At 40.7% G+C, this 72,089-nt stretch overlaps 1 protein-coding gene and 1 long non-coding RNA gene across 5 annotated transcripts in view; both read right to left on the bottom strand.

The window, feature by feature from the left end:
• The window catches only part of LOC125080165 (uncharacterized), a 12,851-nt gene extending 1,668 nt beyond the window's left edge, over window positions 1–11,183 (bottom strand). For both annotated transcript variants that reach the window (XR_007121231.1, XR_007121269.1), the window contains exon 1: window positions 11,062–11,183. This is a non-coding gene — a long non-coding RNA (uncharacterized LOC125080165). The remainder of the gene's footprint in view (window positions 1–11,061) is intronic.
• Window positions 11,184–31,994: 20,811 nt separating this feature from the next.
• Window positions 31,995–61,925, bottom strand: TIPARP (TCDD inducible poly(ADP-ribose) polymerase). 3 transcript variants are annotated; one of them, XM_047728719.1, is made up of 7 exons: window positions 61,670–61,925; window positions 59,178–59,240; window positions 57,493–58,450; window positions 40,880–41,048; window positions 39,381–39,541; window positions 33,745–34,023; window positions 31,995–33,103 (listed from the first exon to the last, which is right to left on the bottom strand). In XM_047728719.1, exons 3-7 carry the CDS (start codon window positions 58,407–58,409, stop codon window positions 32,656–32,658), a joined length of 1,974 nt encoding a protein of 657 aa, XP_047584675.1. In that variant the 5' UTR covers window positions 58,410–58,450; window positions 59,178–59,240; window positions 61,670–61,925; the 3' UTR covers window positions 31,995–32,655. The 3 variants fall into 3 exon arrangements, with proteins under 3 accessions (XP_047584675.1, XP_047584669.1, XP_047584679.1); XM_047728713.1 differs by lacking the exon at window positions 59,178–59,240; XM_047728723.1 differs by lacking the exons at window positions 59,178–59,240; window positions 61,670–61,925 and adding an exon at window positions 60,658–60,920.
• Window positions 61,926–72,089: the final 10,164 nt, after the last annotated feature.

The raw sequence follows: 72,089 nt of genomic DNA, 5'->3' as shown, positions 1-72,089 counted from the left end.
AAATCTGGGTGGCTTTATGGAAAACAAAGACAACCAAACAGGAAAAGAATTCAAGAACACACAAAGGGTTAATCAGACACATTAAAACTCCACATAAAAGAAAATCCATTCATATGGACAAACATTGAGAAGGGGATTCTCTCTGGTAAGTAACTTAAAATGTTTACTCCAGCAGGCTACTAAGGTCTCCTGTTGAAAACAGAAGCATTTAGAAATATGATTTGCCAGCAGGATAAATGCTGAAACAAAACATAAAAAGTCAAGACAAAATTCTAACCACATTTTACTTCAATATTTCCTTAAGTCACCATAAAAAAAAATCAAGATACTTCCAGTTAATGTACTTATTAATCTAAGCCTTTCCAAGAGAACTTAAAATGGTAACATTGATCAAAGAGTTGGCATCAAGAACCAAAGGAAAATATCTCAGCTAGTAGGAAAGTCAACAGTGGGATAACTGCTTAAATATTTGAGGGAGCTTGATGACCAAAAATCTTAGGGTACTCGGTGACTATTTAACCTTGGAGAAATTTTCTGAAATTCCCATGCCTCAGTGTGCTCATACATAAAATGGGACATTACTGTTTCACGGCTCTGTTGTGAGAAAATGAACCATCTAAAATGCCACCAGAATTCTAACTCAAAGGTAACCTTGAGGGCAGTGAGTGAAGCCTTCTCATCTTTAAGAACCCAGAGAATATTTTTTTAGGAAAAAAGAAAGTCTTCCTGAAGTTAGCCAGACAGCAAGGAAAAAAAAATCAATTGAGAGGAAAAAAAAAAAAAAAAAATGGCTGACCCAGCTTTCAGCTCTACATCCTCTTTCTAGTAAAGACACAAGGCAGCCATGTTTTATATCTTTTACTAAGAATTCATTTGGAATGTTTTCCGTTTACATTATAAATAAGCTCCAGAATCCAGGGAGTCTAAAGAAACCACGTTTCCCTGATGGGATCTGTTGCTTATAGAAATCGTTCCTGTTACCTATTACCGCAGGAACGCTTGGCCTATTTAAAGGTCACAGGTGTGTGAGAACAGATGGTATTGAGAACGGGGACATATTCAGCCTGCGAAAAGACTGCCAACAGTCAGCTTGAGGGTGACGCTTTAAGAGCAGTGGTGTTTTTTCCTTTCTCTTACTCATGTGTGCATAGCAAGCAGGGTCTCTGTCAGAGCCGTGTCCTGGAGATTTAATTTGTATTTTGTTTTTTCCTTTTCTGTTCTCTAGGATACCTGTGCCAGATGCTTCAAAATATAGGCTGGCTCAGAAAACCACCTTGGAATCAATGCAATGAGCCTCCCTGAGAATGGTAGGTATGGAGTGAGTTAGTTGTTCCTACTATTGGGACTCTAAAAAGGTAAGGGAGAATGGAGAGGGGAAGAGATGGAAAAAACGGAAGAGGAGTTGTTTTCTCCTGGACAGGGTGGGGACAGGCTTCCCTAATCTGGGACAGGATGGGGTTCAAGTCAAAGGGAGTCAAGATGAGGTTGGACCAAGTCCTGAACCATCAGTGTTCGGCTGGATAACGTGTGCGGGTCCCTGGCAGACTGAGTGTGATACCGACGTTCACCCACACCCACAAACGCCCGTGAACTCACCAGCTCCGTCCTGTTGTCCACGGCCACGGTCCCCACCTGCTCCCGGCCCCGCCCCCACCCTCCGCCCTTTAGGGTGTGCTTCACTAGGGAAATTCAACCCCCCTGGTTCCTCAGCCCACCCTGTGTCCAGAAGTGGCATTCCGATCCCAAAGCATTAGATCACTCAAGGCTGGAACGTCCCCCACTGCCCACCTGGGAGTCCACAGAAACTAGCAAAGAGCGTAGCGCTCCGGCCGGGGCCAGTGTGCTGGGAGCCCTCTGCCTGGCCTTGCGGGGGCACAGCAGCCGCTGCTCACCACGAGGACACGGGAACAGGGGGGACGTTGACTGAAAAGCCAGGGAGCTACTGCCCACAGTGCTGGGCTCTCTGTCCAGCTTCTGAGCGTCAGCCCGGACCCACTGGGGCCAGCGCGGTCTACAGTCCTTCCGCCAGCAGCTCACTCGGGACCCGGAGCAGGCCCGCGCAGCTGCACGCTTCCAGCTCGAGACAACCTAAAGCAGACAAAACCCGGGAAGGGGACGGTGGAATAAGAGTTTTCCTGTTACCCTAGAACTGGCATTTAGAGTCCCAGCTGAAAAGAAGAGGTGCTAAATGCCGCACATTCAAGAGAGTTATTAGAAACCAAAAGCCAGATCTGTTTCCTGCCCTGCCCCGCACTTCCCCGGGCTTTCTACGAGGCAACATCTTAGGTCCACAATCACCGACAGCCATCACCATCACCTCCCTGCTCCTTTTATGGGGGGCAGAGAGGAAGCAGAAGGAGTCATCTAGGCCAGCCACCTCGGGTGGGGATCACAGGAAGAAGTGGATCTCTCCCGGTGCCTCACCGTCCATTCCTGTCCCAAGGCAAAGAAGTGGGGGAGGGGCCACCAGGAGGGCCGCATCTCACGCGCCAGGTAGACATCTGCTTAGGCTGTGGACTTGCAGATCTCCCCCTCGCCTACCTGAGCGGGAGATGGTGGCAGGGCTGGGGGGCCGTACCCCGAAAGATAGCTGGTCTTGAGCTGTCTTGCCAGGATTCTCCCAGAGGGCTGCCCCCTGGCAAAAGAAACCAACAGCAAGAACTGGGAGGGAGCAGAAGAGGCCTCACCAAGCTAGCTCGCCCACATCAGGGAACAGTGTGTCCCTTCTTCCCTGTCCCTTCCTACCCCAGCAGCCTGGAGGGTCTTAAAACTCAGCAAGAGAAGGAGCCTGATAGAGAATTCTGAATTCAGTGCATGAATGAGGTTTTTAACTGGACTGCAAGTGACAAGAGAGTAATGGAATCTGCCCAAGATGTGCTAAGGGAGAAGCTTTTCATTTTTCATTTGCTGGTTTGTTTTGTTTGGCTAGGAACAAATAAAATTTGCAGGTAGTGATTAGAAAAATGAAAACCGTTTCATGTTTGACCCTGCTGAGTTGAGACTGTTCAGTGAACGACTATGGAATCATAAGCAGTGAGAAGCCTATGGAAGCTTCCAGATCCTCTCCCACCCTAAGATGCCAGATTTCCTTGTAGCAGAGTATCCATTGGAAAGAGGACCACACCTGTCGCCAGGATTCAGTTGAGTGTGGGCACGTCTGGAAGGAAGACGGTGCAATTAGTCAATCCTGGGCTCCTGTCTGAGTCCTGAGGGGAGGGTGGGAGGAGGCACTGAAAGTCAAACTTCCGCTCAAATTGGGTAAGATACTGGAGCTAAAGCCTTGCTCTACAGTTGCCTTTATCTCAGGGCAACCTCTGGGCTCAAGATGAAAAGTTTTTTGCTTGGCAACCATTGCTTCCAAAGCTGTGCTGTCCAATACAGAAGTCACTAGTCATCTGTGATGCTTTAAATATAATTAAAACTTCAATTCTTATATCACACGAGTCACATTTCAAGTGCTAAGTAATCCTAGGCTTCTGTGGCTTCTGTGTTGAAGTGAAGATATAGCCTTGTAGCAGAAAATTCTATTAGGTTGCTCTGCTTCAGAGAAAAAGCTGTTTGTTCCAATGATGGCAGAGAAAATGGCCAAGCTAGACTTCCAGGCTATCACCTGGTATGGTCAAAATGACAAATTCCAAACTTCATGGGCAAGTTAAAGGTTGAAGTGACATCACAGAGAGAGGACAGGAAGCAGTCCTAGGACTATAGAGGACATGGTGAGCCCCGAGCTCATACATGCCCCTGATGCCTGAGTTCTGCATTAGGAATTTGAGGGAGGCCTTTGTTCCCAGGGACAGCCTGGCATAGACACTGGTCCCCAGGGAGGTGATGGTGGTACTCAAGGGGCAGTGAGAGCGCCTGGTGGCAGGAGTTCCACTATGCCAATTACTTCCCTTCTGGGAACTCTCAAAAACGGCGTAGGATTTGAAGAACAAGAGCCTGGAACATATGCGTTATAGTATTTTGTTTTTGTCTCTGGGAGAGGAGTAGTGTGAGGCCTACTCACTACTAATTCCTCCAAAACTTACAGGCTTCAGACAACAATAGCTATTTATTATCCCTTGCAGTTTCTCACAGTGGGTTAGGAATTTGGGGCCAAATTGATAGGGTGTCTCTAGCTTAGGGTCTCTCGTGGGGTTGCAGTCCAGATACCAGTGGGGGCCTGGAGGGGTGGGGGTGATCATTCAAAGGTGTATCTGGGCCTGGGGCCCACTTCCAAGGTAGTTCACTCACACACCTGGCTTATTGGTGTCGGCTATTCATGGGAGGCCTGAGTACTCTCAACGTGGACTTCACATGGGCTTCCTGAGTGTCCTCACAAAATGGTGGCTGGCTCGCCTCCGAATGAGAGATTCAAGGTTTTGAAGCCACACAGACTTGTACTTCTGCTGTATTCTGTAGTCACACAGACCAGCCCTAATTTGGTGTGGGAGGGAGTTCTACTCGGTGAATACCAGGAAATACTAGGAGGCAAAGTTTATTGGGGCCATCATGGAGGCTGGCCGCCACATGGTCACACAGAACCATGGGCTACGTATTATCAGAATGCGTGACTGGAAATCTGTCAGTGGCAAGTGACCAGAATCTACTTTAAATTGTCTCAAGAAAAGGCAAATCAAAGAGAATTTGTCTACTAGCACAGATAACCGAAAGGTCTTGATGTTGCTGGATGGAGGCGCTTCAGTGGTGTCCCCAGGGTTTGGTCTCATTCTCAGATCAGCCTTCCTCCTGTGGTAGCGAGATGGTCACCAGTAGCTCCAGGCTTGCATTTCCAGTTTAAGAGAAAAAGACTGCCTCTTTCCTATCAGAACCAACAAAAATCCCAGGGGGCTTCCCTTGCCTAGAATTTTTATTTCTCAACCAATCACTGTGATCTCTTTCGAATATGGAACTGATTGGCCAGGCTTAAGTCGTGTACTTATCTCTAGACTAGGTGTCTGTAACAACAACAACAACAACAACAAAAGAGGGGGAATGGTGTTGGGCTGGCAAAGTCAACCACAGTTCAGTACAAAACACATCCCTGTCTGTCTGCTTCCATAAACAGAAAATTATATCACAGTACGCTCACCCCCTTCTGAAGACTGACAAGGCCAAACTTCCAATCCAGAAACACATCGTTGTTTTCCATCACCCTTCTTATAGAACCAGATGTAGACATTCCTCCGGGAGATTTATTTCGCACAGCCAAGGTTAGAGATTTCTTGTGGCTGGGGCAACCTCTGATATCTCTGAATCTGGACGGGGCTTCCAGGAGCCACAGCTTTGGTTAACATCGATTCCGGTACTTCACTTGCAGTGTCCTCTAGTGTGTCTCTTTGCCAGCAGGTGGGAAGAGAGTAGCCGCCCAGCAAGACCTTACAGACACGTGATTAAAATTGCTTTATTAAAGAGAAATATGATCTCGTACAAGTGCAGTGTAATAAATACAGTAACAGCCTGCTCATCTAGACCCTGGATGGCTGATTTATGACGTATTCAACCCTTCAAAATACAGACTGTGTTCCTGGACGGGGGAAGGTTTCTGCGGATCAGACCAAGCACTCAACTCACACAGCTGCACACCGAACCGCTCATATGAGGGGGCATTGATTTTAACTGAGCATATGAACATGCTGCAGTTCCATAAGGTCGGGGCTATTGTTTGGCCCATTTCACAGATGGGAAAATGGAATCTTTGGGGTGATGGCCACGTATTAAGAAAAGGTCGTATACTTGGTGACACGTATTAAATAAAACAGGTTAGTAGGGAGCATCATTTAGAAATGCCTCTCTCAAAAGTGGCCTACCAGAGACTTCTTAGGACATAGAAGGATAAGTACAGTGCTACTTTCCAGGTCTGTCTTATCCCACGGCCAAGCGCAATAAGGTGGCTCTAGGGTGCCTTCTGGGTCTGAGAATCTGTAACTTTAGAAATGGTTCTGAGGGGGTTGTCTGTTGGAACTGTCTTCAGAGTTCCCTGTCAGGGCTCAGAACGCGGAAGTCTGGGACAGTGCTGGACAATGCAGTCTCTTTCCAGGGCGATTGCTAATAATGGCCCCAGCAACTCCATGGCAGGTCTCATTCCTCCAGCTACATTTCTCTGGCCCACTTGGCATCCTGGCTGGAAGGACACAAGATCCACTCCCACTCCGAGTGCCCACAGAACTCAGCTGCCCTCATCCCCTGTCTCGAGATTACACAGGACACATTCAAAGCATTCTTCCTTTGAAGAAGGTCATCGGCTGTGGACTTGAGGTCAGATGCAGGAATTACTGAGGCTCCCGCTCTCATTTGGTCCCCTGCCCTTGGTTTAGCCAATTGAGAGAAGAAGCCATTGGCTTCAATGTTTTCTAAACCTTGACAAGCAAACAAACGGGGGAGAAAAATCCACTGTGTGTTTTCTTCTCTCACAGGGCAAATTAAGAGGCCCTTCTGGATCCTTCTTAGTGGGGGTGGATGTGGTATTGGGAAGGATAAATGTCTTTAAAGACTGCCGGAGTCACTGAGATTATGTGGTTTTCACAGATAGGGTATGTGTGTGTGTTCCATCTTGCAGATTTTCACGACCAAATGCAATCCCCCAAGGCCTGAAATGAAGCTGGAATCATCTGTGCCTCTTTGTATGCCAGTATCTCCAACAAGCTCAGGGATTTCAGTTTCCTGGAAGGCAGACCTATGATGTGAAATGTTTCAGTTTCTGACCCTTGGCCATCCAAATATGCCCATTGTTCTTCCCGGCCTAGAACGGAGCCTTGCATCCATTTAGAAACACTTCTTACACAAGACAAGGAAGAGACATCAAGGACGAAGATCCAAATATCAAAATTGTCCTTTGAAAAATACAACTGGTTACTGGATTCAAACCCTCTGCTGTAACTGGGCACAGTATTCTCTTTCAAAGCTATTTCTTTGTATGTTTAGGTTTTACAGTGCATGAAGAGCAAACAGACACCCATAGGGATGTGGTGTTGGCTGGTGCTCGATGGAATTGTGAAGGAAAGAACACTGAATTTCCCCAACCTCCTTGTTTGCAACCTTTTACCACCACCTCTCAGCGACTCCCCTGCCCCAGATGTCCCCGCTCTAAGGACACTCTCTCCCAACAGAGAACAAACAAGGCTGTGTAATAAATGAATTCAAAGGGGAAAAAATTAGGAATGTGTTACAATGCTTTATACTGACATGAAACCATACATTTTAAAAGATAACCTCTAAAGAGAGGGACACTTTATAGGAACCAGTTTCCTTTTAGGGGAAGGGTAAAACGTCCTAAATTCTCCTCCTCATGAGAATCGCTGGGGTAGGGGCGTGTGCATAAAACATGACCTTCCCCAGCCTTATTCCTGACCTGGGGGAAGAATCTAAAAGTTGGTGTTCTGGGTCATTTTTGTGACTAGCTGAGCTTGGGGATCACTGCACTCTACACCCACACAGAGTTGAAGGTCCCATGGAATTGTAGAAATTGTGCTTCTTAGGGAAGGAGATCTGTGTTTGATTTTTTGGTTCTGTTACTCAACAAGTGGCTTGAGCCTCCTTGAGTCAAGCCTGTAAATCGGATTAATTGTCCGGCTTTTGCTGGGTTGTCATGCACATGGAAATCATGAACATAGAGGCCTGGCATAAGGTTCTCTGATACAAGGCTACATGCTCAGTTAATGATAGTTCTCATGAGTGTTGAGTAAGAATTTGCACATGTCAGATGTCTTTGGTCATTTCAAATGGGTGTTCAGAATCCTTTTGAAAAAATTTACTTAAATGCTTTCACACAGGAGCACCTGGCTGGCTCAGTCTGTAGAGCATGCAACTCTTGACCTCAGGGTTATGGGTTCGAGCCCCATATTGGATGTGGCAATTACTTTAAAAAAATAATAAAAAATCTTTAAAAAGAAAGGAAGAAAGAAAGAAATGCCTTCAAACATATATAAAAGTGCATAAAATAGGGATGCCTGGGTGGCTCAGTTGGTTAAGCATCTGCCTTCGGCTCAGGTCATGCATGGTCTAGGGTCCTGGGATCGAGTCCTTCATCAGGCTCCCTGCTAAGCAGGGATCCTGCTTCTCCTTCTGCCTGCCACTCTCCCTTTGTGTGCTCGTTCTCTTTCTTTCTCTATCTCCCTGACAAATAAATAAATAAAATTTTTTTAAAGTACATAAACTAATGTAATAACTCTTCTTGTACCTATTACCTTGCCTTTACAAGGATCAGCATGTTGACCTGCCTTCTTGTAATTCTGTTCTGTTTTTTAAGTGGTAAGAAATGTAATGATTCCCAAGGTAACCTGTGCTTGGTATTTTAAACCTTCTGAGAGCCAGTGCTCTCAGAATGAATGGGAGAAGGGGGATAACGTATGTTAACATAGGCTAGAAAACATACGCTAGATAACAGACACCAGAAAAACCCATTACAGTTCTGACCATACAAAATTCATCATCACAACTCAGGCCGCTAGGCCCACAGGCATGTCCACAGAGAGGCCTGTGTCCTGGACCACATTGAATGCTGTCAGTGGTATTGTAGAGTTAACTCCAACTAAGACAAATATGTTTCTAAACTATGAAACCCATAGAGTGGCTTCAGGTCCAGCCCATCCCGCTACACAGACTGTATGTTTTATGCAGAAAACTGTGTCAGAGCAGCTCTTCATCAGGGTAAAGAACAAAAACACCGAGGAGGCTGGAGTCCTGGGCCTAGTGTGCTGGCTGAAAGGTCTGCTATTTGAGAGTATGAAGGACATTCGGGACTTCTCTCTTCCCAACAACCTGTGGCAGTCCTCACATCTGCCAGGGGACGTGTGGTCCTTGTCGTTGGTTTCTAAGGCTCATCGTTCTTGAATCCTCGGTGTGATGTACTGACGCCCCCAGTGAGAACTCACAGCTCCTAATGTTTCTTTATTCATAAGTTAATCATTGAATGGGAAGCAGATCAGCAGAATAAACCAGACTCCAAGCCCAAACAAAATATGAATAGGAAGGAAGAAACAAACCAGCAGCGGAGCTCAGAGCTCAGCTCTGCTTACTTCAGGGTAGAAATCAGAATTCAGCACCATCCAGCGCTTCTCTGAATCCAGGGCCAAAGATGGTTCCCTGGGGCTTGGGCCACAGGGAAGGGGGTTGCCGGAGCCCTGAGGCCCCACTGAGGTCGCGGTAACTCTGGGGCCCATGAAAAGAAGACACAGACACTCAAAACGGTGAGGGAGCAGAAGGCCAGCTGAGGGCAAAGCACAAGCTGACATTCAGCAACCTCCTCCCCACCCCCCACCAGCCTGAACATTGTGGGATCTGTGTGACATTTCTCAGGCACTCCTAGCTGCCCAAGAACAAAGGAAAGGGAAAAACAAATGGTTAACTGATAGAGATCACAGTCTTGTAGGACAGGAGTCTCCATCAGTTTGCAACTGTCTTAATGATTTACAAGAAAAAAGCAATCTCCAGAAACCTAGAGACTAATTTCCTGGAGCCCTAACATCACCTTCCCCTCCATAGGATAGAAAATCTTATATAACCCAGTTACTCCTCATGAGCCCAGTGCAGCTCTTTCTGCCCATGGGTCTTGTCCCTGTGGTTTAATAATAGCACCTTTTTCCACCAAAGATGTCTCAAGAATTTTTTCTTGGCCCCACCTTTTCAAACCCCATCAAAAGTATGGAAGCCATGTTTCGTTCTCTTGTTCTGACACTGCTCAACTCAGGAATTCTCCAGGAAACCTCCAAGGAAATTTCACACATGCAGTCAGACATCTGAAGAAGGCTGCAAAGCTCCTGATTCCACGGCTCATCACCCATGCCTCCCTAACCTTCTAGAAGGATGGCTTTTCCACAGTGGGAGTGTGGCTTATTGCAAACTTAACCCAGAGCACTGCCTGTCACATACTCACATACTCGCATTCCTGCCAGGTCACTTGCCTGCCCGCCCAGCTCCCTCCCTGAAGGTTGATAACCTCTCCCCACCCCCCAACAATGCCCTGTGACTACAAAGTGATGAGACTTATCTCCAGAGCCAGATCTGGAACTCTGTCTTGTTACTTTTCAGTCACACTGGGCATGTGACGCACTTGGAACACCTCAGAGGACAGAAAGGTCAGAAAGGTGTCATGGTTTACTTAAAGGACTCAAAACTGTTAATCATGGCTAAGAGCGGGGGGGGGGGGGGGGGGAGGGGGGAGGAGGGAAGGAAGGAAGGGTGGGCAGTGGGCTACAAGTTACAAATTATCAAGAAGTCCAGCTCCTATTTTATATTAGTTTAAACCAAAATCATTTCCTCATTTGCTAGGACTGTTTACTTCTTTGGGATAAGCTTTTCGTTCAGTCTGAGGTGAGGAGGAATAACAAGTCGGCTAAAAAAGTTTTCCTTTAAATTGTGGAAAAGTTGGGCGCCTGGGTGGCTCAATGGATTAAGCCGCTGCCTTCGGCTCAGGTCATGATCTCAGGGTCCTGGGATCGAGTCCCGCATCGGGCTCTCTGCTCAGCAGGGTGCCTGCTTCCCTCTCTCTCTCTCTCTCTCTCTGCCTGCCTCTCCGTCTACTTGTGATCTCTCTCTGTCAAATAAATAAATAAAATCTTTAAAAATAAATAAATAAATAAATTGTGGAAAAGTCTCAGAGAATCTCTTAGCAAAGCCAAAGCTTGTTCTGACATTCTTTGAAGCTCTCTGTCTTAACTTCATACTGAGTTCACCTTTGCGGTTTTTGTTACTATAATGACAACGTGACTTTCTCTCATGCCTTCCCTTTTAACGTTGCTTTCCTCATTATAAATCATCTCATCATAATATTCTTAACCCAAGTGAAGAAAAACACCAGACAAAATGGGGGATACAAATTTAACCATTCACTTAATTCACTTCCACCCCTCCCCCAACTCTGTCAGCAGCCATAGGACCAAACCTAGGGCATCTTCCAGGCCCCACTCAGCACAATGGTCATCACCATATCAAAGAATCCCATGGTGGTAATTCAGGCAATGGCATCTTGCACCTGAAGTATCTGGACAAGTGCCCGCAGCCACTGGCTGGCCAAGGCTTCTTGGAAAATAAAGGCTCCCCCAGGGGCCACCTTTTGTTCTCTTCTCTGTAAATGAAACTCACCGGCTCCTGGAAGCCGCCTGCCCACTTTTGGTAGGATATTCCTCCCTTGAAGGAATTGGAATGAGAAGCCAGAGGAAAGGGCTCCTTCTCTCCCAAGGTCTGCCCGGATATCTCTCTCCTGGGCCACCTGGTCCCTCTCTGATGCCTTTGTACAGCTGGTGTTGACATCAGGTTAATTACACAGTCCTGTGTTTACACACGGATCTCCAGAAAGGCAGGGAGCAAGTTCGCTGTGCAGGGGTGAGTTGCAAAGCTCATTGACTTCATTTACTTTTCCTTAACATCTGAAAGTGGTCTTCCCAAACACCAGCTGGTGGGGGATGCACACACATGCCCAGAGTACAGGCAAATAGCCTCATATCCTCTTTGTCAGTGAAGAAATGGGCACAAGGTAGAAGCTTCTGGTCCAAGGCCACACCGCAAGCATGTCAGCCACAGAGCCAAAGAGGACGGGATTCGGGGTGGGGGTGGATAGGCATGTGTTCCTCTGCTCCCACCCTGGGCAGCTCCAGCTCCTCTGAGCAGCATATGCTCTTTGTGTATCTCAAAGCTTGATGAAGGCAAACAACATTGAAGGGCGTACATATGCAAACGCTGCACTGTTTGCTCACCCCTTGGTTTTCTAAAATTTGTATCTGAATTATTGAGGGCCAGCCCTTTGGTGCGATATATAAATGGAAGCTCCCCGAGGGCAGGGAATGTTGATGTTTTCTTGGCTGCAGTAGTATCCCCAGTGCCTAGGCCTGTGCCTGGCTTATAGCAGGGGCTCAATAAATCCGAGCTAAATGGTGACTGAATTTTGACCGCGTTCTGCTAGCCTTCCTTGCTAACAGTTGGGCCCTGCCTGCCTGTGTGCCTTTGTGGGGTCTGTACTCCTTACCCATCTCAGTGATAAAGGTCATTTAAGGGGGCTTTTCGTTGAGCTTCCCTGAAGAAATCACAGAAGACCACATCTAGAACGGCCTCTATGCTACAGATTATCTTAGCCTATACAACTATACAAGTATTAGGAGTAAAATGGTTTGTTTAAGCTCCCTCTGTTTTAATGCCTGCTATAAACTGAATTATGTCCCACCCAAATTCATAAACTGAAGCCCCTTACCCCCAGTAGGAGAGTATCTGGAGTGGCGCCCTGTGTTCTCTCTCCTCTCTCGCAATTTCTCTCCCTGATACAGTGACAAGGCAGCCATCTTCAAATCAGAGAGATGGTTCTTCCCAGAATCTGGCCATTTTGGTACCCTGATCTCAGACTTCCAGCCTCCAGAACAGTGAGAAAATATATGTCTGTTATTCGAGCCACCTGATCTGTGGCATTCTGTTAAGACAGTCCAAGCTAACTAAGACAAAATCCCAAACTGGCTTTCCTACTGTAGCTTTGTGTCAGTCCTAGGCACGCTGGTCATCCTGGGCAGAGCTCCTGGGCAGAACAGTGATGTAGAGGGTTTACAGAGAAGGCCAAGTCCTCATGATTGTGACCTCAGCTCTGGAAAACTGAGCGGATACACAGGTTCTTATTAGGTATGCATTTTAGGGGAAGACATTGTTAAAACACTAAGCCAGGCCTGGCAAATTGAGCCTTTGTGTGGGGCAGCTCTCCTAATTCGAGGGCATTTTGTTTCAGAAACAATCTCAGTGGGTCCTATGAATTGGAATCAGCGCATTCCTCCCCATTCCACTTGCTAGAAAGCACGTGTTTCTCTCTGCCTTTCCCCTAGGCAACCGAAGTTATTTGTGGGAAAACCCTTAATTCCTGGGTGGAAAATCTAAAGTAGGCAGATGGATGAGTGATGACCTGTACAGAAACGCGGCAGAGAATCGTAAATTACCTTTTTAAAAAACCTTGTACATTTTTTAATACACAGATATGTGGTTCATTTTTCTTCGAAGGCTATTTCACAGCCGGTCTGGAAAATACATACTGTGAAAAGGAGGCGCATCTTCAGCTCTTCGGAACAATTTTGGTCCTTACATCTTAGCAATCCTAAGCATCAAAGAAACTCTGATTATCTCAAGTCGTGCCCAACTTGGCATCATACTTTCTTCCGACTTTGGAGAGCGCACTGGTTCAAATGCTCAGGCTAGCAGGGGCTCTGCTAGCCCTCAGAGGCTCCTGTGTGACTAGCAGGTCATTTTGCTAGGAGTTACAATCTTTGGGAGTAGGCACCCGTAGATCCTGGGCCTGACAATAAACCACTTGGCAGACTCAGGAAAATTCTCCTGAACCTCGTGCTGCTGGTTCTGTCCCACATGGGATAACCCCGTCCTGCCACATTCTTCCACAGAGTCAGAAGTTCACTAGGTCCCTGGGCTTGCTGAGATCAGAGGAGGGAACCCTATGAAAGGCGACCAAGAATGAGTTCCCTGGAGGTGGTGAGTCTGCAGCGGAAGAAGTAGAGAGCGGCCACCGGAGGCTGCCTTCACTGGGACAGACCGCTTTCCAGTGGCTGCTTCCTTGGGTGTCTGCCGATCTGAAGGCCCATGCCTGCCTGGGGTGACTGGAAAACTGCTCTATGGGGGTGCTCACACACAGCCATCCTGCCAGAAGTGGGGGCCAGCTAGAAGACTTGTCTTTGAAACGGCACTTTCAGCTTGAGAAAACATTAATTGTTCATTGAAGGCATTGGAGAAGTGAGTATAATGGGGTATGTGGGGGTCTCAACCCCAAAATCCACCTGCCTGGCATGGCACTGATGTGCAAAACACTAGAGGCAACTGTATATGAGAAACTGAGTGGCAGACTTCTCTAAGAATTCTGAGAAATGCCCACTCTTTCTTTGGCAACGAACACGAACCTACTTAATGTATTTAATTAATCAAGACTGAGAAAGATTTTCCAGTGGGAGAAGTCACATGCATCCCCTGTATCTCCCAGAATATATAACGTCTAGAAAGCTCCAGTGACATTTTCATGTCTTCCTGGTGCCATGCCAATAAATGGGCGGCGAGAAATGTTTATACCAAGAGTCATTACCAAAGTTTTCCTCGTGGCTGAATCTAATTAATTAAGCTCAGCCAAACCTGCCAGCCACACCCAGGACCCAGCCAAAGAACCTTAGAGGATTCTGAAACACCCCTTTAGCAAACACTCATTTATTACTACCTGTATTCAGTGAATCACCTCGACATCAGATACGCCTTCCAGAACTTCCTGAAAACAGTGCTTTATAAACTAAAAGTCAAAGACCTCTGCTTTATTTTTCATTAAGGAATATCTTTATGTTCTCTAAGACTCATAGCAATAGTGCTCGATAGTCCTCAAATACTTGACAAATATTAATTTGTATTCTATTTTGCCCAGAACCAAGAACAATGCGATCAATTTTCTTCAGTCCCATGTCAAAGGACGAGTTAGTTCCCACCAGCCCTGTTTGTTTTCCCTGAATGGTGTGAGCCTTATTTTTTCTCCAAAGGCTGTACCATTTCCAGAATGGGTTAGAAACTCATCTGAGCCACGCTACCACCACCCCCAAACCCCACATTTCTTGGAGGGCTCTGGAAAGTTACTCCAGAGCAAACTCACATCCATGGGTACCTTTGGACCCAGAGTTTCTGTCAACACACATGTATGGGGTGCTGATTCCATGCCAGTACTGTTCAAAGTCCTGGGTAAACAACATAGATGGTTATGTTCCCTGCTCTCCTATGAACCTAGAGGTTCATCTTCTAGTGGAGGGTGGCAGGGTAGGGGGAAAAGTAAACAAATAAACAAAGAAGTCATTTCTAATAGTGACAAGTGGTAGGAAGACAACATAAAGGACACTGGAGAGTGACTGGGGATGTGTGTGCTGGTTGGTCGGGGAAGGTTTGCTTAGGGAATAGCAGTTTAGTTGAGACCTGAATGATAATATTTTATGTTAATCGTGTCATGTTTGGTCTGATCTACTTCTCTATTTTTTTTTTAAGATTTTATTTATTTATTTGAGAAAGAGAGCACACACACGCATGCTCATGTGCAAGCAGGAGAGGAGAGCAGAGGGAGAGAATCTCAAGCAGACTCCCCACCAAGCCAGTTGCCCAGTGCGAGGCTCAACCCCACAACCCCAAGATCATGACCTGAGCTGGAGTCAAGAATCAGATGCCCAACTGACTAAGCCATCCAGGCACCCCCATACCTCTCTATTTTTAAAGCAATTCCATGAAGACAAATACTCAAATAGAGCAGAGAGTGATCAGGAAAGCATTGTCCTCTCATACTTTTTGGTTTTTGAGTGGGAGGAGATATACAGGGAATGATGGTAAATTGGTTGTGTCTGAAGGGGTCGACGTTGCAGTATCTACCAAAGTTTAAAATGCACTGTCCTTTGGCCCAACAACCCCACTTCTAGGACTTTTGTCTATAGGAATAATGGCACTTATGTATGAATACACGTGTGTGTGTGCGTGTGTGTGTGTGTGTGTGTGTGTGTAAGGATTTCACCACAGCACAGCTTGTAGTCCAAAAGACTGCAAACAACCCAAAAGTTCATCAGCAAATTCTAGAACATCCATAGCAAAGAATGTTTTGCAGTCATTAAAAAGAATGAGGTTGAGCTCCAAGACAAACTAAGTGAAGAAAAGCAAGGCGCATAAACCACGTGTTCAATATACTACCACCTTTTAAAATGTCTATACACACATACATATTATCTTTGGAGAGGGATACAAGAAATTGATAGCAGTTTTTGCCTTAGCCGGTATTAGAGGAGAATCAGGGAGACTCTATATTCTTTTGTGACATTTGCATTTTTAATGTATCGCATGTCTTAGCTAGTTAATAACCATGTTTTGACCATCAAAGCTTCACAGTATAAGTAAATACATAATATTCACACAAAATTCTTCCCATGTGTCCTTCTACATCACAGTTCTAGCCAGAATGAATTTTAAATGTTCAAAGTGCCAAAGCTCCTAAAGTCAGTTGTGTTGTCAACTTGCTGGTGGGCTCAACGTTAGGACACTTCCCAGCTTGGACTTGGTTGGGGCTCTGGGAGAGTGAGTGTAGGAAATGTTTAAGAAAAGGTGTTTTCTTTTGCAATGAACATCCTTTTGGAAAGACTGTGCACTCATTTCGAATCCATTCAAATATCTGAACAACTGACCCGACTGGTGTTCAGAGAGAGAACCAAAAAAAAAATACAATTTGTCTTTAAATATACTTCCCAGTGTCTATACGATATTTTAATTTTCCTCCAAGTTAGAACAGACGTTGTTTTCTAAGAATGAACTTGTTCCAACTAGAATGTTTTTCTTAGCTCTCACAGCTATTTCATGTTCTGGTCCATTTATGATTATGGACTGATAAGAGTCTTCAGCTACTAGTAAAATTTTAAGAAATATGATGAAAATCAAATGTTTTTCAGATGTCTGTATTCTAAGCACAGTTTCTGCGGTTTCCTACAATGCTGTGCCAGGGAAGAACAGCAAATAAGACTTAGAACCTCTACTCTCCTGGGAATAAAATCTGCCCCATGTTAAATAAATCATTTATACATATAAAAGTTTTATTTAAAAGAAAACGTGCCATCAATAATCTGAAATAGCCATGGAAATGACATTCAGTATCTATTTTAAAAATGCATTAAATATGTAGCAAGTCGAATCACGAAGAGCTAACTAGCTTGTAGGCAAAATTTCTATCAGCTACAAGGTGGATGTGAGAATGCAGGCAGGGGCAGGGCCCAGGGACTTGGTAGAGTGGCTTGTGGTTTGAGTCCCAGTGGGGCTTCAGAAAGGAGAAATGGCTCATTAGAACAAGCCCTGGTAACACCCAGAGAACAGTTGCATGTGAAGCTGAGTCAGAGAGCACAACCTGACCAGGGAGGCGCAAACAGGACAGAAACAGCTCACCATCAACACGTGTGTGGACAGCAGCTTTGAAAGCACCACTCAAGCAGTGACTGTCACCAGTTCTTGGCAGAGCCTTCCCCTCTGTGAAGCGGGCTGAGTCTGAAAGGTGTTTCTGAACACTGGCTCACAGGCCACTGGTCTTGATGGCAGCAGGAGCCCCAGGAGAGAAAGCCAGAGTCAATATTGCAGCTGGCCCCTCCCCGAGGCAGCCCTGCTATCTGTGCGCAGAACCTGATCACTGGGGAGGAAGTTATTAAAAACTGGGTCACTGCAGAGGGTTGCCTAACCAAGGATCAGGGTCCCCCGCCCTCAGGATCAGGTTTCAGGGAAGGCTTTTGTGGCTCTTGAGGACAGGCTTTCTCTGGTGTTCTTGGGGGAGGGAGGGCAAGGGTTGTGGTGTGGGCCCTGGCAAATGGAGATGGAGAGAGAGGAAGAGAGAGAATGATTCAGACAGGACTCCAGAATGAAGCCTGAAAGTGGCTCTGTCCCAGGGAGGGGCTCCTCTATTATAGGCAGCAAATATATCTTTGGAGATCAGAGTCACACGTGGGAATAATCTTGGATTTCAATGTGGATTTTCCACCTTCCATTTGTGAGATCCTTCTAGGGAGTCACTCTGCTTGGAATCAGAGGACTTTCCTCGTGAAACATATATATGTCTCTAAGGTTAAGGTCTTAGTGCTAATGATTGAAGCTATAGATATATTATTTGTTAATTTGTCATAGAATCATAGAGTTGGAAGGGGCAGTAGAGATCCAAGTCACTCACCTTACAGATGAAGAAACGGAGGCCTTAAGTAACTTGGATAAAAAGTTACTTTTCTCTCCAGAAAGCTAGGGCTCGAATTTATGTTTTCTTTCTCTGAGTAGAGTTGTTTGCCATTTAAAAAGTAATTTTCTACTTACACATTCTTCTCACACCTCTATTCACTCTCTTTCCAACTGTGCAGTCTATTTCCCTGCCCCAAAGAGAAGTGAATATGTTGATTCAGCAGAAAATTTCAGAAAGCTGAGCTGAGAGTGGGAGAGGAAGAAGAGAGCAAGAGAGAGAGAGAGCAAGCCAGCAGACCTATATAAGGGCCCGCCAAGCTTAAGGTGACCGAAGGTAATCTTCATTGACAAATAATATCCAGATTTAATAACACTTTGGTCAGAAACTGACAGCAGCTCACATATATGACATACAGAAGATAAGATTAATCCTTGTCTTCGGGGGAAGCCATGCTGGCTGATGTCTTGATGTGGTTTGGGATTTTGCACCTCATCGTCGCAGGTAACATTCATGTGGCGCCAAAGGAGAAGGAATTTGACATTTTCCAGTTTAGTAGGTCTAAACAAACCACATAATTTGACATTAGGTAGATTGTGTTTTACCAAAATTTCCCAGTCCTGCTGTCTGTATTGAACAACAAACAAAATTATTGCTACTCTGGCTATCTGTGAAAAGACAGTTTAAAAACCTGGTGCCTCAGGGCTCAGTTGGTTCAACAACTGCCTTCAGGTCAGGTCATGATCCCAGGGTCCTGGGATTGAGCCCCACATAGGTCTCCCTGCTCAGCAGAAAATCTACTTCTTGCTCTTCCTCTCTCTGCTCCTCTCCTCCATTCATGTTCTCTCTCTCTAAAATAAAATAAAAATAAATAAATAAATAAAATAAAATAAAAACCTGGTGCCTCACCTTACGTATCTTCATGTAACCTGTCTTCTGGTGATGGGGAAATGTCCCATTCTGCTGAGTCACAGTGATTTCCTCCTTCTCTCACTTGGGATGGGGCTGCGATGCCCAGTGACACTTTGGAGACATATCCTACCTTATATGTTTATGTGTCTGTCTTAGCTAATCTTAAATTAATCTTATGCCTTAAGAACAGGACCCAGAATCTTGTGGCTTTTCTTCTGCACATCTGTATTCACTCACTCACTGGACATTCTTATTGGATGTTCACAACACCTGGTTTCTAAAAAAGGTACTGAAGATACAAAGATACACTCAAAGTGCTCACAGCTTCGTCTACCTTTAAATAACTAATAATAGGGGCGCCTGGGTGGCTCAGTGGGTTAAGCCGCTGCCTTCGGCTCAGGTCATGATCTCAGGGTCCTGGGATCGAGTCCCGCATTGGGCTCTCTGCTCAGCAGGGAGCCTGCTTCCTCCTCTCTCTCTCTGCCTGCCTCTCTGTCTACTTGTGATCTCTGTCAAATAAATAAATAAAATCTTTAAAAATAAATAAATAAATAAATAAATAACTAATAATAATGTAGTGTGGTAAAGGCATGACAGACTTGGTCTGGATGGCCATTAGGAAGTCTTTCCAAAGGCCACAGGCCCTGTTCTGTTTCTTCTTCCCTTACCTCACCTCTGTACTTCTAGACCTTCATCCTTGAAGGCAACCATGCCATTACATTGGTGCCTCTCTTATCTGAAAAAGGCCTAGTGTTAGAGACAGTAAAGATCCCACACACCTCTGTCATTCATCTCACCTCCCATTCTTATCCCAGTGACCTACTTTTGTGGAAGGATGTGTAGAAGCTTGAAGTCATCTTAAAAGTGAGGTTAAAAACAATGATCAATTGAGATGAAGGACAAAAATATTGAAATAACCATTTATATCTATTTTATCTAAAGAATTTTAAAGAAAAATCTTAAGGATCTCCAACTTTCACTTTTCTGACACTGGCACCCTAAGAGACCTGTCACATGCAGTAGGCTTGGTACCCTTGGGAAAGAGTAAGGGGTTTCCTAAGTAGAGGGAGGCATCTGCCTTCTTTTCCCTTCCAGAGTATTGCAACATATCACAGATTATCTGTGCTTGGTTGAGTGGGTTTGAAGATGATACCATCCTAAGTCGAGGGTTGGCAAACTATGGCCGCAGTCAAATCCAGTCTGATGCCTCTTTTTGTAAATAAAGTGTTATTTATACAGTCACACTCATTGGTTTACGTATTGTCTATGGTTGCTTTCAGACAACAAGGGCAGAGTTGAATAGTTGCAACAGAGACCGCATGGCCTGAAAAACCTAAAATATTTGCAAGCAAGCACTTTACAGAAAATATTTGCCAAAACTTGTCCCAAATAGTTTGTTAAAATTTGTAAGATGGGTTGTGGTCATAAAAATCTTTATATCGCACCTAGGTTCACTGGTTACCTCATGACAAAGTTCTTCAAAGAAAGGTGAAATTAAAGATCAGTTATACATTTTTATTTTACAAAACTCAAATGTTTCAAAGTTGCTGACCTTGTTTTTTGATGACAAGTAGTTGATTCTAGTGACCTAGAAGATATTTTGGAAAACACACATGCACACACACACACACACACACAGAAACCAAAAACCTCCACACATTTCAACTATATTTTCAAGTGAAACTTCCACTTTTCAAAGAGAGAGAAATACGCATTTCACAAGAAACCTGTGAAAGAGCATTTTGGAAAAGATTATTTTTATGTGTTTCCATTTTATATTATTTTGCCTCCTTAAGAAAATGTAAATATCATATAAAAATATTCGCCTATGCATTCTCAGAAACACTTAGAAGTAGAATTTTCTTGCTTAAACACCATCTAAATGAAAGTTTCAATGGAATTTGAAGTTGTATGGTCAAGATATAAAAATACAGTATGTATAAATATATGCAATATATATATAAATATGGTATTTTTATATTAGTTTGTAAGAATAACTAATTGACATCTGGGAATAGGAATATTCACTAGCTAAAGTAGAGTCATTATGGACTTCTATTGGCTGTAAGTACCTTTGTGATACACTTTTTTCAACTATTATTATTAGTACTTTTTTAGTGAAAGCAAAAACATTTGTGTACATTTAATAAATATAAAAACATTACATTTCTTGTATTTAAAGTTTTTTATCTTTTGTTTTACATTATTTATGTCATCTTTTTCTTGTTTTATTTCTATTTTCATGTCTGTCTTGTAATATATATAGTTTATTAGCGGAAAAGGAGATATATGTAATTTATGAATAAATAAATAAACGTACAATAGGGTATGCCCCCCAAGTTTTTAATGATTGGAATGTATCATTAAAAAATTTGGAGGGGCACCTGGGTGGCTCAGTGGGTTAAGCCTCTGCCTTCAGCTCAGGTCATGATCTCGGGGTCCTGGGGTCGAGTCCCGCATCGGGCTCTCTGCTCTGTGGGAGGCTGCTTCCTCCTCTCTCTCTCTCTCTGCTTGCCTCTCTGCCCACTTGTGATCTCTCTCTGTCAAATAAATAAAATCTTAAAAAAAAAAAAAATTTTGGAGACGACTGATTTTGACTGTAAATTTGGAATTTAGCAGACAGATTTAAATAGGGCTCTGCCACTTGCTCTCGACATTCTCTTGATCAAAATAATTTTTTGTTATGGGCTTTATTTTCTCAACTATAAATTGAGATAAGGCCCATCAGGCACTTAAATACAAAGTCTAACGTATAGTAAATGTTTAATAATTATCAGTGAGTGTTCAATAAACATGAGTAAATATTACTGTACCTAAATATCTGCAAGTTCTTCAGCCTTCTTTAATATCCCAACAAAATAACTCCACTCCTCCCACCTCACTTATTTATGAGAAGGTCAGTATATTCCCCTGAATTTCTACAGAGGAGACTTACATTTTTTTTTGGTAGTGACAACCAGTAGTGGTTGCCCGATGTCTCTCTCCTTGGCTTGGTTGTCTATCACCTGGAGGCTCTGTCCTGTTCCTTCTATACATGACTCTAAGAGCAACTTCTTTGAGCAGTCTTTAAGACCCAAGGCTGTTTTAAGACTTTACTTAAAACTTGTGGAGAACACAAGGTAAAGAGAGTTCAGAACAGGAAACAACTCAAAATGCAGGTATCACAGTATGCCTTCCTAAGTTCATGGACTGCCCACTGCTGGGAATGTCCTACTGATTCTGTCCAGCCTTAGATCTGGCCTCTTTCTTGTTGGCCCTATTTTTTTCTTTTTGAGAACTTTCTGCCTTCTTAGCGCTTCCTTCAGGGTCCAGCCCCAGTTCCTCAGGCTCTCTGTTAGGCCCAGGCCTTAAGGCTGCCCTCTGGGCACTGAAGTCCTCCAGGAGTACCGGTCACACTGATGAGTGGATGCTCCCTGGAGTCGTACAGTAAGACAGCCCTGATGCTTTCCATCAACACTGAGGTGGATTTAAAAAAAAAAGAAAGAAAGAAAAGGAAAGAAAGAAACCACTTCATTTTCAAAATTAAGAAGCCCATTGAAATAAAAACGCATTCACCTCAGGTCTCTATCTTTTGTATGAGTTTGTTGCTTTTCTTTCCTAACTCCATTCATCAGACTGATAGAAGTCTTTCCAGACTCCATTTATCTGAGGCAGGGATCAAGGTCAAAATTTGTGTGCTTCCCTTCTAGGAATTTTTATAGTAGAGTTGGGCAATAAAAATGTATTACCCCCACTTTCTTTTCAGCTCAGGTCCTAGAGGTCTTGATTTCTTTCCTTTCCACCACCACCAGCACAAACAGCAAAAATACTATCATCACCACTACCACCATCATGATGTACATGGCCACCTTGACCATGAACATCACCATCACTATTACTACCAGAACCCTCACCATGTTTCTTCTGCATCACCACTGTATCGCCATTGCTACCATGCCCAGCATCACAGTCACCATCAACATGAAGGACCATCATCATCACCCCAGTGATCGTGATCGCCACCACTATAGCCATCACTATCTCCTTATTGGTTTTCCTGAGGCCCTATGGTAATTCTGTGAGAAGTTGCCACATCTTTCTAGAGTTCCCTTTTTTTGGGAAGCCTATGTCTGCCAGCTGTCTCTTCCCACTTTTTTTTTTTTTTTTTTTTTTTTTTTTGCTTATCAAATATCCCCTTTCCCCCATTTCTGGGAAGGATAGAACAAAACTCATGTCCCAGTCCTGATCTCTAGCTTCCATACAGCCCAACCGCAGGCTCTGACGTTGGCCTCTTCAGACTTGGGGCTGATCCTGAGTCTTGTCAAACATATGGTTGCAGTTTGGTAATATTGTGTCTACCCTTTCCATCCTATTATTTCCCTGTGTCTCCAAAATACTCCCTTCTCTATTTCCCTAGGGTGGGGGTGGGGCTACCACAATCCTGACAACACTAACCTGAAAAAGAGGGGTAGAAATTATAAGTGACCCCCTTGCCTTTAGGGGCTTCTTTATGCCCTTGGTCATCCTATGGCAGAAAACCCCAAAGTCAGAGAAGTTTTCCACCACTTGGCATTCCAATAAGAGATTATCTGCTACTCTTGGAGCCAGTTGGTCTCTTGTCTACTTTGCCCTCTGAATGGGAGGCTTCTGTTAAACCAGAACAGAAAGTAGAACACTGCCTTTCAACTGGTGGGTATATCAGTGCAATGGTGGAACCCTTTTCATAATGGCCTCAGGATCCACCACTGCCCTCAAAGAAAATAGAAGCATTATAGCATGCCTTCACAAATAATATCAGCACAAAGGCATAGCCTTCTTAAGGGCTTTCAGTTTTCTTTTTGAGTTGAATATGGCCTCATATAGGACAGGGAGGGAAATCAGATTTTAGGAAGTAATAATAAGACTTCCCTGTAATTAGGAGCACAATTACAGTAGGAGCTAGAAACAAATATTTGATACAGCACCGGGCTAACTTTGGTTCAATTATTTAGATTGAATGAAAATGGTACGTAGCATAGGTGGCAGCAGGCCAGAAGTAAGGTCCTACTGGAACAGCCATGCCATTCACTTACACAGAGTCTATGGCTGCTTTTGTGCTACAGTGGCTGAGTCGAGTAGCTATGAGATTTTGTATGACCCACCAAGTCTATAATATTTACTGTCAGCCTCTTTATACAAAAAGTTCATCAACCTTTGCTTTAAATAATGAGTAATTTTCTTTCCCAGGAGCTGGCAGGAAAGTGAGTTGAACTGGCCTTTCATTGAGTCATAGAAGTAAAGCCTGATACCCCAGGTAGGGCATCAGAAATAGGGAAGAGTTAAGGCATGGCTCCTACATAGCCTGCTGGATCCGAGAGTGTTTAGTTCTAACTGATAATAGACCTTCCAACCTTCAGTCTAGTTTACAGTATTAGAGATTGGAGCCAAGACCCCAACTAATAAGAGTTTATTTGCTTTGCTTCCTTTGGACAAATACCTCCTCAAAGATATTGCGGGAAAGTAAAGTGACTGATCCAAGGCAGAACTGGGCATACCCAGAATTGGGCTTTCTGGGTTTGTCAGATTACTGCCTGGTAATGCCTAAATGCCATCAGATGTTTGTCTGCATTAATGGGGAAAGCTAGTTTAGTGTGCTTGCTCATAATGGTTTAAATTTCTCATCTGAGTAGGCTTATCTCAACATCCATCACTAGCTCAAGCCTGTGTGATCCCAGCAAAACTGAAGGATGAGTCCTTTTCTGATGCTGCCCCTTGCCAATCCCACTTCCCCTCCAAATTCTGAGAACCCCAGACTTTCATAGCAGTTCCATTAAAGCTAGGGGATTGGCTTTGATGCTGAGAGATAAGGTGGGCAGTTAATTTATTGCTTTCATTATATTCTGCTTACCTGTATTTTATTTTTGTAGTTTATACTTTTTAAAAATTTTTACTAGGGTTATAATGAGCACTGGGTATTATATAAGACTGATGAATCACAGACCTGTACTTCTGAAACAAATAATACATTACATGTTAATTAATTGAATTTACATTATAAATAAATAAATAAAATGTACAGAATTAAGAAAATTAAGAGAGAGGGGCAGACGCCTGGCTGCCTGTCAATATAGCATATGACTCTTGATCTCAGGGTTGTAGTTCAAGCCCCACATTAGAAGTAGAGTTTATTTTAAAAAAGAGAAAGAAAGAAAAAGAAAGAAAGAAAGAAAGAAAGAAAGAAAGAAAGAAAGAAAGAAAGAAAGAAAATTAATAGAATAATGTGAGGTAATCTTGGGAAAAAGACAGGCCACACATGAAAAAAAAAAGAAAAAAGTAAAATATACATCAGATTTTGAAGACCAGTTTAAAAAAAAGAATATAAATTATCTCACTAATAATTTTTTTTTTAAAGATTTATTTATTTGAGGGACGCCTGGGTGGCTCAGTTGGTTAAGCGGCTGCCTTCGGCTCAGGTCATGATCCCAGCGTCCTGGGATCGAGCCCCACATCGGGCTCCTTGCTCAGCGGGGAGCCTGCTTCTCCCTCTGCCTCTGCCTACCACTCTGTCTGCCTGTGCTCATGCTCGCTCCCTCTCTCTCTCTAACAAATAAATAAATAAAATCTTAAAAAAAAAAAAAAGATTTAAAAAAAAAAAGATTTATTTATTTGACAGACAGAGATCACAAGTAGGCAGAGAAGCAGGCAGAGAGAGAAGGGGAAGCAGGCTCCCTGCTGAGCAGAGAGCCCGATGCGGGACTTGATCCCAGGACCCTGGGATCATGACCTGAGCCGAAGGCAGAGGCTTTAACCCACTGAGCCACCCAGGCTGCCCCTCACTAATAATTTTTATATTGATTACATATATGTCAAATAAAATATATATTAAAATACTGATTTTACTAGGAAGTAGGAGTTTATGAGTCTAAAACCAAAGAAAATGTATGCTTTAACTTTGCAGGGGTTTATCCCTACTCCCAAATAGATCTTCAATTTGGCCTCATTTGAGTCCTTGGACTCAAGTAAAAAGAAGTCAGCTTACCGTGCTATGTGTACTACACGAATTCTCCTTTAATCTTTATATAGGCCATGCCATTATTTACTATAAGGAAATGGAATCTTAGAGATGCTAACCTGCCTAAGTTACCCCACATGGAGATAATGATGCTAGGATTCCAACCTAAGTAACATAATGGTTTTTGTTCCTGCCCCTCATGCTGCACAGAACTTCTTAGTGTCAGTCCATTAGGAAAGACAAAGTTTCACACTAAAAATAGCTCCATTTAGAATCTGCAAGTTTCAAAGACCAGACAGTGGTAAATCCAGCTTTAAGTCAGCTTACAGGCTTTCTGAAACAATGGTTTTCCTTCCATAACATTTGGTCTTCAAGGAAATGGATACCTAAGGTTTTAGTGAAATAAATTGGAAAACACTCCTAAGGAGTGCCCTTTAATGCAATCCCTCAACAGTATGTGTGAGAGATAATTGGTTTTTCTCCCCAACAACTGCCTTCCTTCTTCCTAATAAAATCCCAATCTTGTTCAGATACAGGTGACAACTTGCTTAATGGATCACTCACTTGCCCTATGGTGTGAATGTTGATTAGGCCAAATCATTCACAGTGATTCTGTCTTCCTTGCCAGGATTGGTTTAGGGATGGACATGATACAACCCAGAACAATAATACAAACATGGCAGAACACTGGGGTGCTTTTGTAAGGTTTTTCCAACTTTTGATATTAAAAAAAAAAAGGCACTAGATGAAGCTCATCCTTTCCTACTTTTGGATGTTGCAAATGAGATGTAGTGTTTGAGGTCAGAGCAGTAACAATGAGGGGGATAACCAAGGGAATTACACAGAATCCTTGGAAATGCCCTCACGCATTTTTACCAAACAATCTGATTAACCTGACCTTCTCCACAAGACTCTTTGGAAGAACATACAACAGAGAAAAGCAAAGCAAAGCTGACTAACCAGATGTCCCCTCCTTTAAAGAAAATTTCAATGCAGCCTTTTGATAAGAAGTTCCTGAATAAAGGAAAATAAGACACTCAGGAGTGGAGTTATTCTTAATAAGATTTGAGACTTCAACGAAATCTTTACAAAGACAAGAGTTTCTGATATTCCTTAACAAAAAGAGGTGGGAAAAAAAACAATAACAACAAAAACCCTGTACCCCACTAAGGCAAAGGGAGCCACTCTAGATCATGGAGCACAGTGTCCTTTCAAGGAGGAATTACCAGAGTCCTAGAAGCTAGTCAACAAATGTTTTCTAAATAACTGTGTGCTCTTTCCTATATGAACAAAAGACCATTCAAAGGGGGCTTGAATTTGTACAACCCATTCTTCGAAAATCTTGGTACTAAAACTTGCCATCCCTCCCTCTTTTCACCAATTCTTTAAAGCAGTTTGCTTTCTCCCTTTCAAGACGACTGGGCTATCTGATTCACTATAGTGCTTGTCTTTATTCAGTAAATACCTCTTTAGAAGAAGCCTTATTTTAAGTGAGGTCTGTCTTTAGTATGTGTATATACCACTCTCAGAAAGCCACTGGTGGTTTACTCTCTTGGAATTTCACACAACCTTTTAAAATTTCTAACAAGCATGAGAATTTTTCTTATTTGTAGTGCTCTTTTCTAAATTATGAAGTTCTTGACAATTCTTTTAAGATTTCTATTATATTTACTACTTGTATTACCTTATTGTTATTACAAAATGCCACAAATTGGTGGCTTAAAACAAATTTCTTATCTTACAGTTCTGGTGGTTCGAAGTCCTAAAATCAGGATGTCAGCAGAGCTGCAGTACTTCTGGGTGCTCCCAGGAAGACAGTTTCCCTAGCGTTTCTGGCTTGTAGAAATCGCCGGCGGTTCTTGGCTTATGGTCTCGTTCTTCATCTTCAAAAGGAGCAGCACAGCATCTCCCCATCTCTCATCTTCTGCTTCCCTCTTATAAGAACCCTTGTGATTATATTGGGCTCCCTAAGATAATCTCCCCATCTCAAAATCCTTAATTGAATCACAACTGCAAAAGCCTCTTCTGCTATATAATGTAACAAAGTCACAGGTTCCTAGGGGGCTATTACTTGGCCTACTGTACTACTACCACTGGCAAAATTTTATTGTATACCATGAGCTAGGCACTGGGCTAACTGCTTTACATTTTTTTATCTCAATTAGCCCACAAGCCACACACTAAGATTGAGTAACTTTCTTAGGCTTCTAAGTCATTGCTTTCTGATAAATGACAGCAATTCATCACTAAATTGAGTAACCATGATTCACAAAATCTGCATTCCCACTCCTGTCTAGCACTGACTTGTATAGGTCTACAAAGTTAACTACGAAAGTAAGACTACGAACTTGAATTTTTAGAAAAATGTTAAGTCATGTGGGTAGAAACTTGCATTTAGAAATAAGCCACATTGGGGCACCTGGGTGGCTCAGTTAAGCCTCTGCCTTCAGCTCAGGTCATGATCCCAGGGTCCTGGGATCGAGCCCTGCATGGTGCTCCCTGCTCAGCCAGGAGCTGCTTCTCCCTCTTCCTCTGCCTGCCACTCTCCCTGCCTGTGTTCTCTCTCAAACAAAAAAAATCTTAAAAAAAAAAGAAGTTACACTTATGAGTGGTTGGAACTAAAGCTGTAGTTACTGGGTTCATTTAGCTTAGAACCTTGAGACCAGTACTAATTAGATTTACGGTTGCTTCTCCTAAGTGGGACATTTCATTGCACTCAGCTTAGAAATTAGGACTTAGATTCTTGACGAAGATACTAAGAAATACAGACCTTCAAGTAGGGCCTTCATCAGGAAAGTGTGGGTTAATGCCCCAAACCCATCACTGCTGCTCAAAAACGATTTATAAACTGATGAGCACTGAAGAGTCCCTTGTTAACATGGAGCTGAGAAGTAGCTGTTCAGTGTGTGTTTGCCACTCACATATATTGCATGCAGTCCTCACTGCACTGCGAGAAACACTAAAGAAGCACAGCGGATGCATCTAAACAGAGGGCCTGCCCAATGATCCTTCGGCACCTGAAACTTGTTAGGTATTAGAAGGGTTAGAGGCTCTTGAACACTAGTTTGAGCCCTTCAGTGGTCTGATTTGATGAGGGCTTTTTAAAGATTGGATACAATTAAGGAGATATATACAATTATAAAACTTGAATATAGAAATAGTTTAGCCCAGTGGCTTCCAGCCTGTTGGCTATAAGCTCTAGCGGCAGATGGGAGTTATTGTAAGTAGCCCATTAATCCATTTGAGCACCGAATGTTGTCAGTAGACTAAGTATAACCTCCATATCAAACGCAGATATGGCTGGGATAAGTGCACAGTTTTTCATTAAAAGACCACTGAATTCATAGAAACTTTTGATCATTTTTCCTTTTATTAATCATTAGGTGCTTAACGGACATTAAGTTCATGAAATTCTGATATTCTTAGAGTGGTTGGACACTTCTGTTCTAGCTTGGAAAATTTAGCGAAGTGTCCATGGAACACTTCTAACGCACAAACACTTCCAGTCACCCGAGATTGAAGCTTTAAAAGAGCTCCATCTGACAGGCTCCCAGAAGATACCCTGAATTAAACAATAACATATCAAATAAGACCAACTAATAATGCTGATGAAACCTTTCAATTGGAAATTTTTCTATCATGATAGCTTATGAGAAAAGTTAACAAAAGGTGTAAAGTACTGTTTCATTTCTTTAACTTGCCTGCAGTAAGTCCCTAAATCAATAAGCTGGGTATGTCAGATTTTAAAACCCAACACTCTCTTCTCTAAAGAAAATACACCTGTGTGGCTAATTTAGCTAAGCATCTGCCTTCGGCTCAAGTCATGATCCCAGGATCCTGGGATCGAGCCCCACATGGAGCCCCACTTTGGGCTCCATGCTCAGTGGGGAGTCTGCTTCTCCCTCTCCCACTTCCCCTGCTTGTGTTCCCTCTCTGGCTTTCTCTGTCAAATAAATAAAATCTTAAAAAAAAAAAAAAGATTTTATTTGAGAGAAAGCACAAGTGAGGATGGGAGTGGGGAGGGGTAGAGGGAAAGCAGACTCCCCAACCTGAGCAAGGAGCCTGATGCAGGGAACAGTCCCAGGAACCCTGAGATGGCGACCTGAGCCAAAGACAGGTGCTTAACTGACTAAGCCATTCAGGCACACCTGTATCTGGCTTTTAATTTGTAGATGACAGCACTATCAGTTAGTACAGGACTTTACAAAACATTTTTGCATTAAAGGATCTCAAAGTTGGATTATTCTTATTTGTAGTCTCTCAAAAACAAAAACAACAAAAAAAACCTCCATGAAATAAAAAAACTTGTTTCAAATAGAAAACTAACCATAAAAAAGGTGATTTTTCCAAAATTATAGTATAATTGAAGAGCTTAAGTTATTGAAACACACACACACAACAGCAACAACATAAACAATATGGATTTGATTTTAGAAGTATCATACAGATTTTTCTAAATACATTTTGATTATTTGATCCCAAGTAAGAAAAACCAGGAACATTTTGTAGTCATCTTACCTTCCTTAAATGAAGAAAGAAAAACCCCTCTGATTTAAATTGACTGTATAGCACTGTTTGGGTGTTGAACACATTCTTTTTCAGTCATTTTCAGACCTAGTATAATAAGAATTCTTCTTTAAAGAAAAGTACTTCAGGCCCTCAGGATTCTCTTCAATACCTAAATAATCATTTACCAAAATAAACAGGTTTGTTGCAAAAAGCACAGAATTGGGTTTTAGAATTTATAATTATAAAGGATCCAATATTTATAAACTCTGCACATATAAAAAAAAGCCTTCCTGTCTACAGGACTGTATGACAATGGAATATCTCAAGGAGTTTGCAGCCTCTCCCTAGCAATCTTAACCATAGTTTAAAAGAGTTAAGCTCCAGCTTTCTGAAATGGTGTAAATTACAGTTGTGTCACTAGGGAGAAAGATTTACTGAATGCTTTTCAGTATGTTTTTAAAGCCATGGAACCATTACAAAATTTAGACTGACTCCACAGCTCTTGCTTAGTTAAAACAATATACAATACTATATAGGAATTTAAAAATTATTACACTGGAGGGAAAGTACTGTCAGAGATGCTCACATTTACAAATCAGATCACTTTAAGTTGGCTGAAAGCTAAGGTGCTCGAGTGCTGACAAGATCTCTAGAATTCCTTCGCATGTTTCCATCAGCACCTGTTGATGGGGACAATCTGCTCATTTTTCACTATAGCTGTTTGCTGGTAAGACAACCTTTTCCTTTTCCTCAAATATATACCTGCAAAATAAAATATTCAGTCTTCTCTTGTGAAACTTACATGTGACTGCTACCTAATATAGTTTCTGCTGACTCCTGAAGCACAAAAGTTTAAGCAGCAGGCTCTGATTGGGTCTGTTCAGTTGCTCAGTCACATATTCACTCAACCAGTCAACAAGCATTTACGGACAGATCATCCACTATGTGCTGAATTCACTTATCTTAAATGGAACCAAAACAACAAAAGTTTTAAAGAATTACCGGAACTTTTATTTTTGCTTAGTTTTATTAAAAAAATAAATATGTCATAAAGCTTTATTTTCCTTTAAGGAGAAAAAAAGGAACAAGTTTCATAAAATCAAATAAGCAATGGTAAGGTGTCTTAACTTGAAAAAGACTGGGAATCACTGGTTTACAAAGTTATAATTGACTGAAAGAACAACTGTAACAGCCACAGTTGGCTGTTTCATGCCAATGGCAGCAAACAACGAGATCAACTAGGGCAAAATAAATAATTGTGTGGAAGCCCTGATAAGTGCTTAAACAGACTGATTCACTGAGACATCAGGATAGATAATATCTTGCTTCAAACAACACAGGAGTTCCTGAAAAGTTTTGTGTAAATGAAATAGCCACAAACATACTAGGAGAGCTTGGTATCTGAAAGAATTCCACAGTGAATTCTTTTGGGAACGACCACTTCCATTTTTGTAAATCCGGGTATTGGCTTTGCTTAAGGCAAAGTATACCTAGCTGCTACCTCTCTGAACTGAGGTATTAGCATACACACCGAACACTGCTCCAGCTGGGTCAGTGGCACAATTTCCAAGTTTGTGTTTCTCTTAAGTAGTGTAAAATAGAGTCAGCCAGGGAACCCAGCTGCATCTGGCAAAGCAGGCAAACGGTGGGATAACCACCTTGAACAATATTTCCAAGCCAACAAATACTTTGGAGAGTCTACTTTGTGCGAAGCACGGTAATAAGCCTTATCAATTCAATCATAGATGTACTTCCTTTCTCTTAACCCTTCAGCCGGGGCCTATGTCGGGAACTCTAAAAGTAATACTACTAATCCTTAAGACTGACTTTAACCAAATTAGCTGCTCAGCTCCTTCAAATTGGGGTAGATGATAATGGAAGAGGCTGAGTTTTCTAAGGCTGCACTTTTAACAACATAAGAATTATGTTTCATATAACCAGTCAGTGAAAAATCTTGCTGGCGACAAAAATTTTTCAAATGGTTCCTTTTTTTTTCTTTATTTCCTCTGAATCCTCATTCAAATTCTGCAGAACAGTTAAAGTCACCAATGCACTCTGCTTGGGTGATATATTTCAGTTCTGCTGATAGGAATAAAAACTTCTTTCCACCCACTAGAATTTCATGAACTTATCCTACACTGTAAGTGATGCTTTGGACAGGGAATAAGTATGGTAGTATTAGCTCCAGTCGTTTTATCATTATAAATTACAGAATCCTCACTTTGCTCACAGCCTCCATTTCATTTGGCCAAACTTCTACCAGGCTTAAGTCACATTTAATTGGTTAGGCTGTTCAGTTTCTTTTTAAAAATGCTTCTAATACCACTGCTGCCTATATGTACAAGTGTGAATAAAAAGAGTATGCAATCTGTAGTCTTTTCCACACTGAGTACACTAACAACAATTAGTAAATAATTAAAGAATAAGTGGTCATTTTAAAACTCGTGTTTTTCTTTAAAAAATTTTCACTTTCTAGCACTTAAAAAATGGGTCTTAAAAGTGCCCTATTAATGTCCAATGCTGTTCCCCACTCTGTCCCACCCATCCAAAACCTGCTACAAATGCTGGATTGAGTTCATATCAAATAATTTAGCAGTACCAAGATTTTTCAAATGGAAACAGTGTTACTGACTTCTTCATATTGGATAACAAAATAAGGGTAACTCTGATCATCATTAAAAATGACAAAAATCTGAGGCTCAAAGAAATTATCCACACAAGAGTCATACAGGTCACTGGTAACACTGCCCGGATTGACAGGAGGGGGTCTTCTCATGCCATGACTGCCCATCGTGTATCTGCCAGTTAGCACTTTGGCCAGAAACATGAAATGGACTCCTTTGGAGGACTTCTTAGAAAAGTTATGAGAATAGCTTGCCTTCTTTGCAAAATAACTGCCTTGTCCAAACATTGTAGCATGCTTTCCACAGACTCGAGGGTCAAAGTTGTGCTTGCAGATTCCATCTACCACATCCTGGGATGTTCCATGAAATAAATGTCTTTCATTGATTATCCTGTCACGGCCAAACATTTTCCTGTTCATATATTCCTTTTTCCTAATGAAAAGAGTGGACAGGGAATTCAGAAGAAGGAGGTATAGATCAATTTAATAGGCAAGATGTAGTCATAAACTCATTATGGTTCCAATGAAGAGGAAATGTTAAAGTATTTTCAAGGGCAAAATGCCATCAGAGAGCATATTAAAAGTTTAAACTGATCTTTTCCACTGCAGACAAGAAGAGCCCCCCCCCCGCCATTCCCAGCCGCCCCAACACTTATTCACTTGCTGTCTCTTCCATTTCAAATCTAGTTCACAACCTTAATTTCTCAGGATAACTTCTTTGTCTAATTCCACCAACCTGAGTGTCTCTTAATTTTGAGATTACTCAAACCTGCATGTATTCCTTGTGTACTACATTTGTTTTTTGTTGATTTGAGAGGCAGCATAGTCAAGTAATTAACAGCAAAAGCCTCTGGTGCTAGACTGCCAAAGTTCAAACTCCAGCACATATCTTATTAGCTGTAGGTCCTGTGGCAAGTTACTGAACTTACATGGTCTGTTATGAAGAGTGTATGTGAGTTAATATACGAAAAAATACAAACATATTAGATTTTGTGAAAGCCTTTACTATTATGTTCTGCATCTGTCATTAGTACATTAAGAAAAATTCTTAAATTTCTCATACTGCTGACTCACCTTTTATATTTCTCCCAAAGAAACTGGTTTTGGACTCTCAGTATTTGCAAAATTCTATATTTAAACTCAGGCACAGTCTTATGAAAAAGATTATAGATGATTCGGTAACTTTTGTCCTCTACAGAAACAGGCACTTGGATGAAGTCCTGAGATGGATGCATATAAATCCAAGTTTCAGGGTAAAAGTTTGCTGAGGTGACCCCATCAGGGCAGATGATCTGTGATGATGAAGTTGCTTCAAGAGGCGGAGGAGCCTGTGTGGGAACACCACCAAGTGTCCTGGAAGGGAGAGGAAGAAATGTCAATGTAAAACATTTAAGTACATCTCACATTATAGCGCTCTAAAGCAGTATCTAAAATTGTAATTTGTATAGCTTAAGTGCTTGTTTAAAAAACAATATAGAAAATGCTACTTATTTAAAAAAAAATCTCCAAGTGACATTGCCTGTACACAGTTAACCTATTATTAGCTTCTTCCCGGCCTCCTCCTTGTGGAGAAAACTCTGGAATGTACTGCTATAGGCAAGCAGGCAAGCAAGAGACAATTTATAAATATCTTCACTTTGAACTGTAGACTCCTCTTTTGCCTATACAGTTAAAGAAACTCTAAGAGAGCAGTGATAATTTATATGTATTCTTCAAACTTTGCTGTACTAAGCAGAAAATTTACCATTACTAAAGGCTCTATAGGTGGCGGCAAGTGGATTGATGGGGAGACAAAGGCAGACAGGAAAGAGGGAGCTTACAGGAAGATGATATGAAATATTAAAAATAGAAAAGCTTAGAGGTGCCTGCGTGGCTCAAGTGGTTAAGTGTCTAACTCTTGTTTTAGGCACATGTCATGATCTTATGGGTTATGGAGGCTCCATGCTCAGGGGGAGTCTGCCTGAAGACTCTCTCCCTCTGCTTTCTGCCTCCCACCCCTGCATGCACACACATGGCTCTCTTTCTCTCTAAAAGAAATCTTGGAAAAAAAAAATTAAAAAGCTTATACTTTCTGTGTAACACAAACAAAAATCACTGGAGTAGGCACTGAAAGCTGACATTTGGCATTTGCTTCATTTTTCCATGTCATGTGTTAACAACAAAGTCGTCAATTGTATCCAAATTTTATAGCCTTAGGTATGCTTAAGATGAAGCTAATTACTTTAAGCTTCAGACACCAGAATGTATATCCTTGAACCTTTAAATTTAGTTTTAGACACTTTGACAGGTGACTTTCTATTAAGTAGCAGCTGAACAGTTATTCCTGCTCAATTAAATGCTTAAATTTAAATTATATTTCTTGGCCATTTTCAAAACAGAACAAAAAGGAAGATCAGAGAGAGAAATTCCTGGCCCTGAGACCCAGATTCAGGGCCAGGGTACCGTAACACTCTTCAGCATAGAGTGATGGTCACAAGGAAGCAGTTAAGTCTGCGAAATGGATTAAACTAAATTTTCAAAAGAGTTTTGTGACACAGAAGTTACAACCGTGAGTAACTGTGCATCTCATGTGCAAGAGCCTATCTTACCATTACCCTCCTCATAATCACAGCTGCCTTACAGTAAGCACATACTATGGACAGGCATTTTACATACATTATCAGTTACTGTCCTAACAACCCAGCAAGATGGCTTGGATATCTGTACTTTTCAAATAAAGAAACTGCTAGCATAGTAGCAAAGAACAGAGACAGGATTTTAATCCAGGCCTATCTACATAGTTTCTAGATGCATACTCTTTCCACTGCTATATACCTCACAACACACACACACACACACGCACACGCACACACACTCTCTTTCCCCTCAAGGCTTGAAAGTGATGGATGTATATTAGGGCTGCAATGCAGGTTTGCCTGACTCCCACTACCACCACCTCCATCTCACACAGTCTTTTAAGAGATGGCTTGATAAGAAGTTAAAAAGCTATAGAGGCATAACTGCCTTCTCTAACACCTGCCCCCCTTCAAGTGGTTGTGCCTACGATTTAGCATGCCTCAAGATCCCTTGGGAGACAGAGACAGGAGTTCTGAGAGGAACCAGGACTTACAGAATCCATACAGTTCAGGGGTCAATTTAAAGGGGGCACTGGCTTCTCTAACCTTCCTGGCAGAGGCATAATTGTTCTTGTTCTCTGAAGCGTTTTCATAAAGCCCTGACAGACTCCTCCAGAGCCTTCATTCACTGGCACATTTTTCTGAAGAGAGGCCCCACTGTTTTAATCAGATTCTGAAAGGTAACTCCTTCAAAAGCCATCACTATTCTGGAGAAATGGCAGGAAACACAGAGTATAAGTTCCTTATTTTTAGCTGTTCCTTCTATTCCTGCTCTGCAAAAAGAGTAAGTTCCAGCCTACCAGATTTTCCAGGATTATTAGGGATTGAAGTTACCAAAAGAGGTTTCTCTCTTTTTTTAAAAGATTTTATTTGTCAAAAAGAGCGAGAAAGAGCGAGCACACGAGCGAGCACGCGCGCACACAAGCAGGGGGAGTTGCACGCAGAGGGAGAAGCAGGATCCCTGCTGAGCAAGGAGTCTGATGTGTGACTCAATCCCAGGACCCCGGGTTCATGACCTGAGCCAAAGGCACAGGCTTAACCTACTAAGTTCCCCGGGCGTCTGCCAAAGAGTTTTCTGAGTTGGGGAAGGAAGGTAAAAATTCTCCCCACTTTACCCAAAATAGGTTTTAGGCTGCTCTCACAGCCGTACTGAAATCCTGGCACTGACCAAAAAAGATTCATAGATACTTGAAGATGAGCCTGTATAAGTAAATCCTATCCATCCTAAAACATTAAATTAGATTTTATATTCATAATTATCATCCATTCCCATCTATAGATGCTTACTTTTAATAAGCCAATATCCTAATTGGGCTAAAACATTAAAATGCATATAGACAGCTGTCTGATGAACTTCTACACTACACTTGCCATGAATTAGAAATACATATTCCAAGCACAGTTATAAATGTGGCTTTATTTTCTGAGGCTGCTGAGTTTGTGTTTAACTCATGGGTATTCCAATGACATACCATGTGCTTCACAGTGCTGTACCAGCCTTCTTCAAAGAGGCAAAGTTGAAGGGTCTAGAACTTGCACTCAAGGACCTCTGAAGAATGGATTTTCAGAATTCAAGGTCATCTTTTACACTCTCCTTCCCTCCCCTTGCCACTTCAGAAGATGTTTCCTAACCCACTTTCAGTGACGAAGTAAAAATTAATTCATTTTATCTTTTTTGAGGGGAGAAGTCAAACCCTATCAGGCTTTCCCATGACCACAGAGTGACTGCATAGGATAGATGTCCTTTTGGCTGAAATGAACTCCTACACCTCTAAATTTGAGATTTGTTTGCTTATGCAGCCTCAGTTTAAATATTCTAAGAATATTAAAGAATAAGTTCTTTTTTTTTTTAATCAACCTCATTAAAAAGCAGCAAGCACAAGGAAATAATACTTTCTTTGGAACTATGAGTGATAGATGTTAACTAAACTCCATTGTGGTAATCATTCTGCAATATATATGTATGTCAAATCATTAGCTGTACACCTTAAACTGAGAGAGTTGTAGGTGAGTTATAGCTCAATGAAACTGGAAGGAATTAAAAGCACCAGGGAAACTCTCATTTAGGAGGAGTCAAATTTGCAGGAAATTCATAGATTAAGTCAGCCAGCCCCTCTCCTCACCTCCCTTATTCTGGCATTCCCAATTCCTAGGCATCTCTTATTTCCTGATAACTATAGCCTTTTTTGACATTTACATTTTAATCTGACCCTCTACATTTACTAACATTTAAAAACAAAACTTTCTTCCTGGCTAAGATTAAAATCATAGGCTCTCTGGACTCAGTTTTGCAGCCTGCTTTTTGAAACTAATCCCTCTTCTACTCTCTTCCCACTAGGCCAGTCTGAGTGCCTCAGGGCCCCAGACTCTCGGGCAGATAGGAACTGAAGGGCTGCATTTACCCATTCCACCCTGGTGAACTTGCTGCTTGCTTCTCTGCTCTTTTCTCATTGAAGTGCCTGCATAATCTCTTTGATTTGCTAAGCTCTTACTTTATACCTGATTATCGCTGTTTTAGACAAAAAGACTAAACAGGAGATTTTAGAAAGAAAAAGGAAGAAATAATAGACTGACTTTCTTTGTTCTCTTATAAACCTATGTTACAAATAGTAAGGTGCCAAATTTGTGGCATTAATTCTACTACTGCTTATAGTATTTTCATAGTTTGTACTTTTACAAAATAAGCCTAAATTTAAAAAGAGGGGGAGGGATTATTTCATAATTACTTGTCTTAGGGTTGAAACAAATCAATGTTCACCATTCTGTAAAACTCCCCCATCAATGCAGCACTTGAATGAGCATTCTTACTCTCACTCAGAAGCTACATCTTGCTTGATTGGCTCAGCATGCCAAGCTGCTGGTCTCACTAATGAGTTCTACCATCTCACTAGGAGGACAATATGTTCCTAACTACTGGACGTGGACACTATCTCCAGCTGTGCTAGTGAAATCACAGAAATGGCATTTTTATTAGTTTCTAATAAAAAAAAAACCCTACAAGGTAAAATTTTTCACATTTGGACTAGGAAGAAAGCACACATTTACCCAAAGCCAGCATATATTTCTAAACCAGCCTTACTAAAAATTGCTTTTGGATACTGAGCATTTCAGGGATTTTTATTCATTTGTATTTTGTTTTTAATGTTCCCTCTGCAATCTCATAATTAGAATCATTAAAATTCTGTCATAATGATCTGGGAAAAGCACAGTTTGAGACTGGGAAAAAAAAAACAAACAAACTAGTAAGAATATAAAAACAGCATCTCTAAGATAAGTAGAAGAGAAAAACCAGTATTACTCTAGACCTCCCCAGTCCATAAAACCAAGTAAATCTAGCATTATTCTAAAAAGCAGCCTCTAAATATGGTATATCTGATGAGAGTACACAAAGATTTCCCTAGAGTTACTTTTTTCCAAAGATGGCCATGCTACTGGTAACAGGCTCCACCTTTTTGGCATCTATGGAGATGTACTGGTGGGCTATCTAGGGGTGGGGAAGAGGACTTGAGAAAATGGAAGAGCTCACCTACAATTAATTCAGAAGGTTGAATTCAGTTTCAACCTAGAAGTATGACAGGTAATTTTAGGGAGTATTACAGGAAGGTGGACCTTACATAGAAAATGAGAATGCAGATTCTTTGAAAAGAATCTTTCCTATGAAAATTCACTCAAGGAAGAAGACCTGGAGAACGCCACCTTGAAGGGCTCTCCCTGCTTGACCTTGCAGTTTACCTGTACTGGGAAGCAGCCCCATTACATGGATGGTTATCATCAGGAAACTCCATCTTTCAGAAAGGAAGCAAATGCAAACTGCCTTAGACCAGATATAATTACTTTTTGTTGTACAAAAATGTTACTTCTCTTTGCTTTTCAGTTCAAAAAAATCAACTGGATAATCACTCTTTTAGTTAGGTTAATTGTAGCTTATCTGAACTCTACTCTTTGAAGAATTAAACCCATAGAATAACTCAAAATTTCACATTCTAGAAGTAATAACCAAGTCAGTCTCTTAATTTAAAATCTTTTACTCTTTGTCATTCAGTTGTATATTTACATAAAATGAGAGTAAAGATAAGGCTTTCCACTAACACTTACTGTAAATACGGAAGCAGTGTAAAACAGGAGCGGAAGAGGGGTCTCCTTTTTATTTCTCTCCTGAAGAATGAGTTGTGAAGAATGTAGTGGTTGTTCCACATCATAAATCGGACCTCTTTCAGACCTCGAGAGTTGGCTTCTTCAATCAATCGAATAACAGACTGGAGTAGAAAATAGAAGGTAAAGGAAAAAGAAGTTAGAAAAAAACAATCACTAGGAAATATGAAAAATGTTACTCTAACTAAAGGCAAAAATAGTTAACCTTGATGTTAACATCAGAAAAGCTTCAATAAAGTGCAGAGAGTCAAATTAATTCCCTTTACACACAGGATTTTTGGAGAGGGGGAAGGGGGGAAAAGACAGAATAGAAAGATGCTCCTTCTTCAGAAGAGCATGGATTTCTATTATGAAACATGTGAGGCCCAGGGATCAACTCTGCTCTATTTTGAGGCCTTAACAATGTCCTAGAAATTTGTTTATATTTCTTAAGGGAATTTTCAGAAGAGGATTAAAGATAGTAGTGTATACAGTTCAAAGAAACTAGTTAAGTTCCAAATCCAAGAATCTTTCAGAGGAAAAACACAGGGACACGTATTCTGAGAATACATTTTAAATAGTCTCTTATTCTCCTTGGAAGGTATTAGATATTAGTGATTACTTAAAAGAGTCTCAGAAATCTTAATTCCATTATGTATTATTAACCAAATAATATTATACTAGGTATTTTTCTTTTGCTATTGCCTTAAAAGAAAACCAAAGGGTAAAGAAGTCAGTTATCCCTTTTTGTAATGCTGGAACTGGAAATGAATTTAATCAAATCAAAAAAGTTAGATCTTTGGAATGTGAAATTAATCTCTAAAGTCCATTTCATTGTTTTAAAATTTGACTCTGAATTCTCATTAAGAGGCAAAGTAAACCCATCATCATTTTAAAACCTTACTTTGTGATTTGATTCAGAAGCTATTCTTACCATCTCACACTAAGGATCCATGTACACATACGACACAATTTTAAATGACTGATTTGCCTGCACAGCTCAATAAACATTTTCAAGTATTTCTTCCAGGGGCTTAAGAGTGCTTGTTTCCCATTAGACTTCCGAAATGCTAAGTGTAACACATGATTCAATGAACATGAGCCCAGGAGCCAGAAACAGCTAGAAATACATTAGTGCTCATCTCATTAAAATTATTCCAAAGGAGCACTAAGTCTGAGTACTTACCATGTAAATACTTGGTCTCTACAGTATTATGATACTGGGGAAAGCATTTTACCTCTCTGATAATAGTGGTATTTATGGATTCCAGATCAGTGAAAAGAAATACATCCTCAGAAAAATTGAGAATAATGTTAATTATATCAACAAGACTCCATTTTATATCAGTAAGCTCTTATATTTGTTGTTCTGTTTAGTCACTGTTGTAAAGGATTAGAAGGAAAGGACAGTGAAAGACAAGAAAAATTTAAATGCACTTTTTGGGAAAAGAACCTGTAAATACCTCAGGATACTCTCTCCATCCAAAGTGGTCCCTACAGAAGAACTTCCAGACTGTGTGGTAAATAGAGTTTACATTGCTAGAGGGTGGTGTGGACAGCCTTCGTAGTTGGTCAAATTCAGTTGTTTCATACACATTCATGGCATTCAAATCTGCCCAAAATTCTTGTCCTCTAAAAAGACCCCCCCAAAAAGAACTGTTAATACATTTGCAAAATAGAAATATCTAAAACATCTCATCAGACATTAAAAATATGTAGTATAGCATGCTGTAGAATTTTCAAAACTTACTTGGAGTAGAAATGACACTACTGGTTGTTTCTCCATTTCCTACATGCCTTTTTTGGTTTTTTTAAAGATTTTATTTATTTATTTGGCAGACAGATCACAAGTAGGCAGAGAGGCAGGCAGAGAGGAAGGGAAGCAGGCTCCCTGCTGAGCAGAGAGCCCAATTCAGGGCTCGATCCCAGAACCCTGGGATCATGACCTGAGCCGAAGGCAGAGGTTTTAACCCACAGAGCACCCAGGCGCCCCTCCTACATGCCTTTTCTTAACAAGACCAAAGGTTCCAGGCCATGGAGTTATGGTCCCACTGACTGATGCTTATCCCACAGTATCAGCATATCACAGACCTAAACCAATCAACATAATCCTCCCCCAAACCCTGGTTTCAGCCAATCAGGGAGTCAGTTTTAAGATGAAGCTGACATAGAGAGCAGACAGAGAAACAAAAGAAACTTCTCTTAAAGCTTGCCTTTTTTTCCAGAGGCATCAGTTTACCTATCAATACAGAATACACAATATTGCCTGATGAAAGGAGAAAAAAAGAAAAACAAAAACAACAAAAAAACCAAACCCCAGATGAGACCAGTATTGCTATTTTACCCAATATCAATAATATCTTTTGTCCCGGGAGTTGGAGGGGGAGAAGTTGGCAAAACATGAAGAGCAAGATAGTTTGTATTATTATGAAGTTTAGCTGTGAGAATATTTTTGTCATTTTGTTATCTGGTTTGCTGCTGCTGAATCAGCACTTCATAAATATCTCAATACTTTGGGGGGAAAATCCCATTATATGAATCAATACCATTTAAGGAATTATAATGGGTGGTCCATTTAAAATCTCTTTTTTAATGAACTTCATCTAGTGTTTGAAATATCTTAACCATTATTTTAAATAACTGGAAAAATGTTCATTGTACTGTTCTTTTTGTGTATTTTTCAAAATATCCCTAAGAACATATGAAAAATAAAATATATCATAAAGTAACATCATAGGTATCAGCAGAGTGACTAAGTTTCCAGACACATTCCTTCATCTTTGTACCCTTTTCATAATGGAGTTCTTTCTTTCTTTCTTTTTTAAAGATTTTACTTATTTATTTGAGAGGGATAGTGAGAGACAGCATGAGCAGGGGCAGGGGAGAAGGAGAAGCAGGCTCCCTGTAGTAGGGAGCCTGATGCGGGCTTGATCCCAGGATCCTGAGATCATGACCTACAAACGCTTAGCCAACTGAGCCACCCAGGCACCCATCCACCACAGATTTCTAAATGGAGGTCTATAATACACAGGATACTCCAGATCTAGTGGCACTCACAATGACTGGCTCATGTGAAATCCAGGTGTTGGAACAAATATTCCCAAAATTCAACTTATTCCCTTGTTGTAAATTAGAATTTTGAAAAGGGTATTAATTTTGACCTAGGGGTTTTGTTGGTTAGTACAACACTTTGCAAATTCTGCTCTAGGAACACTTGTTTCAAGGACTGTTAATAGGTATTCTGTGCAAAAAGCATTCTGTGGTCAAATGTTTGAAAAAAACCTGGTTACACAAAATTAAACAATTTACTTATTGCAGCCGCTCCTCAGCCCCTTTAATATACTAGGTAAATACTGAAGTACCACGATGAGGGCTATAAAGTATCCTTCCAAAACTGTCACAAGGCTCTCTTCCTTTTTTTCCATGTATGCCTATTAACATCTCTCAATAAACACCCTTGGCAAATCTATCATCCTCTATCCTCATGTTCATAATTTTTGAAACAGATTCTATTTGGGGAAAAAACAAACAAACAAACAACACCTCAAGTCATATATCCAACTAATGGTGCCACTGAAGCATGTAACTTAATAAAAGCAGTATGTTCCTTTAAAAATTCCTAAGGCGCTTCCCAAAACCCTAATTTCCTGCTTAGGAGTACAGACAGGAAGGAAGGAAGGAAAGAAGGACAGAAGGAAGGAAGGAGGATATGATCTTAAAAGTACCATATACTTTTAATTAAGTGCGAAATGGAAATAAGACAATAAAATGTAGTTTAAAGTCACATTTGAACACTTCTTGGTTTAAAATTATTTATGTTAAATAAGGGCACTTAATTCAAAAGGAAAAAGTGTTTCTGGAAAATTGTTTAAAAAAGAAGAACAAACGCTGAAAACCGGAACTCCTATACCTAAACTAAACCTCACATCAAGTTGCTTAAACGTTTTTCACTTAATTTTAGGAGAATCTGATACTGAGCCAAGAGATATTAACCTGTTTCTCCCTCTTAACATAATTTACAGTTCTAAACAGATTTTCTTGCTTTAAGTTCATTTCCCAGTAAGTGTTCCCAATTATGAGTTAAATCCTCAGTATTTTCCTTAAGGAATTCGTAGAACAGCAGTTATTATGTTAATATGCATTATAAACAGCCAATGCTTTTTGTTGTTAAAGTACCAGATTTTATTCTGGACACCACTCTAGCAATTTCTGTTTAAGCCTGTATTATTAAGACTTCATAGATAATGATTTGCATGAGAAAGACATCTAAAACTGCAGCTTTTGCCACATCCTCTGTGCATTTCAGTCCATTGGGTATTATGAAATTTCTATGACAAATCCTAATTTACTACAATCAACTGTTCTTTGGATTGATGTATCAAAGTACTGTTTTAGCTCTATTTGATTTTCAATATGCTTTTCTAGACTTTGCAGAGACAAAACAACAAATTTGAAAAACATTAAATTATCTTTTTATAAGATTAATTTTACCACCTGCTCTCCCTTAAACAGGGAATGCTTAAAAAATCCAAAGCCAAGAATTTCTTTTCTCCTCCATCTGCATCAGTAAAAAATGCATGCGATACAGATGCCAAATGTTCAACATACACCACTCTTCTTTATCAAACCATTGTCTATTATGAGAAAGCAGTTATGAGTCATGTATGTGTGGTAATGGTGATGGTGGGCTGTATTAGGCAATGCACAAAGAATTAAACAGATGTAGTTCCTGGCTTCCAGGGGCTTCAAGAGAGAAATAACTAACAAAACATAAAACCAGAGTCCGTACATCTGCCTATCTAAACTCATCAGTGGCAAGTACATCCTGGGAATGAGAGGATAAAGAGTTAGCGTGCAGCATTATGGGACAAGAGGTGGTTACTGGTGTCTAGGAATGGATAAAGGTCAGGAAAAGAGGCTTTACTGTATCAATAAACATAGCTTTTTCTAAGAGAAAGAATTTTAGGAATAGTTTAAATAACAGGAAAAAATAGCGGTAAAGAAAGAAAATAAAAATACCAGGGTTGTGTAAAAGAACAAGAAAAAAATAATTCAAGCATTTTGCTTCTTGAAGAAGGGTAGGGACAGGGAGGGACAGGAGAAATGCAAATAGCTGGAAAAGGAACTCTATTAAACAGGGGTACAAAGCAGATAAGGAAAGGTGAACCAGGGTAAAATAGGCAACATGAAAGATGTCAGGCCATGAACTGAGGAAGTAAGCCCAGGGTCTCAGAGCCTCAAATTTAAGAGTACGAATTTAGAGTATTGAGGTGATAAAGGGTCGAAGCAGTAAATACTGGATGTGTGAAGACTGAGCAAAACAATGCTAGAGATTCGGAAGTAGAGGGAAGCTCTGTAAAGCAGGGTGCAATAATCCTGGTAGATGAGAACTCTACATGGCCTAAAGACATCCCCCACGGAGGGATGGCCAGAAAAGAGAGAGTATGGGAGATGGCCACTATATAGGATTTAGATTTGACTAAATATATCATATGGCTAAATTAATCAGTACTGACTTTCCCAAGATATAACCCTATCATAATGAATCAGGAAAAAAATCTTAAAACAGATTGATGATTTTTGCTACAAAAGGAAGAATGAACTAGAATTGCTGAAATATTAACAATTCTGTTTCCATATGCTTCACCAACAAACACACCACCACACATACCGATATAAGAATCCAGATACAAAACTAATCTAAAATTCTGAAAATAACACCCATTCTCATAATTTAGATGCTTTATAACAATGATTCTCCCCCTACTCAACAAATAATTTGACATACCAAGTAAGACATTTTTCAATTATTTATTATCTATGCATGGAGCACCTACACCTACCTAAGTCAGAAACAATGTCCCACAACCATCATTTCTTCTGTGTACATTTCAAATACAAAAGAAAGTAAACAGGGACCATGATGCAAATAACAGAACTATAACGAAAACCCAAAACTATTTTTAAGTTTAATGAAACAGAAATTAGTAAGAACACGATCTCTTTGTTAGATAAATAGTTCTTGGGATTATGCATTTGGGAGCCCAGTAAGGAATATAACTATTTTAGACAATTTTTCTGTATTTACAAGTTGTTTGAAACCAATAAAGAAATATGAAAAACAAAAATATCTTAAGTAGACACACTGACTAAGCACTGGACTGTGTGCTGGGGATAAGATGAAATGGGCCAGAGTCAGTAAGGAGAGAGAGAGACACAAGCAAACCCAGCGGTATGGTGTGAAATATGGCACAAAGGTGCTCTGGGAACAATTCAAAGGCAGAGGGCCTACCTCTACTGGAAATGGGGTCAGGAAAGGTATTCGTCGGAGGTATCCTAGAGTAGATGAAATGAGAATCAAGTCTGGCAGGCCACCACGCAGACAATGGGAGGCAGGACATCACATGCAGAGTGACTGACATGTGCAGAAGCCAACCAAACAAGGCACAAGAGACCCAAGAGTGGGCAGTACATACAGTTCATGTGAGAGGTCAGGGTGTTATGTGTGTGAGGGGGATGATAAGAGATAAGACTGGACTGGATATGTTGGCTGGGGCCAGATAATGAAAAGCTTTGTATGCTGGGTTAAGAGGTCAGGACTTGATTCTGTGGGCAGCAGGAATCACTGGTCTGTTTTCAAGAAAGTTCAGACTCGCCTTTTAAAAAGCTACTCCAACAGCAATGGTAAGGAGGACTGATTTGTTTATCTTAGGTAGGACAAGGTGGGGAAAAGGAGGGGAAAGGTGGAGACAGGCACTTACTTGCTAAATATTTATTAGCATGTTTTTCATTATTATTAATACTTATTATTTTTAGGCGTAGCCATCTGTAACTATTAGAACTACACAAGACAAATGATGATAGAGAACTAAGGAGGCAACAGCAGGGAGACTCTGAAAGTTATTAAAGAGTCAAAATCTGACTGCACAAGATAGGATTACATGTGAGGCTGAAGGGAATGTAGAGTCTAGGATGTGTCCCATGTTTCTGATCTGGATGACTGGGTAAGGTACCATTATAGGAGACAGGAATTGTAGGAGGTGGAACACGTTTAGGTGGGAAGATGATGCAACTAAAATACAGAAGTCAGACTTTAGCAATGGTCAATTAAATTTTTTGACCCTACTCAGCAGTTTTAACCAGAGGGGCTAGATTTCAGAAATTTGTCTTCCATCCTCTAAGAGTTAACTATTTTCCTACAAGGATAAATCTGTGCTCTCAAACTAATTCACACCTGCCCTAATCAGCTGACTAAATAGACACAATTAATAGGTCCTCTCATTTTATTACTGTGATGTAGAGTGAAAATTTCTCCGAAAACTGAGGGTCATAACAATAGTAGGATAAAGATCAAATGAAGTATATAGAGTATTTAAGCTCTTCTGCTATGGACTTGAGACAGGCATGACAGATGGGACATGTTTGCTGCTGCTAAAGAAATTTCACAGGCACACAAAATATAGCTGGCTTTTGATACCTGGCTTTGATGTTTCCAGAACTCATTTAGCAATGTTGGAATATCTAACAGCTTATATATCCCTTCAAATATGTTACAAGGTGATGAGAATCAAGCCATGGCATATACAATACCAATGTATTTTGTGAGAGCAGTGTAGTTATTTAACTTCAGAGGACTACGTATTCTAACTTTATGCTTCAGAAGCATAGTAAACTGTCATTCATTCTGTTAAGATTTTTGCTAATACTGACACAAATAGCAATAAAAAATTTTCTATAAATGCTTATATAGGCAACATCTTTCAATATGTAGCAGAGGTTAAAATTCTATATTTAACTTCTACACTATGACATGGGTCTTAGTACCAACTGGATTTTCTCTCTTTGTATCCAGAAGTAGCTATAAATACAGACATGCCTACAGATCAAAATTAGAAGTTTCCATTATTACACATATGACTCTCAGTAGTTGTGGGTGGGCTAAGAATCAAATGTTGACAATTAAATCGGTCCACCTCTAAAGAGACCCTGACCAAATCAAGACAGGATTGCTGAGGCTTAGCTCACTCTGTAAAACAACATCAAACCTCGATCATGGATTTAGCTCATGGTTCCAAATATCTCAAACAATTTTGGGTAGGCAAAAACATGTATTTTTTTAAAGATTTTATTTATTTATTTGACAGAGAGTGAGATCACAAGTAGGCAGAGAGGCAGGCAGAGAGAGGGGGGGAAGCAAACTCCCCGCTGAACAGAGAGCCGATGTGGGGCTCGATCCCAGGACCCTGGGATCATGACCTGAGCCAAAGTCAAGAGGCTTAACCCACTGACCTACCCAGGCACCCCAGCAAAAATATTCTTCACTTTAAGATACAATGAGTTTCCAGGAATCAATTCTTAAGATGGTGATCATTTTAAGACAAAATTCTGACTGCATACGCTGCTCCCTTGGTGCCTCCTGAGACATCTTGGAAATAGGTGAATGGGAAGGCAGCAAGTTAGTGAGTGGATGCTGTCTAGAATCACATTTATCTGTGTTGTGTGTTAAACGCCATGGCTAATTTACAAATTGTGAGACATCTAACTGTGGTCTTACTTTTTAAAAATTGTTATTTATTCATTTATTTGACAGAGACAGAGAGAGAGAGAGAGATCACAACTAGGCAGAGAAGCAGGCAGAGAGAGAGGGGGAAGCAGGCTCCCCGCTGAGCAGAGAGCCCGATGCGGGACTTGATCCCAGGACCCTGAGATCATGACCTGAGCTGAAAGCAGAGGCTTAACCCACTGAGCCTCCCAGGCACCCCCTAACTGTGGTCTTAAAGTCATTATAGAAATGAACACTGTGAAATGAAAATGAGAGGATAAGAGGAGACAAAAGGAAGGCAGATTCCCTACACGAAAGAATACAATTTTTAAGCTTTTGTAATTCTATATTCTCCAAAAGCATGAGAAGAACTAAACAAACATATATAACATAGTTTATTCTCAAAAACCTTTGTACCAAGACACATTTGAGTACACCTAAGTGCTTCCTAAATCCTAAAAAATACCATACACTTAAGTCCCCTCTGCCCTATGCAACCACTAAAAGTAAATTATAATATCTACTTGAGGAAAAGAACCTGCTAAATTTTGTTATGTTGGGCTTTTTGTCCGTTTTACTACAAAACTACCAGATCAAAGGAAAGAACACAAAAGAACTTTCTAGTAAGATGTGGTAAGCCTAAAAATCTTTCATAAATAAAAATTACACCTATGAGATCAGAAAATCTCACTGCTATCTATTTACAGAGGCATGGGATTAAATTTTGCACTCTGAAGACATCAGAAATGTCATATAGCCTTAACTTTTAGCCAAGTTCAGTCACATGTCCTGAGGCTCCTAGAAGGTAACTTAAGTGAGACATACTTCTCAACCATGGCCTGAAGAGGAACTGAAACTTAATTTCTACAAGAATAGCTGGGATAGAAAGCACACAACAGATTTTTTAAAAATGTGTATCATACCTTATACTGCCTTAAATTATGCAGTTACTGCCTTTTATGAACATGAGTGAATATCCCATTTGTTAAGTGAAATATTTTTAGAACTGTGAAGTTTCTATCTTACCTCAAAGTAGCCAATAAAAACTGCCATGTACTCAGGGCACTATACTGATTAATTCAATTTTGTGAATATAGAATTTAACAGCATTGGAAGAGGGGTAAAATATATTTGCTTAAACAATTTTTCTCCTTGATTACAAAATCAATTGTATGTAAATGCTAAAATTACTTTAAAATAATTGCTTTCAAATAACCTCAAATAACTCAGAACTCATTTACACATAAATGAAATTATAATTATAAATAATTATCATAAAATAAATCCTCTAATAACCACCAGGAAAAAATACAGGCTATTAATTTATAGATCAACTTTTAAAATTACAACTCTTTAAAAAAGGGTTTTATTCAGAATTTTCTCAACTTAGCCTTATCTTTTTCCCCACTTAGTACAAATAAACTAATTGATAAATGAACAAATTAAAAATATACACTTCGATGGCTTATTATGAGAACCCAGAGATGACTAAGAAGCTCTCAAAACTAGAGATTTTAATATATGCAAACTAACCATACAGAGAATTCAACACTTTCTGAGAGTTTTAAGCAAATTTCTTAAAGGAAAAAAAAACACATTAGGAGATAACTTTTTTCTTGTGTACATTTTATAAACTGTGACCACAAAACCTTTCAATATGGCTTTAAATCAGTAACTTTTTCTGGGGGAGAGGAATCTATGAAGCCAATCTGTTTCTCTGACAGATTCAGTTTTATCAATAGTTAAGATAGCCTAAATTTTTGGTAACAAATCAATTGTAGGATCCTTTATACAAGGCTTCTGATGTGTGGCAGCATTTGGACAATCAATCGTCGTAAGCAAGCAAAGTACTTGCCTTCTGTTTCATAAATTCTACCCCCATTCAAGGATATCTTTCTTTTTATTACCTCAGAAGGCAAATCTACTATTTCTCCTGTGCTTATTTTTATTCTCTCAATGCCTGGAAATGAAAGAGCAAAGCCAGGTGGCAGTCAGAAACCAAAGACCAACCGCAGCAGGAAATTATTTAGAGTATTTTGTGCCATTTGCCCTCTCTACGCCCTGATCAGCTGCAGGAGCTGTGAAGATCACAAGGTGCAGGCAAGATCCTGAGAGCATACACAGTATAAGCAAATTCACCCTTGGGCCTCTATCCCTGCCATTCTTCCCCCACTCTTCAGTGCTGGTAAAAATTTCAAGCAAAGAAGGTCACCCAAACTCTATGGCTATATGTTAAATGAGAAGGGACAGTTAAAAAAAAAACTCAGTCCAAAAAGAAAAAAAAAATTTTTTTTAATTTTATTTATTTATTTGACACAGAGAGAGAGAGAGAGAGAGAAAACAAGCAGGGGGAGCAGCAGAGCAGAGGGAGAGGGAGAAGCAAGCTGAGCGGAGAGCCTGATGCTGGGCTTGACCCCAGGCCCCTGAGATCATGACCTGAGTCAAAAGCAAACACTTAACTGATTGAGCCACCCAGGCACCCCCCAAAAGAAAAAAAATTGTTAACAAAGAGAAATTCCTCTAAGTATGGCCTAAACATATTTTCCAGTCATATGAGAAGTGCTATGTTTCACATAAAGAGAATTAACAAATCTTTCCTTATGCTCAGAAGCAATAGAGCCAAAATAAAGGACATCCTTTTGCATAAATAGTATAAATTTCCTGAACTCCTTCTCAAATAACTTAGTCATGGGAGATTCTAATATACTCCTGACACATTTTGTGGCATACATACTTGCAAATCACTGGTTTCTGTAAAATGTGAAAGGGAACAGTCATTGGCATTCTCACTAAGAGCATACCTTTCATTGTGATGACCATGTAAAGGTTCTTTACTGGCCAAGTGGGTGTTAAAAGTATACAGCACATAGCAGAGAAAGATCAAGGAGACAGACACATTTTGCTGTGTGGACACAGCAAATAGGAATGCTTAGTTAACTCCCTTCTATGCTTGTCTTAGCACCAGTAACAGGTTAGGTCAGCAAGGAAAATTGTTTAAGTTTCACAATTAAAAGTTCATTAATATCATTAAGTTCTACAATTTAAGTTACTGATCACAGAAGTGGCTATAGTTAGCATAAGACTGCAACTATAATTTTGCACAAATCAAATATAAACCTTATAAACTAGCAAGCTGAATAAATGGAATTTATTATGCACAAAATCCTTTTTTCCCCCAGATTTCAAAATGTATTTCAGAACTTACTGCAATTTCAAATTCCCCCATTAACAAGGAATTATCAAGGCTTATGTGTCGGGGACTGGGCTGGTGTTCATGTGTCGGGGACTGGGCTGGATTAGGTTTAACACTTACAGGGATTTTAAACAGACACAAGTCTGTGCAGTATAATTCCTGGCCCCTAGAAAGCACTATCATAAGTAGCCTATAAATATAATAATACATTTTATTAAAGAGGTTCTTCATATCTAAAATGTAATTTGTTTGCTCCTAGAAATGGTAAACTTCAGAAGTATTTTATTCTTTTGTATAGTTTGTGCTTATGGTTTTGCAAAGTATGGTTCAATTCAAGACCTTAAGCTATTACTCTAAAATTTGAAACCCAGAATGAAACAGAACTAAACCCTCTGCACTCTGTTATCCTCCAAAAAGATATAAAATCACTCATATTCACTTCACTTCAGTTTAAGACTCCCAGTTTTATTTTAAAAGAGAAATTCTGCTGCTTTTATGAAGGGAATTTCTTGTAAAACTTATCAGTATCTAATTACCAGAACCAGCCTTATAAAGTTGTGCTAGAATAATCAAGAATCATCTTATAGTTCAAAATGTTTTTTCCTTTGCAAAAATGATACATATACTTAAGTTTTCCTGCCACAAAAAGAAAAGTGCAACTCTCAAACAAGACACTAGTAATTATTAAAGGTTACTGATCTACATTAAGAGGACCTCAGGTTCTAATGTGATAAAAATTGTTACAATCAAAGGACGCAAAATCTAGTGGTCTCAAATCAGAGGATAAGAAATAAAAGAGGTCAGAGGAAATCAGTCATAATCTCAAATGGCTGGATTTTAGTAGCATTTCTTGGATATCCCAGGTTTGTATGAGCTACGTACTGTTTAACCCTTTAGAAAGAGCCTCCAAGCCCAATATAAAACTAAGGATCACCTAAGATCCGAGATACACCGGTGGAATTTATAAATTTACCTGCTTTATGGCAGAATGCAAATCCAGAAACTAGAAATTCTAGTGTAACATAGGAAACAGATTTATAGGAACATAGTAGAGTTAATCAAATCGTAGTGTTTGCATGTCCATATGCACAGAATGAAATCTTAAACGATGAATGGAGCACACTTATTTTTTCCATTTACAATAAAACATAAAAACTCTAGAGTCAACTCAAGAAAATGCATACTGTATCATGTATCTATTTTTAGGGATGGCCAGGTAACCTTAAACTATTTCCTTCAACTATTTGATTTAAAAGTTATACATCTTTGACATTTTGAAGGTTCATTTTCATTATAGTAAATACTTCAGGAACAGACTGACCCCAACCTGAAGTCAGGTGACAGCTGCTTCAAAAAGTCTAATCTGCTTATTGACAAAAAGACAAAAAACAACAACAACAAAAACCACCCAGAAAGGGAGTTAATGGATGATTGCTATTGATCCCCATGATAGCTCTACACAGACCCAGTAACTTCGCTGGATTAGTATAGACAGAAGCCAATTAGTTTTATTTCATATGTAAATAGAGCACAAAGAGGTACAAAAAATAAATCATTGGATTGCTTTATCCTAAAGCAGAAGGCACACATTTTGAAAGTCACTTCAAACACAGTTCTTGCTTATCTCTCTCTTTCTCTTAGGCAGGAATTTTTAAAATAAATTCAAACTCATCCAGCTGTGTATATTCAAGAAATACCAAAAAGTCACAAGGCATAGTAAGTTTCAGCTGTTCTCCTCTCTCCAGTGTTATCAATAACACATAATGAGTTAGTTCCTATATCATCACAGCTGTGCAGGCCAGAGCTAACTTGGCTAATTTAACTATTCCAGTAAAGTTCAGTCAGGAGCTTGCTCTACTTTATAGATAATCCACTCCGCAAGTCAAACAGAAAATAGCAGCATATGCTCTAGGTTATCATTAATAACACTTCTCCCTGTCTTCTTTCACGAAGTTCCTATGAAGGCATCTAATGGTATTGTCTCTTGAACAGATTAAAAAAAAAAAAATCAACAACCTTCTAAGAGCAATTAACAATCAAAATAACTCCAAAGTAAGACTGTAACACCATTCCAGGCTTAAACCATAACCTAGTAAAACTCCCTCTCATATTGATAAGCTTTAATTCCCAAAGAGGAGAAAAAGAACACTGGCCTCCAAGAAAAATTAACCATGGAGTCTAGTTTGTACTTTCTTCTTCACCCTCCCCCTCTTTTAGAAATTCAGGATTAGAAATAATCACTTAACTTGGGACTTATTTTCTCCTACAGATTACCTACAAATGAGGTTTGCAGAATGCCTTTCCTTCATGGGTGGTAATAACTAGAAGACTGTTCTGTATTCTGGCACACTTTAACATGAATGTAATATAAAAAACAGTGGTGATCTCAGTTGCTCAAGAGAAATTTGCACATCCTTCACAATTTCAATTATCCACAACAGTATTCTACACAGTTAGTAAAGCTCTTTCAAAACTGCTTAGTCCTGCCATTTAGTATCATTTTCTACTAAGGATGAGTGCCTAAATTGTCAGAGACTATGTTTTCTTAATCGAAAACACAACATTCAATGTTGTTTTCTTAACTGTGTATTTGGAATTTGGAAGTTCTCCAAAGCCCATCCCGTGAGCAAAAGAAGCCTTGGCATCTGAATATGGGGAGTTCATACATATAACTAGTTTCCAGTTGATGTCAGCAATAAACATCTGGAGATATATAAGGGCAGAGTGAGAAAGGACAGTGGGATTGTATCATACTTTGGGATAAAGACAAAATTGCAAAGAATAATTAAAATTATTTCATTACAACGAACCAAATAAGCATTTACTATTGAAATCCTTTTTTTTTTTTTAAGGTTTTTAGTACCCAGTGATCTTAAATAAAGAGTTGGAAGAGACCTGTGAACTCACATAGCTCGTAGCTCAACTTCCTAATTTCATTCTTGGGAGTGAAATGAATATTGCACATCTAATTTGGATTAATTTAGATGTTAAACCCAATACATTTGCAAAACAAAGGATTTTATCTGTACAGTTTGAATCTATGAACTTCTGTCTCTGCTAGAGACCCAGAACTATGAACTTTCCCCAAGCTCCACACAATGAAGTAACAGGGATATGGTATATAATGATTTTCCAAGTCATATAAACTGTTGAAAACAAATGGGATAAACAATTGCCATTCATTATTTCTGAATCCAAAGACTGCTGGGCCAGACTTGGGCATATACACAGCTGAACACACACTTCCTGGTTATGTGCAATCAGTACAGATAGACCAGCTTTACAGGCCTGACCACAGAGATTAATAGCTTTAGCCAAATAATGTGGTAACCATGTGAACCTGGGCTGCTCCAGCTTGTTTGTGAATCTCTCAGCAAGGCTCAACATGCCGTTATCTGCATCTTGTTGCCAGGAAACACAACATCGCTTTGGAATACAAGGAAAACCAGGTTGCAATGACCACAGGTCAACTTCCCAAAAGCCTAATTTTTGACACTTAGCTATCTACAATCTTGTATTTCTTACTGTTGTCTATGAGAACTTCACTTTATTAATAATTAACTGTTAATACCTTTTGCTATTTTTATCAGAGCAGGACCACTACCATTAACAATGTAGCAGCAGCATTAGTAATTACAATAATTCACTCATACTTTTCCTCTCAAGTGTCAAATGAACATTAATTTCATTAAAACAGATTTGAAAATCAAGCACTCACTCCAACTACTTTATTACTGATCCAACAATGTACACTTATAGGCCTATATCTAGGTCTAATTCTTTAGCTAAGTAATTTTACTAAAGAATAAAATACCCAATATGCTGCTGACCTAAGAGTTCTTTTGAGATCGAAATACCTGTCTTGCCTTGCTCATGGCAACAGAACATAATGTGTTGGACAATAATCCTGCTAGTTTCTTCCAGACCAATTCAGAAAGTAACTTTATGTACCAAAATGCTGAAGTACTCAGCGGACTGGAAATTTGCTTCATAAGAGTGAAGTGGGAGGCCACTATTCTGCAGTTTTGCAATCTGAAGATGGAAGGATTACAGTGGCTTTGAGAGTATATATAAAATTAATTACCCTGACATACCAATTAGAATTGCTAGCTCATGGGCAACACAGATTTTGGACAATACCTTATTTAAAAGATTTTTGAGATAAAATGAAAAACATCTTTATCTTCTCCAATGCTTGCTTTAAAAAAAAAAAAATTAAAAGTCCTTAGCTTTAGTACAGGACGTAAGAATTTTGCTACCCAAGTAAGACAGAATATTGACTACCTGATATTATCAAAATAATACATTAATGATTAGAAAGCTACATTTTTAAATAAGATTTATTCATTCATTTATTTACTTACTTACTTACTGGGGGGCAGGGGAGTGAGGAATGGAGAGGGAAAGAGGGAGGAATAGAGACTCTAAAGCGGATTCCACACTGAGTACAGAGCCCAATATGGGGGCTCCATCCCACAACCATGAGAGCTTGACCTAAGCTGAAACCAAGAGTTGGATCCTTAACCAACTGAGCTACCCATGATTTAAGCTACATTCTTTATATTATCTTACTTTTATCCCAATGGCTCCTATATAATAATGCCTTAAACTTGGATCTTATATTGTCTCTTATCTTATTCCATGCATCCCTTTTGAAACACAAGATGCAAAGTTCTAGTCTCATGATAATTAAGTTGCTAAAGAGACACACAGATTTGTGTACTATACAACTGAAATAATGCAATATTAAGAGAAAACCACTTAATATTAAAAGGGAGCAAATTTAAAAAATAAAACAAAAAGTGGTTTCTACAATGTCAACAATGCCCAGGCACTACGTTGAACACGGGTTAACATCAAGACTAACAAAAATAAACAACTTAGAAATGGTTTACTGACACCATTTGATTCCTGACTCTCCAGACACCTGGGTTAGTGTAACTCAAGTTATCTGTGAACAATGACAAAGATGACTCTGAAGAAACTGTTTCTCTTGGGGGCATCTGGATGGTGCAGTCGGTTAAGTGCTCTACTCCTGGTTTAGGCTCAGGTCGTGATCATGAGGTCATGAGTTCCAGACCTTACCTGCTCAGCATGGAGTCTGCTGAAGACTCTCTCTCCCTCTTCCCCACAACCCCCCCACACCCATACGCATGCTCGCTCTCTCAAACAGATAAATAAAAGAGGAAAAAAGGGTTTCTCTTGGACTTGTGGGTTACGATTCTCAGCGTATTTTTCCTTCCTATGGGTCATGTCTTCCCATACTGCATCAGGCCATTCATCATCATTAGGCCATTCATCATCTGTGAAGTTGTCAGGTTGCCCTCATTGTCTCCCAAGTCAGGTAGCACAGACAGATGTATTCTTCTCCCATCATATAATTTTAAGCCTCTCTCTCGGTCATAGACAAATAGCCATTAATATCACATATTTTAACTCCTATACTACAGGGGAAATAACTAGAGACAAAAATTAATGCTTACTATACCGCCATTATTACACTAGCAACTTCACAAGTGGCAACTTTCATTTTCCTCTTCATTTTTATGTTCAATTAAATACAAATTGAGATGTGGAAACTTCAATTCCCTATAAATGACTACTGCTTGGGCATTCACACTTAAAAGAAGTAGATTATTTATGTACATGCCTTGCATACAAAAACTTGAGGATAACATTTTTATTTAAATGATAAACATATCTATTAACAAATTTTCCCTTCAACTCATTATTCAGGTCTAAGAAAACAGCCTGAATTGCAGAAAAATTTTATCTGTAAGATAAATAGATTAATAAACTTAACGGTAAAAAGCCTTAAGGAAACTAAAAGAAATTTAACATGTTTGGGCATGATTCAGAAGTTTGGGAAGAGGTTCCCAGAAAAACTGTGCCATTCAAAATGGAAAGAGTGCCATAATAATCTCCAAACAATACTATTTCCCTTTAAAAAACAGAAGCTACTCAATATGCAAATATTTAAAACAGATAAATTTGGTACTCATCATTTATGCTATTTTAAGATTAACCTTAGACTTTCTTTCAAAAGCAAACTCTCTTGTGCAATTAAAACAGTATCTGATGCACAGCATTCAATATATATGCAACTTCTCAGGCACATGCATATTGCACAGGGTGACATATGAATTGTTCAAATCATAAAACCTTCATTTTCTGGTTAGGTAAATAGTCTGCATTCAACCAGCATGAAAAATCAGGATAGTATATAGCCAAAAGAATAAAACCTGTCAAATTACTACTGAAAGAAACCACCCTACTAAGCATTTAGCCTCTTGACCTTTTCTATAGGATTTAACAGCTTTAAAGTAGTTATAAATACATACCCATACTTCATTCTCATTCTGTCATTCTCTGGGTTACAGTAAAATCTTTCCAAGTGCTCCTGGGAATCAGTGGATACACTCTGCCATTTTTGAGTAGTTGTCCTCTTGATCTGCCAATGATATGGCAACACCGTGTGGTGCTTCAAACAATCCCTGCCATAAATACAAGTGCCTTGCAAAAAGTCCATGCAAATTTCAATTCCGTTCTCCTGGTGAGTATGGTACTGTAGCTGGTTTACCAGCTCAAACACAAGGTCAAGGGAAGCCTCTTCACTTTTGTCCTGAAAGAGCTCAGTACTCAACTTATCACTGGTGTCCAAAATGTATTGGATTGTAAAACTGTTGTCTTGGAAAACTCCTGGAATGTAATCCATAACTTTGTCTATGCAGTCAGGACTAGCAGGAACATCACTTGAAACTGAATGCAAAAGGTCAGTCTGGAAGTGCCCTGCTGTAGAATCTGCTACCGTCCCACTAAGAGTTTCAGGTGGAAAGCTGTGATCCTGGATTGGAACCACTTGTTCTGGAGCATCAGTGGAAGCATGGGCTTCTGGTATTTGGCCCCCAACACTTGTCCCATCAGGAATCAGAACAGACATACTATTTTCTGCTGGTGGACATGATGGACTGATTTCCAGGGGTTTTTTCACAATAGGTTCATGTAAGCTGCTCTCATCTGCACTCTGGTTTCTAGATCTGAAAACACCATCAAGTGAGCCAGATTCTAGCAAAGTATTTAAAATGGGCCTCAAAGACCTCAGGGCTCCAGTTCCCAATCTCTTTTGCTCCTTTTTCTTAAAACAAGTCTTCAATGGAGTGATCTTCTCAGACAGTCTCATTTGGCATGAAAAATCATCAGGAGGAGAGGGAGGCTGCACTACACAGTCTGGCTCAGGTTCAGTGGTTTCCATTTCCATGGTGTGGATTAGCTCCAACTGTTCCTCAGAGTCTAAAAATCCTACCAGGAAAGGAAAGAAGATGATCATTTACAAGCTGACAACAACTGGTTCCCATTCATTCATCAAAATGTTTTGTTTCAGTCTGTGACTAAGTCCATGAGGTCACTTGTCTTATACCATATTTCATCTTTATGAGTTAATTTTAAATTTTATTGAGAAATTAAGGCTCCAAAGAAGCCAAGGCTATTCAAAAGCCCACAGCAGGTAAAGGTAAACCTTCCAACAGGCTCTTGACATTTATTTGTGGACAATATACAATTGGTAATTCTGCTGGGGTATGAATTTTTACTGTAAATCTAGAGTGTGGTGGGAGGTGAGGGGTAAAAATAAGTGTGGCTAACGGATGACAACAGGGAAACCACATCTCTGCTTTGTGGTTCTCTTCACAGTTGTTTCTTTATCACCGATCCCAAGAGGTGACAAAACCTGTTTCTTTGTTTAAAAAAAAAAAAAAAGTTCACCAAATGAAGGATAAACTTCAAAGTTAAATAGTGAGTGAATTTAAAAGCATGAGGATATAGTCAAGAAACAGGGGCTCTCAAAGAAAGCCAGCAAAATGCTGAAGTGTTTCTAAATTCCAATATATTCCCCCAGGATGTTAAGGGTCTACCTTTTACAATCCCCAAAACATTACCACTATTGGAGGAAGAATACCAGTTGCTTGTTTAGCAACAGAAGCTACATCAGCAGCAACCACTATACGCTGTCTTAAAAACCAAAACACAACTTCATAATTTAGAAAGGGCCTCCTTATCCTTGTCTTCAGAAAAGTTACATATATGATTTTATCTGTTAAAACAAATGAAGGCATGTTATAGAAAAATAATACAAGAATAAAAAACACACACCAAATGTATGTGTTTCCTAATGAACTACTGAGACCAAAAAAAGTGCTGTCTTCAAAGAATCAGAAAACTAAAACCTAAAGTAAAAAGCAAAGAAAACTTTGTAAAATGACAGTGTCTTCTCCACAGTCTAACATTCATTAACCAATTCTGAAAATATTTACTAAGCATTGTACGAGATGGAAGAGCTGGTGATGAGCAATTAATCTTCTCTCTTGGCCAACTGACTAAAAGAATAAGAGATCATTGATGTTAGGGCCCATGACTTCATCAAATACTCCTCCCAATTGATCAGTACCATGCCTAGCACAATGCACACGGTGGGTGCTCTATAATATTTTTTAACCGAATCACTGAAGAAAATGCACCTGTTAAATGACTAGTTCTGTTAGCCTTTATAGGTCAACAACAGAATGATAAAACTGACTACCCAGAATAACAAGTATTAAAGATCTCATTGGAGAGATTCATGAATCTATGTATAGAACATTCATAATGAACAAACTCAGAAATAAACAAAAACACAGTACAGCTAACCCTTGAACTAGGCGGGAGTGGGGACGGTTCAGGGAACTCACTCCTGGAAAAATCTGCTTGTAACTTTTTGCCTCTCGAAAAACTTAACTACTAATAGCCTACTGCCGACCAGAATTAACAGTTGATTAACACGTTTTGTGTTATATGTATTATATACTGTATTCTTACAACAAAGTAAGCTAAAGAAAAGAAAATGTTATTGAGAATATTGCAGGAAAGAGAAAACATGTTCATAGTACTGTACAAAATCCGCATACAGGCGACCCCGGAAAGTTCAAACCCCTGTTCCTCAATGCTCAACTGTATATAACCAGGTGTTAATGCACACGGTAAGTACAAAAGAAAAAGGCAGAAAGAGTTCAGTGTGAGCTGGCATTGTTAGGGAAAGCTTCACAAGGAGGGACTTGACATAAGACATAAATCAACTGGAAAGCAGCCAAGCCAGGCGTTATTATTCATCACTCGGTGATCTTGCCTCAAGGCACAATTGGCACAGATTGTGGTATTCCCTCTCCACCACACTAAACCCGCTTGTGTCTTCCCTGGCGTGTGTGTGCGCGCGCGCACGCCATTCCTATCACCTCCAATCAAGGGAAAAGAGACACTGGACCAATTTCATTTATAGAGGTGTATACACACACACATACACACACACTATAACTTTTCCTGTTATTGCCCTTCGCTAGGCTCGGAAAGAAAGCAGAGAACAGAGGAGTGGCTGGAGTGGGGAAGTCACTAGAACCTAGTTCCTCAATTAGTTTGCATAACAGAAAAATAAAGATTGGAAGGACACTTCCTCCGGCCCCCCGCTGCAGGCGACCTACCGCTCCACCCCTCGCCTCGTGATGTCCCCCGTCCTCCGGGACTCCCGGCCGCTGGCACCGAGCGCGGAAACCACCCTCTGCAAACTCAGGACTCCTCGTCGACCAACCGCGACGCGACTCCGGGACGCCGAGCCCGGGTCCGAGAGACGCCTCCTGCCGGCCGCGGCGGTTTTCGCAGCTCCGCCCCCCGAGCCGGGCCAACTCCGCCCAGCGCAGCTGAGGCGCCGCCCCGCTCGGCCAATTCCCGGCGTTCCGGAGCATCCCACCCCCTCAATGCCCCTCGGCAGGCACCCGAGCGCCCCCGAACCCTCGCTGCAGCCTGGTCCCTACGAGCGCCCCCCGCCCCCGCCCAGGCTTCCCTCCATCTCAGAAGCTCCTCACGGCGCCTTCCACAGTTAATTTCTACCTCGCCTCCTCAAACGACCTTCCCGAGAGGATCGTCCTGCCAGTCTCGGAGGCTCGCAGAAATGAGCCGAGAGGTGCAAGGGGAAACGCGGTCGGCGCCTCTCGGGGTGGCGGCGAGGAAACGGGCGAACACTTCTGCGCCTTCAAAGTTGATCTGAAAACAGCCTGCAAACTTCTGGGCTGCAGCCGGAACGCGGGTCTGCCGGAAGGCTCCCCTCAGCTGCCGTGCCCGGCCCCTGGATCTGCGAACTGCTCCTCCGCCTCAGAGCGCTCGGGGTTCGCCCGGCGGGGGAGGCCGCATAGACGCGCCCCCCGCGCCCACCCAGACCAAGTGGGAACCCGGAGACGCCGGCGACCGCGACTAAACCCTTCGGTGTCTCCCTCCGATTTATACACCTGCCCGAGGCCGTAAGTGATTAATAAGTGTAAGCCAATCCCACCCCGATACTGACTGGATCCGAATGAATTCGGCAGAAAAAAAGCGCACAGTCTAAATATCAATCACCCTAGATCCCCGAAAGACTGCGAGGCCGGCGCCACCGTCCGCGCCCGCCATCCCAGCTAGGGTCTCTCGCCCACCCCTCAGAGCCCACCCGGAGCCCTTCACCTGATCGAGCAGCCTGAGAGAAGCGACCACAGGAGCCGAGTCGCCGCCGCACCGCAGGCTCGCTGGCAGCGTCCGCGCGGGAGGACTGGCGCGGAGAGCGGGCTTGGGCGTCTAAGGGTCGCAGGCCGGAGACGCGACGAGCAGCGCACGGGCCATTCCGCCGCCGGGAGTGCAGAAAACAGCGACCGCACTGCCGAACCAGCTCTCTCGCCTGTCACCGGGAGCTCTGCTTTAAAGTGGCTTCCGGTCGCCTCCTCTCGGCTGTCCCGTCGCGGAGGCGGAGCCTGAGCAGCCGGGGAAGAGGGGTGGGGTGAGAGGGCCGGGCGCTCAATGGGTGCCGCGCAGGAGGCCCGCCCCACGTGCGCGTGCGCGCTCGCTTGCAGGGAGGCGCGCGAAGTGTGCGTGCGATGGCCGCGTGTTCCCGCGAGGGGGCGTGTCCTTCCGCGCGCCGGCTGGGTACCAGCGAGTTCAGGTCTGCGCGCGTTGGGGAGCGCGCGGCTGTGAGGAGGGGAAGTGTGGGCCGCGTGGCGCAGGCTCTACCTGCCCGCAGACACACGGAGGGTCACTGTGTTCCGAGGAAACCCAGGCACCCGAGAGAGGACGTGAGACGGAACGAGCCGTTTCTGTGCGGTTGGCTTTGTCTCCTCACAAAACGCCTCCTGCCCTTGACGCCGCGGGACCCCGACGGGAGGCAAATGGCTGCTACAGCCGCTGTGGCCAGACGGGGTCGCCCGCCCCAAGCCTGACGGGTGGCCCAGCCGCGCACCCGAGTCGGCAGCCTGTCCGCCGCCGGTCGCTAGCGCGCCTGTTTCGGGGGAACGTAGCCTGACAGAAGGGAAACTCGGCTTTGGGGCTTTGACAGTAGAAGCGCGAATCTGTTCTGGAAAGCTCTTAAGTACCGTAATGACTAATTTATTCATTCAACAAATGTTTGTCGAATGTCTGTTCCGTGCCAGGCATGCAACTAGGTTTAGGCTACAGCCCTGATCAACTCGGACGCCATGCCTCTTTTCATGGAACTTGCAGAACACCATCTATTCGTGTTTAAAATATACACCGCATGTGAATTTGCTATAGTTTCTGGACTATAAAATGTCTTGGTCTATAAATGTCTTTGCTATAGTTTCTGGACTATAAAATGCCCTTCCTATATTGAATTTCAGTGACGGAAGTAGAGGCACTACGTTAAATTCATATAATCGCTATATATCGGAGGAGAAAGACCCTCTTGCTCAAAGTTAATTATGGCTATATCCCCCAGTAGCTGGCAGAAAGGGAGAAGGGAACACTGCTTGCGAAGAGATGCTCTCTGCCGGTGGCCTGAAATCTAAACCGACTAAATTCCATAATTCGGAGAGTTTCTGGGTTGAAAAAGCCAACTATTACCTTACAAAACATGAAAGCCTATAAAAATAGTAGCTAAGCAGCAGTAGTAGTAGAGATAATGGTTTCAAGCTTTCTTAAACTCTTCTAAACCAGATTGGGTGAAATACCAGCAAAAAATAGATTAAGGGTAGTACCTCCCCAGCAGGCTTATTTCAAATTGCATCAAGTCATGGCCATTCAACTAAGATAGTAATGATATGGACAGAATTCAGACATTAATAAGTAAGATAGAATTTTCAGGCTTATACAGCTGTATTAAGACAATATCTTGGTCTGTGCCTACTCCTACATGGAGTTACCTAGAAGCAAGTATCTAAGTTTAAATCTACCATTTTTACTATTTGGTCTTTGTCTCATCTGTTCTATGGTCCTTACATTTCATGCCTTCTTTTGGATTAAATATTTTTAATTCTATTCTCTCCCACCAATAAGTTATACATTATTTTTATTTTCATAACAGTTCAGTTATTTATTGCTGTGTACAAACCACCCCAAGACTTAGTGATTTAGAATAACAGTTCTTATTTGCCCATGATTCTGGATTCTCTGGCTTAGGAATTCAGGCAGCACATAGGGCATGTGGCTCAATTCTGCTTGGTGATGCCTAGGGTCTCAACTGGGGTGGTTCAGATTGCTGGGCCTGGCTCATCTAGGGCCATATGTCTTAGGCCTCTGTTCTGGCTATTGGCTGGATTCCCTAGTTTTTCTCTGTAAGCCTTGTCCTCAGGATTCATTTGGGCTTCCTCACAGCATGATAATCTTAGGATTCCAAGAGGAAGCAGTCCAAGAGGACAAGCCTCAATAAGCAAGCTTTTGCTTACATCATGCTTATTAATGTGTCCATCACTAGAACAAGGCACATGACAAGCTCAGCCTCTACATGGGAGGGACCCACAGGAGACCATGAATACAAATATGAGAAGGTGTGGTTCAATGGGGGTCACTTGGACTAAGGGTAGACCACCTTATTCCAGGGATTAATAGTTAAAAGTTACTTCCAGAGTGTAGCCCTTTGGAATTCCAGTTTAAAGTCTTTCTTTCTTAGGCCCTGAACACAAATTTTTCACCTTCCATTCCCTACCCATGTCTCTTGAGGCAGTTGAAAACTCTAGCTAGTTCTCAGCTTTTCCACTATGACTTTCAGAATGTCAATTGCCCCAAAGAGAAAAATGGCACCTTCTGGACTCACGACTCTTGGATCTAGCTGCTCAGACTGTTAAAGTTTTACTACTCCAGAGAAGGTATTTTCTACAAGGTTCACTTCAAATGTGACCCCTGGAAGAAATGGAATTGGAAGGTCCTCCTATAGAACAGAATCAGGAACTGACAGATTAACTGACCAAGAGCATACATTTCTAGTTATCCAACAGGATTGGAGATGTTCTATGGACCAGTGACCACTGTGTGTTTCTCATTTTCCCCTTTCCTGAATGGGACTTTTACCAATATCCTGTACTTTGCCTATCTACCATTATTTTAGGAGTATTGAGGCAAAAAACTTTTCTTTAAAAGTTGGTTGCCAGAGCATGAAGAGCCACACAGTTGTTGGGAGTACTCCATATCATTGGAACTTCTAGATCCTGGCCTCTGAGCTCATTATAGTAACTGGATGCGAGACTCTGAGTTTGTTCCTCTTAGGGAGGAGATGAATGTATTCCTTGTATGAAAAGGGGCAGCAGATACTACTTATTCCCCTTCCTTAGAAAGAGCCTGATACTTTGGGAGTGAGTGGGCAGAGGGCTAGCAATGTGCCTAACCAAAAAAACTCATTTTCCAAGATCCCATACACTTATAAGCCATAGCATATAGTTCTGGACATATGATGATTTCTAGAAAAGCATTTCTTTTCCTTAACATACATAGACACACCTTCCATTTCTTCTTCTTCCTCCTAGAATACTACCATGGGATGGAGATGGAGCCTCATGACAAAATGTGAACATAATGTGGGAAATATAAAGATGGGATCCACAAGCTAGGGATTCTGGAGCAGAAAGATAGGAGTCTGTGTCATTCATGACATCTTGAAGCTGCTATGGTAGTCCTAGACTGTCTACCCTGGAACTCATTGTAACCCCAATTTAGTTTGTTTTCTGTTATGTATAGCTAGACATGTTCTTAGCTAATAAACTAATACATATACTAATACATAATAATAAACAAAAAAAACTAATTTATTTACTTATTTACATAAGTAAATAAATAAATGCCATATGTAGTGTATACTTTCTATGGCCCTAAGCCATTTAATTCTTTTTATTTTTTTTTTAAAGATTTTATTTATTTATTTGACAGAGAGAGATCACAAGCGGGCAGAGAGGCAGGCAGAGAGAGAGGAGGAAGCAGGCTCCCTGCTGAGCAGAGAGCCCGATGCGGGGCTCGATCCCAGGACCCTGAGATCATGACCTGAGCCAAAGGCAGCGGCTTAACCCACTGAGCCACCCAGGTGCCCCTAATTCTTTTTAAATATAGCATTAAAATATTTTAATTTCCTTTCCATGTATTCCTTTTATCAGTAATTTCTTTTCCTTGTCTGTTGGATTTGCCTTGGCACGGCTGGTCAGTTTGGTAGAGTACTTTCAATGAACAATTTTTTCATAAAAAGCCAAAACTACTCCCTTGAAATTTCAAGTGACCCCAGACTTCCCATTTTCATTAGCATAATACATGCTATGAAGTATAAGTATCAATATGTTGTTTTCTGTTTTCACAACTATTAGTAATAGTTAATTCCCCAACATCCTTCTGGTAGAAGGATAATCATTTCTGGTTACCACATCAAGAAGGAAACAGTGACTAAGGTGACTCAGCACAATGAAAGACCCAAGATTTGAAAACAGAGACCTTAGCAATGCTATAGTGAAATTACATGGAGAATGCAGCTAACATGCATAAACGGTAGACTGGCAGTTCCTTCTCTGTGAGTGATAAGTCCAGGCTATAATGTTTTCTGACTATGTTTATATAAAGACAACTTAATTCTTTGACTCAAAGGAAGTTCGTAAGTGCATGTATCTATTATCTTCAAAGTGAAAGAAAAGTCAAACTTATTATCTAGGCAACTGAATTACTACTGTTTTTAAACATAAAATCTGTTATTGAAAATTTTGTGTTGATGTTTTTATTAATGGGTTAACCCCTGGAACTTAGAAAGATTTCCTATTTCCCTTGGAGGGAGTGCTGCACTCTTAGGATTCTAGAGCAAGAAAAGATTTTGGCTGGAATTTATTTACCTCAAGTGGGTTTTGAATATGATGTTGATGGGAAAAGATTGGAAAATGCTGCTAGAGAATATGTCAGAGCAACTAAAGGTAAGAAATTTAATCAGCACAAATTAAAGGTGAATTAATTCAAAGCTCGGAGGTAGGCCGATTCAGAGTCAGACATGAACATGCTTTGATAAATGTGCACTTACGATTCATATTTTCATAAAATGATAGAATATTCGCTTTAGGGACCAATTTCAGGTTTTAAAAATATTTCTCCTTTGAAATGTCCTCTTTCTTGAAACTCATCTTTCTCCACCTCTAATGAAGCAGTAAGGTACCTCTGTCTGGGAAAGATGAGGATATTCGGCCTAGCAGAAAATTAAATAGATGAAATATGAATAGCATAAGTTCTAAAATGTTTATGCCAGATCATAAACTATTCTGTTTATCTAACATTTGCATTTGTCAACTCCCTAATCATCTGCTGGACTGTTCCTGTCACAGGATGCATGACAATCAAGTATGCTCTTCAATTCCCCTTCAGTTTGGGGCCTGTTGAGTAATTCCTACAGCACACAAAGTGCTGTTTCATTTAACTGGTTTTGGGTCTATACAAAATGATTCCCTCAGAAAAGTCCGCAGATGTTTTCTGGATCATTCATTCAGTTGATTTAGAATACATTTATTGGGTGTAAGTGTGCCGGGTACTAGTTATGCAATGATGACTAAGATAGTTCCTACTCTCTGTCTGTTTCTTATAGTAGAGTCTGTGAACTGACCATTCAGATGGCCTGTGAAAGTCTGCTGCAGATTCTCCAGCCCCATCCTAGACTTTCTGAATCTGAATCTCAGAAAGCAAGGGATTCTTCACTTTGAAGATATTCCCTAGGTAAGCTTTAAGAGTTCACAGTCTTTTTAAAAAATTAACATATAATGTATTAATTTTTTCAGAGGTACAAGTCTGTGAATCATCAGTCTTAAATATTTCACAGCACTCACCATAGCACATACCCTCCCCAGTGACCATCACCCAGCCACTCTATCCCTATCCCCCTCCTCCAGCAACTCTCAGTTTGTTTCCTGAGATTAAGCGTCTCTTAACAGTTTATCTCCCTCCCCAGTCCCATCTTGTTTCATTTTTCCCTCCTTTCCCCTCACAATCCCCCACCCTGCCTCTCAAATTCCTCATATCGAGAGATCATATAGTAATTGTCTTTCTCTGATTGACTTGTTTCGCTTAGCATAATACCCTCTAGTTCTATCTGCATTGTTGCAAATGGCAAGATTTCGTGTTTTTTGATGGCTATGTAGTATTCCATTGTGTGTATGTATGTATGTGTGTGTGTGTATGTATATATGTATATACATACACACACACACATACATACATATACACCACATCTTCTTTATTCATTCATCTGTTGATGGACATCTGGGCTCTTTCCATAGTTTGACAATTGTGGACATTGCTGCTATAAACATTCTGGGTGCATGTGCCCCTTCGGATCACTACATTTGTATCTTTAGGGTAAATACCCAGTAGTGCAATTGCTGGGTCTTAGGATAGCTCTATTTTCAACTTTTTGAGGAACCTCCATGCTGTTTTCCAGAGTGGCTGCACCAGCTTGCATTCCCACCAACAGTGTAGAAGGGTTCCCCTTTCTCTGCATCCTTGCCAACACCTGTGGTTTCCTGACTGGTTAATTTCATCCTTTCTGACTGGTGTGAGGTGGTATTTCACTGTGGTTTTGATTTGTATTTCCCTGATGCCGAGTAATGTTGAGCACTTTTTCATGTGTCTGTGAGTTCATAGTCTTTTAAAGGAAATTTTTTTCCTTTTTTAAAGATTTTTTTGTTTATTTATTTGACAGACAGAGATCACAAGTAGGCAGAGAGGCAGGCAGAGAGAGAGGAAGGGAAGCAGGCTCCCCGCTGAGCAGAGAGCCCAATGCGGGGCTCGATTTCAGGACCCTGGGATCATGACCTGAGCCGAAGGCAGAGGCTTTAACCCACTGAGCCACCCAGGCACCCCAAGTTCATAGTCTTTTAAAACACTTGAGATGGGCTGGGAGACTGGGAGGGAAGAGGCTTCCAGGGTGTGGCCAAATAGAAAAATAAACAAACACACTATGGTGATAGTGCTAGAATAGAGGTATACAGGCAAAGTGCTAAGAATATATAATGAGGAGTTAAGCCTAACTTCATATTGTCAGAGGAGAGAATTACCAGCAGCAGATTTCTTGAAGTATCTAGAGTTATTATTCTTTAGCATGTTAAGAAACTCAGTTGTTTCTATTTGGAGTATATCTATTTTTATTTTTAAAGATTTATTTTTATTTATTTTTAAAGTTTTTTATATATTTATTTTTAAAGATTTATTTATTTATTTATTTATTTATTTGACAGACAGAGATCACAAGTAGGGAGAGAGGCAGGCAGAGAGAGAGAGAGGAGGAAGCAGGCTCCCAGCTGAGCAGAAAGCCTGCTTTCTGCAGAAAGCCAGGCGCCCCATATCTACATTTAATAAGGGGAAAAAAGCCATTTACTTTTTGAAAAAGTGAATTCCCAATTAATTAAAGATGATGAAAATTTTGTTCAGAGATTCATCTGAGTTAACAGCATTTATACTGGTGTGAGTTTATCTTAAGGATATAATTAGGGTATGTACCCTAATTGGTTTGGTTCCAAAGCTGTTCCTTGCAAATAAATTGTGTCCAAGTGCTCATTTCATCAGGTCCCAGAATCAGTTCTCTGTGGGGCAACTTCCCTGTCCTCATTTATATTATCATGAGACATTTTAGCCCATAATAGTTTCTCTTTTTGCCATTCAGGCTCTGCAAAGCCAATACTCAAGACTTTTCTCAGTAACAAAAATGGAATTTAGGAATTTAACTCATCAGTAGTCCTGGCCAGCCACACTGTGAAGTATCATGTACATAGTATAAGTTTTCATGTTGATGTCTAAACTTCAAATGGTGATTTGGGTACTGGATTTCCCTTGCCATTCACTGAAGAGGGATGGTTTTGATGCCTGCCTGCCTTTCATTTGACTCCTCCATTATGCAGATAACTCCTGAGCCATAGGTTTTCAGGTTGACCTATCCCTGAAAATTACTTGAGCCACTTTAAAAATAAATATTTCTAGTCTCTACACAAGACCACTCAAACAGAATCTCTCAGATGGAGCTTATACATTGAATAGGAGCTATGTCTTATTTATCTCTTCCTCCCTACTTCCCAGGAGAACACTTAAGATAATCAGGTAGTTAATGACCCCAACTCATTCATTCATTTGTTCATTCATTCATTTATCACATATTTGAATATGTGCTCTAGGCACTTCTAAGTGCTAGGGATATAGCAGAGAATAAAATGGTCAACTCTTATCAACATTCTAATGGGAAGAGATAGAAGTGGTATCAGGTGATGATGAAAGCTGTACAAATAAGACATGCTAAGGGTATACAACCACATAATTTATCAAATAAGAACACTTTGAAAATAATCATCTATAATTACGTCAAGACAATGCAGATGAAACCAGGACTGCCCTGGATAAACTGAGATATATAGTCACTCTGGCTAAGGTGTTAAGCTGTGAATAAGGGAATGAGGTGAATTTTAAAAATGATGTGCCATGCAGGAATGGCATTTCCTAAATGGAAATATTTAAGCAGAAGCCTGAAGAAGATATAGCAGCTAGCCATGAGGATATTTAGAGAAAGAACATTCCAGGTAAACAGAACAGCCTATGCAAAGGCTCTGAGGTAGAGGTAAATTTGGCATATTAGAAGAAAATCAGAAAAGCCGGTTTGATTGGAGTGGAATGAACAAAAGCGTTCTGCTGAAGAGGTCAAAGGAGCAGCCAGATTTCATACCTTTTAGGCCCATGGTAGGGACTGTGGATTCAACCTTGATATAAAAATCGATATAATTTACATTTTAAAAGAATAATTCTGGCTGCTATGTGTAGCAGAACCTTGTAGGATGGCAAGAGCGAAAGCAAGATCAGTTAATAGTCTAGGGAATGAACAAGTGTGGTAACCATGGCAGTGATGATGTGATTAGATTCTGGACACATGTTGAAGGTAGAGCTGAGAGGGTTTGCTGCTGAATTGGATCTGGGGTATGGGGGAAACAGAAGAGCTAAGAATGACCTGTCACTTTGTAGCTTGAGCAATTAAAAGAATGTAGTTGTCAGTCTTTGAGATGGTGCAGATTATGGGAAGCAGGCTTTTGGGAGCAAGGGGAAACTGCAATTTTGGACATGTTAAGATTGAGATGTAATAGATATCTAAGTGGAGATGGTTAGTAGATGGTTGGATAATGAAGACTAAAGGTAGGGGAGAAGCTAGCACTGCTTGCTGCTATATCTAAGGATATCCCCACTTCTAAAGCTATAGAGCAAACACGTTGATTCCTCCAATTGACATGAAGGTTAGTTAGGAATCTTGAAAGTATATCTTTTTAAAGAGTACTGGACTGAGGCGCCTGGGTGGCTCAGTCCTTAAGCGTCTGCCTTCGACTTGAGTCATGATCCGAGAGTCTTGGGATCGAGCCTTGCATTGGGCTCTCTGCTCAGCAGGAAGCCTGCTTCTCCCTCTCCCACTCCCCCTGCTTGTGTTACCTATCTTGCTGTGTCTTGCTCTGTCAAATAATAAATAAAATCGGAAAAAAAAAAAGTATTGGACTGTATTCCGCATTTGCAGAAGAGGGAGTTTTATTTTCACAAAGCTTGGAAGTAAGGTGTTGTCCAATGTTGGTGTGTCTACTCATTTCTTCAGCAGAGGTAAACTGTAATTCCTTTAAACCTAAGCTAACTTACAGTTTCCTTTACCCAACTTTGTTAGTGAAGATTCCATTCAAGGAAGTTGACTGAATAAGAAATTACTCAGAGGCTAAAGAAATGAAACAGTTGACATTCGTATGTTCTATGGGTTTAGAAGGAGAAAAAAATAACCAACTCCAAGTCAAGCATAGTAAAATATGAAAATAAAAAATCAGTGAAGGCTCTTATAAGTTTCTAGTAATGTAAGCATAAATTTGGTTTTGAAACAAAATCTCATATTATCAATTACAGTTCCCATTATTTATTGACTTGTTGCCTACAGACTCCAAAGAATCAACTTTTTTTATCTTCAAATGCAAAACTGATGGTATTTACCAGGAAAATCTATATTAAGCAAAAGAAAATATTTACAATATTATGTGGTATGTTATTTTTTATTTCATCACCTGCCTGAAATTCTTATTTTTTACTTTCTAAAGAGTTAGCTAAATTGAGAATCAAGAATCTGAATGACTTGTTCTCAATGCTAAGTATGTTTACCCTGAAACCAAGGTAATCTCTTGGTTTTAAAGTTTTGGAAGTCACAAAAAAAACAATGTTTCTTTGATTAAAAATAATGCTCTTTTGACATGAAAGCAATGAGACCATAAGAAAAATGGAAACTGAAACTTTTTTAAAAATCGGACTTCAAAGTTAAAAACCAGGAATATCAGCTGCATCATCAAAACCCGAAGCACAGTCCTGGTGGTGGAAATAAATGGGCTAATTGCATAGATAAATGGCTGAGAAAAGGACTTGTTGATTGATGATCATTTTTATTCATTCCACTATCTTATTGAACACTCGCTATGAGTAGTTGCTGGGCATGCACTGGTTAGCAAAATGGACAGGATCCATGCCTGCATTTAGCATATGGAAGAAAACAAATTTTACTCAAATCAACATATAATTACAAACTTCAGTAAATGCTTTGAGAGGAAGAGCAGGGTGCCAGGACAGAGATGAATCTAGGCTGGGGGAGCCAGGAAGGGCTTCT

The sequence above is a fragment of the Lutra lutra genome, chromosome 1 (assembly GCF_902655055.1).
Source record: "Lutra lutra chromosome 1, mLutLut1.2, whole genome shotgun sequence".
Taxonomy (NCBI): Eukaryota; Metazoa; Chordata; class Mammalia; order Carnivora; family Mustelidae; genus Lutra; species Lutra lutra.
The sequence above is the reverse complement of the archived record's forward strand: the minus strand, read 5'-3'. Positions and strand labels throughout refer to the sequence as shown.

What these genes read in the sequence shown, in the direction of transcription:
- TIPARP (XM_047728719.1), bottom strand. Translation starts at nt 58,409, where the DNA reads ATGGAAATGGAAACCACTGAACCTGAGCCAGACTGTGTAGTGCAGCCT. An exon ending in AGAATGAGAATGAAGTATGG is followed by an intron (nt 41,049 to 57,492) that starts GTATGTATTTAT and finishes GGGTCTTTTTAG; the next exon opens with AGGACAAGAATTTTGGGCAG. An exon ending in CTTTGGGAGAAATATAAAAG is followed by an intron (nt 33,104 to 33,744) that starts GTGAGTCAGCAG and finishes TCTTTTCATTAG; the next exon opens with GAAAAAGGAATATATGAACA.